This window comes from Ambystoma mexicanum, chromosome 2p (assembly GCF_040938575.1).
Source record: "Ambystoma mexicanum isolate Mex_15411 chromosome 2p, UKY_AmexF1_1, whole genome shotgun sequence".
NCBI classification, from domain to species: domain Eukaryota; kingdom Metazoa; phylum Chordata; class Amphibia; order Caudata; family Ambystomatidae; genus Ambystoma; species Ambystoma mexicanum.
This window is the reverse complement of record NC_090923.1, coordinates 584,455,091-584,527,179: the sequence shown is the minus strand read 5'-3', so window position 1 is coordinate 584,527,179 and position 72,089 is coordinate 584,455,091.

Here is a 72,089-nt window from a genome sequence, read left to right as displayed (position 1 = left end):
GTATTCTTCCTTTCCTCTCCTTCCCCCAGAAGCTCACTGTATCCAGAGCCCTGCTTCTCTCCAGGCTGGACTACTGTAACAGCCTCTATCAAAATCTGCTTGCCTCCTCTCTCTGCCCTCTGCAACTTATCCAGAACAGGACCGCGAGGCTTGTTCTTGGCCTCAAGCTCAGGGATCGTATCTCTCCAGGACTGAAATCTCTGCACTGGCTCCCAGTGGCTGCGAGGATTAAGTTAAAAACTCTCTGCATTGTCCACAAGGCCTTCTGGGGCCTGGGGCTGCAATACCTTCAACTCTCTCTTCCTAAATATATTCCTTCTCGAGCTCTTCTCTCATCCGCCTCCAACTCCCTCAGGGTCAGTCACTTATCCAAGCAACGAGTTGGTGATAGATCTCTTTCTTCGGCAGGGACCTCCCTCTGGAACAGCCTCCCTGAAACTTGAGGAGAACCATCTCCAGTTCCAGAAGCACCTCAAAACCTTCATCTTTGCTTCTGCTTTCTCTCCCCTTCTCCCCTGCTGAATTCCTGGCTGAAACTGCACTGGTTACCTGGCCACCCCTTCTGATCTCGGGCCCAGTCACCACCAGCCGCACACCTGCACTGCCCCCTGGCATCCCTGAACCTGGGAACTGGTTCTGTATCCCTACAGTCCCCCTACCAGCACTTATGCCTACACTTACCTTGCACTTGCCACCAGTTGGCCTTTCTATTTATCTTATTACTCTTCTATCCCATGTACTGCACTTTCCCCTCTCCCTTCTCCCTCGCACTTTTCCCTTCCCCTTCCCATGCACCTGCACGATGTGAATGACACCTAGCCTAGTAGGATCAGTGTCTGTCCTCCCTTTGTTCCCACTCCCTGCCTCGTCGCGCCTTGAAACACTTGTGTATAGGCGCGTCATAAATGCCTTATTATATCATATCATATCATATCATGTACTTGGTTAAGGTTGGTAGGATACATTCAGTGCTGTTTTTATGGCATAATTTTACGAATTTTGTAAGAGATGCATTAATGCAGAAAATAATTCATACCATTGTTGGAAGGAAATACGAGTTGCTGTTTGGATATTGCAATGGCTGCTTTGGGTAAATTAAAACTTTCAAAGCACATATTAATGAAGTGGCTCTTGATGGTAGGTGATGGGAGAAATGACAATATGCTTTTTGAGAACGTTATGAAGGTTCAGTGGCAGATAACCTGTTTAGAGGCACTTATAACATAGTTGTAAAAATACTGTAGAAACAATATTTATACCTGTAGTTTGTGGTGATTGGTGGTGATCTGGATGCAGAAATATTGGATAGTTTCACAGAAGTTTTTACTGGGATGACATAAGACTTGCACTCTGAATGTTTAACAATACATATGGAGTGTTGTACCGAAATGCGAGTGTTACATGCAGAGTTTTTGGATGTGATTGATGGATGCGTGTGTGACTATTCAACAGGACCCAATGATGGAGTGCTGGAAAAAAGACAGTGGAAAGGGAAGAATGACTGCTACTGGGTGTGGCACTTGAGGTACTTGGGGAAGCGCACATGACACATGCTGACCTTCTCAGCATGCTGACTATGGGAATGGGACTCTAGGGATTATCCAATCAGGAGCTGAGGGTGTGCTTTACAGTAAGGGGTGGTAATATTTTTTTTCATTACTCTGAGTAGTGAGGGTGGCAGACATGGAGAGATGTACAGTGTTCATTGTGGGTGATGCCTTTGTGCTATATCTGCATAGGTATGCCCTGGAAAGAGACTTTGATGGCAATTTCGATTTGGAAGGAGTGGAGGCTTTGTGGTACTGTACCGATGTGTGCAGTTTTGGTGTTGTGCTTGCACTTTGCTGAGAAGTGGACACTTTCACAACTGTTGATTTTGTCGTGGTGCACTATGGCAGCCAGCATTTGGGTTACGTGGCTTGGTCACATTTGTTGCATCAACTAAAGAGGTTGATGAAAGCAGTGAAGTGCCCTTTTCCCACTGCCAAGGTGGTTTTCTCCTCCATACCACCAAGAAGAGTATGGGATTATACCAATATGCTTTGTCCCCAGCCAAAGGTCGGAAGGTGTCTTATGAATAGAAGCATGTGTGAACTGTGCGCTGCTGAGATGTTCTCTGTAATAAAATAATTACATCAATGATTCTTGTGGTGTGAACCTTTTCGAAGCAAATGGCATTTTTTTGTCCACCCATTGGAAACGGTATTTTGTTTCACCACCTACATGATGCGTTGAAGAGGTTATAGTAAGAATGTGAGGAAAAGAAGAAAACACAAGCTCCTATAAAAACTGAAAAAAAGGAGTCTGTTTACATGCACCAAAAAAAGGCTCTTTTCAGAGCCACCACTAAAGACGATATCCCCTACCCTGGTTGAAATGTGTTCACCCACTCCCATACACAGCACGATATGTCTGAGGATATCACAACATTTCCAGGATTGCACGTGCCACATCCGTGGCTTTTGAGGATGCCAAGCATGGAAATGGGACTGTGGAGGCTAACGGATTGGCCAATAAGGTTTCTGGGTGTGGTGTGTAAGCAGAGAGTGCATTGTTGTGAACTTGGTGACTTTTTCTCTATATTTAGCGAGAAATCTCGCCCCCTAATGACTTTGCACTGTAAAATCTACCGACTTTCTTCCATTGGTTTGGAAATGTACACTTTTTTCTATTGCTTTCCAATCCAATTGAAAAAAAGTGCTACATTTCTTGTTAGCCATGTGGCTAGTAGTTGCCCATTGTTTCTGAATAAATACTGTGTAAAGTGCACACTTTGCAACACATGTCATGAAAATCTCACAGTTGCGTACTATTTAAAAAAGTCTGCTACATAAAGAAGGAAGAACCATTTGCTACCGTGGCCCACTTTTTCATTGGTGCCCGAGACAATATTATGCTCTAGTCCAACCTTGACGCTGATCTAGTAGGGATTTTTCCACATCAGAAGCAGATAATTGAGGTGCTTTGGTAGAGCAGTGCATTGTGTCAGTACTGGAACTGTGAACTTTCGGGTGCTTTGAGGTTCCTAACGTGTTAAAATCTGTGGAGCTATTTAGGACTGAAATAGTTTCTGGTTTGGAAGCAGACAAGGGCCCTGCAGCGGACGTTTACACATTTTTACTTTTTTCCTGCAAATCATAAAGAAGGAAAATATAGTTATTACTATTTCTAATAGGTATTTACTTCTGGCTATGACATATCGGCATGCATGCTGTACTGCACTTATGCATTATGTAATCTGTAGGTCATCAGACCATGCCCCACTTATACTTTGAATCAGAGGCTATAACAACTGTGCCCTCGGTAATTACCAATTGCCATTATGAAAATTAGAGGATGACGTTATTTAGCTACTTCTAGGTACTTTTAGGACTGCCAAAACCTACTTTCCTTACTGAGAAGTTGCCAACACTGAGAGACTGTGGCAGAAGGTCTGTTTTTAGATAGGAATGCAGAAGTGTATGGTTATGGTTCTGTGCTTCAGGAAGCTAGGTGTATGCGTGTTGGGGACTCTCACATACATTTGTTGGAAGTGAATGCAAAACAATGTGCTGTGACTGCACGTTTTGGATTCTATTATGTGCATGTGCACTGGTATGGAGTATGTGTAATGAAGTGGCTGATTTTGGTTCCTCTTTCTGCCACTTTGGTGATGCTAAATCATCCAGCCATTCTTATTCTTCATTGTGGAGAAAGTAGTTTAGTACATGTTACCGGAATTTCGATGCAATTTGCGATGAATGTGGCACTTGGCTAGCTCGTGGGTATGTTTCTGAATGCCTGAGTTATTTTTTTCTCGCATTGCGCAGTCAAATATGGCTTCCTTCTTCTTGCTTTGGTGCGTAAATGGAGAAAGTGGAGTGCAATGTCAAGAAGGCTGTTTGTGCCTTTTTGCAAGATGTTGCCATGTCGTACTTCCACAATGCCAACATTGGGTTAGTAGCATGACCATTTTTCTAACAGATGGAGTTAATCTCACTGATGCTGGTAATCACCTTTGTCTGCGAGATATGACAAATGCATTGCTGCCCTTTTTGCAAGTACAGCAAGGATTTTTCTAGTAGGTATTGCTCATTTCAACCCTTCGAAACACACTCAAACACCAGAAAAAGCCTCTTTTTAGAGCCAGGACTTTCTCCCAGACGCGACTACAATGTTTTTGACTGAGCTACCAGTCCCATTATTCATTGTGCAATCTGTAAAGCTTATCGGCTGCGTGTCAGCCTGCATCGTTTCATTGCCAATCTATTTGTGAACTTTGAAAGGTGGCTCTGAAAAGAGCTTTTCTTTAACTTTTTTTCTTTTTTGGTTGTTTTGTATCTTTCTTGGTCTTGTAACACATGACACAGAAGGAAATGAAGGGAACGGAGGGTAGGGAATAGGCACCAACCACAGGGATAAGCACAGGGATAAGATAAGGCACGTGCAGACAGAGGAAGATGTTGGGTGGCCCTCAGTTACGTAGGGGACACTCTGTTGGATGCTCATGGACTGACCCCTTGAAAACACATTGAAGTTGCTCCCTCCTGCAGAGTAATGCGTCACAGTACATGCACAATCCAATGACCTTTCAAAGGTAATGGTCAGTGTGGTGCATATACCCTGCAAGGCTGCTTTAGAGATGCGTTTCCCCACAGGAGTGTCCCTGGTGGTGGCCGAAGCAGATGCGGAGGATGCTGTAGAAGAAAGTAACCTACTGCGTTGTGTGAAGGGCACTACCGTCTGAACTGTTGCCTTCTGGTTCACTTTGAGATCTCGTTGCATTGAGGTGGTGCCATAACTGTACACGCCAGGTTTGCCGCAACTGAGTGAGTAGATCTTACTACGTTAGCATTACATTTCAGCATGTCTCCTACGCTGCTAAACAGTTTGCACACCCAGCACTCACGCTGCCTGCAGGTATTGGGGATTTGCTCCACTTCATTCTCATTGTCTTTGTGATGTATATGTACAACACCACATCTGTTCCCTTGGACAAGCCTTTTTTGGAAGGAGGTGGTGGTGAGGGTCAGGGTGTGGGTGCTGGTGATTTAGAGGCAGTAGCAGCGGAAATGGTGGCCATTAGTTTCAACGGTAATATAGCATAGTAGAAATGATGAGAAAGCAATTTCAGCAGGAACCAACGAGGCCTCCTACTCTGCTCTGCTAGGGCACCAAGTGAATGCAGCGCACCTCTGGGGTGTGGCTTTTTGTAGGGCTGCAGTGCAGCACTTGGAGGCAGAAAGCGGGCCTAAATCATTCAAAAAAATAGTTAAATACACAGTGGCACAGTGTGGGACGTTTGTAAGGGTGTACTTTCACAATAACACTCCTTATATTGCAGCAAACACTACTTTTCCAATGCTCGGGGGCTGCGAGTGTGACTGGCAAATAAGGGTCTATGCGCAGCATGTATGCAGTCACATACTGATGTCATGAATGTTCTCCACTGGGATGGCTGTTCGCAGGACCTGTATTGGGCAGAATACTTTGTGCGCTTGTGCATAGGTGTCCTACGAACAGGCTTGTGCAATACATGTCCGGGGACTATTTTTGCAAAAACTGGTTGTTTGTAGGGTACAGCCAGTGCAATGTTTGTGTGCACAGCTCTCTGTAGGATGTCGGTTGATGCTTCAAAATATTGAAAGTACATCACAACATTTTCCTACCATGCTGCATAGGGCCGGTGTTATCAGGACACAGACAATGAGATACGCATGCGCATAGGTGTGGGATGGACAGATGTGCGCTCCCACAACTAATTAAAGATGCATCACAAGATGCGGACATGAGGCCAGTACTGTCATTCTATGGATACCTGCATTAGGATTGCACATACGCTGGGCAGGTGCGGTGTCTGTGGGAAACCTTCATTTTGCTTAACTGCAGCCATCCCAGACAGTACTGTGCGGTACAGACTTATAATGGAATTTTAAAATAAAAGGAAAAGCCACTCACACACCCAGCAACACTTTATATCTACACCTTTAATTTCTGACATACATAGACACTATTAGGAAAGGAAAGGGGTACCTGAAATGGACACATACACTGGGAAATTGGGGATTTGTACAAGGTTGTAATGAGGGGAGGCACGCATTGATGTTTTAACATAACGCCTGTGCTCACAGGAATGTTGTTGGGGATGGTGGACTGGGAAATGGGGAAGAGGGTACATGTGCAGGTGGGGCAGTGGAATTTCATTTTTCCCATATTATGTGCTTGCACAAAATCTTTTAAGGTGGCTAAATTGTTTAGCAATTGTTCCATTTTGGCACACAGTCTGTGTAGACAGTTACTTACAGACTTTCCTTGCTGTCGTGTGGCCATATATTGTTGTGGAAAAGGTTTGGCTTCGGTGCATTCATTTCATTTCCACTATGGCCTCTTAAAGATAATAATATTTGGTAGGTATACATGAAGCAATACATATGAACTGTCTTATTTTTCAGACTGTGCTGCGTACCAATGAGGTTACTATTGTTACTCACTTCGTCATGAGGGAAATTCTCTTCCAGCCATTCCAAGGTACTTGGTATTGCTGCGTACAAAAAAAAATGGTTTTCCACTATTGTACACTACACAAGCTGTGTAATTATAGAAGAAACTTCAGTGTAAATACTGCATTGTAGTGATGTTCTGCTGTCAATACTTTGCAGCCCTTACCCTGCCATTTGCTTCTTCATTCCCATGTACAGCCGCAGTGCTGTAATATTGTTCCACGCAGACGTTATTTCCCTTACTGGTACATTCCATTATGCGGGCTAATTCATGGAAATCTCTAACGCAAGTGTGAGAAAAGCAGCGCATGCGTGCGAAACACACGCGTGTGCCCGTTTACCAATTCATGCAAGGCACTGCGCGTGTCTTACCTGGGACCTGTGCTGAATCCGCACATGGTGCACACATCACTGAGACGTCCCGAAAACTGTATACGAGTCTCCCAGTGAAGGCGCACAACTTCCAGCGCACACACTTACTTAAAAAGGGGGCGGAACACGCGGAATGGGGAACAGCATGCGAAAATGTGGGCGTAACGGGGGAAGTACAGCAGCGAAGTCCTTGCAACGCCCACACGCGTGCTAACAACATGTATTAAGGGAGAACAGCGCAAATCCGCACACGCCAAAAGACGCGCAAAGCCAGAAACACATCCGCCGTGCGAAAGCAGGCAGACGTGCCCGGGCGCAGCATAAAAGTGTGCGCAAACAACAAGCAATCATATACAGCTACGATGAATGTCCCATTTCTCACAGCAGTGATCATGGGACACCGCAGGGGGAGGAGGATTGCCCGGCCCCGCATTTTCTTAACCAGCCTTTTTGGGATGCATGATGACCAGGTCTATGGCAGGTATAGGTTTCCACCTCATATCATCCTAGACCTGGTAACTGAGTGGGAGGATGACCTCACATCACCCACCTTGTGCTCCCAGTCACTGAGCCCCTTGGAAAAGGTGATCAATGTCCTGCATATTTTGGCCCCTGGGTCATTTCAGCAGACAACTGCTATAGTTGGGGGCGTCTCACAGGCCACGCAGTCATGCTGCCTACACCAGGTGTTGGACATGGTGGTGCCCCCCACATCCCCAACCACACGCATGGCCACTGCGCTTGGGAGGGAAAAGGGCACGTGGCGAGGCAGCCCGTACCCAGCTTGTGGCTACATTTTTCACCTAAACTCCACCCCCCTGCGGAGTGCACACAGGCCTGGCACATTCCAGGTGACAATCGATAATGAAAAAGGGACAGTCAACTTTCACAACCTTACCACCCTGAGAAAGTGTCCTTGGAAGTGCTACATTGTGTGCATCCCTAGCCACATAAACAAACACAATTCTGTGTGACCAATAGGCACACATGCAAGCGACAGATTCCACCCCCACCATGCAAAATAGCACATCCAAATGCTGGTATGTCACCTAAACCTCCCTCAACCCCATGTCACCCACCCCACACACCCCACACACCATGCCCTGGCATGCAATGTGAAAACTATAATAAAAATACCAACACACATGACACAACTGTCACAAAGTGCACCGTCACAAATGGAAACAGGCCACAGACAATCCCCTCAGACACAGACTCTGAAGAAAAGAGTGAGCAACAACATCCTACCTATACTAAAATTACATTAATGCATGCCACCAAAGGTGTGAACACCAAAACCTCGACCCTTCGTGGCATGCATTTCAGGGAATCTCAAAAAGGAAATGAAAATTAGGGTGCTGCGGGGTTGTTCATCGCAACACCCCGCTCACAACACAACGCGGTACAGTGAGTGGTGTTTGCTGCCTGGAAACCCCTGCAGATGCATGAAAAAACAAAGCAAAAAAATGAAAGTTCACAGTTCACAATCATGAAAGTCAATGTGAACTTGTGCAGCAGGTACACAGCATGTCTCAGAAGGCAGGTAGTGTGCGTGTGGGTGGATGTTGGTGCAGGGGCTGGTTGTGGGGTTGTGTTGTGTGTGTTGTGGGGGTGTGTTTGCAGGGCGATTCAATGCATGTTAGCATGGGAAATGTATGAACCCACAACGTAGCATACATTTTCCATGTTAATCACTCTGTTGTGGGCACATCTGCAACGGAAACATATTGCTGATCCTGTGACACATCATAAGTAAAGCCAACACAGGACTATCAATTTACCAGCACAACACATCATGAACACAGGACCCAACAATGACAATGTCAGACAGTGAGTAAACACTATAGCACAAGTACCTCAATGTGACATTGCCACCACATGCCCCCCTACCATCATGAGAGTGGCCTCGACAGCTAAAGGGGGCATGGGACCGCATACAGCATGAAGTGCATCAACAATGTATACAGTCAAGGCAATACATGAATTAGTAAAATTAAATCATGCACAGTCAACAATATGCTCACCAAAATGCAGTCCAACCATGCACTGGAGAAACCATCATGAATCCCCACTAGGGGTGTATACACAAATTGGACTTCAAACTGCCACAGATAGGACGGAAGTCGGGTGCCTCTGTGTAAGTTACTGTCACACAGTGCCATCCTTGCGAGAACATGGAACGGGGAAGCAGGAGTGGCATATGTGCCTGGACCCCAAGCCACAAACACAAATACAGGCCCAGCCGGAACACACAGTTGATGCCATCAGATGCCACGTAGCACCACACTGCAACATAAATGCACAATAGACAAAAATAAAAATGGCCATAGTGGACCTCAACACCCACATGTGGCAATATTGAGACTAAAAAAAAAATTCTCCATGGGCTCATGGTCTTCACGGCATGACCTGAGTGAGAGATAGGTCGTCGTCGTCAGCCCCTAGTAGTACATCAGGAGGTGTGCCTGGCACAGGTGCCTGACAACGCATAGCCCCAGCAAGCCCCTCCACGGCAGCAAGCACGTGGCCTGGTGAGCCTGGTTCTGCATGAATATGGCACAGAGGTCCCCATGCACCACCTCACGTGTAACACGGAGTTCCTCCTGCAAGGATGCAAGTGTTACACAGAGTTCTGCCAGAGAGGCCTCACATGACAGACAGACCTCCTCTCGGCTTTCATGGAGTTGAGCCGAGAGGGTGCGTTCCAGCTGCACCATCCTCTGTTATGCCTGTGTCTCCTGGCTCATGATGAGAGCAGCCAGAGTACTTCTGAGGGAGGTGTTATCTTCCCTCAGGGCATCCCTGTAGGCCTGTGCATCAGCAGCAATAGCTGAGCGCAGAGCCACCAGTTCAGGTCGGCAGCCATGTTGAACACCGCCGTGCCCAGCCTGAGCAAGCGGCACGTGGACTGCGTTGCCTGTTGCTGGAGCTCCACCTTCCTATCAGGGAGGAGGATGGAATCAGCCACACATTCCATGCCTTGAGCCAACATCTCAATTGCTCCCCCCTGTTGCTGTGCTATGGCATACATGGCATTCTCCCACCCAGTGTTCCCCGGTGGTGGACGGCCACTGTGTTGTTGGGCACCATGCCTGTTGGGCCCAAGGAGACGTGGTCCTTGCTCTGCCGGCACAGCCTGTGGCTGCAGGACTGCATTCCTCCGTCGATCTGCTGCCCCAGGAACAGGAGCAATTGGTGTGGAGTGTGACTCTGCACCCGTAACCACCACAGGCCGACATTCCAGCACTGACTGGCCCCTTCATGGGTGTACCCCCACTGCAGGTGTGGCGGACAGAACAGAATCCATTGCAGAATCACCCACCGTCGACGGCATAGATTCATGAGCATCCGATTCAACATCAGAGTCAGAGAGGTCCTCAGAGCCGTACCCAGAGGCAGGCCTGGACAGGATGGCCTGGAGCACGGAGGGATGTTCGTGGCCTACCACCCCATGACCCCCACTGGTGCATGGTTGGTGACCTGAACGCTCCACCCTATCTGCCATCTCCTCCTCCACTGCTTCCGGTGCATCATCACCTATAACAGAAAAAAAAACATGAGCACACATGTCAGCAGCACATACCACACACATAGACAACACAATATTGAGGGCCAACACATGAGGCAGCCATGCCACACACGACACAAACTCTGGCATGCATGCAGTGGCAATGAAATGGAAGGGGACCCTGAAAGCAGACATGAACGCATGTCAAATGCCAAACCCACACATGTACTGCATGTTGCATATCAACTGCATCACGCACAACCTTTTGGCAGGCCTATATCTCAGCCAAAAATTACAGATGTCAACAAAGAGATGACACGTAGCATAGCCATGGCACGATTCCCAAATAGCCACAGCAGTAAGTCAAATAGAAGTGTCCATGACACATGCAAAATGCATGTCAACATGCACTACAAGAACATTAAAATCAATAAAAGCACATGTGACACAGGAAGCAACAATGCAAGTGCTTTGAAATACAGTCAAGGGAGGCACATGGATACATACATAGCAGATCACTTTGACAACACACAAGAGAATCGGCATGTTGAAGGGTGAAACATGGCTCAGAAGTTCGTGGGTGCAGTGCAGCACATGTGTATGTCCTTAACTATCAACAGAACCAGAAATGTAGCGATGTCAATCTTGTGACATGACGGCACTGTAAGGGCAAATGCAGTCATCATGTGCAAAGTGTTGGCAGTGGGTTGTATGGATGCACTGCACCCGCACCTGGGGAATGCCAGGGAACCAATGCATGGCTCTGAATGGCTGACCACAGTACTGTGAAGTAGCAGACAGTGTTTGCAGGTGTCAATGGCATCATCTGAGACAACTGAGACTACAGCAGATGAGACGGGGAAGTACAGTTATGCAGGCAGAAGCCACAACACCAGTCGCCTGGAGGCAGGGTGGCTGTAACAGAGGGAGGCCTGTGCTCGACAAAGACAAGGACACCGTAAACATGTGCATGATGATGAAGTGACCCTGAGACAGCAAGATATGGATGACCAAGTACCACGAGATGGATAAAATACTGGAGATGTGGTACAATGAGTAGCCTGCCATGGACCCATAGGGGCATGCAGGGAATGCAATGGTCCATGAACGAACACTCATGTGCACTCTGAGCCTGTGCCAGCTGCATGGTTCAAGTGAGACACCCTGCATCAAGGACAAAGGATGTACCCCACAGCACAGGTATGGCAGGGTTGCACAGTGAAGTGTGCATGTACACAGGAAAGGGGAATGGGCCATCGCAGTAGTCCAACACGGAAACCGCCAGTACCATGGAGACAGTGAGTTGCAGGGTGGTGGGTAGGCAAGGAAGCATGCCTGTGAGGAGGAGCAGCTTGCAGGGTGACCTCACATAGCCATCAGTCATGTGACAACATAGGCTGAGTGTTGGGTGGAACTACACCACATCCTATATGCAAACATGTCAGTGAGCAAACATGCAAACATGGACAGGAGAGGCTGCCGAGTGACTTGCATGTAAGTAGGGTGCATGTGTGGTGATGAGGACTGCACCTGTGTGCAGCACATGCTCTGCATGCAGACCGTCTGCCTTGAGTGGAAAATAAAAACACATGTGCAAATCCCCCGCCAAATCAAGAAGTACAAACTTTAAGCGCTGTGAAGAAATCGCGTGTGAACCTACAAGAAGAAGAAACACACGCGGTCAGTCTCCACGTAAAGCACATACAGGAAACTGCTTACCCGCGCAGATCTTTAAACCCTGCCGAAGGCAACGCCCGCAAGAATCACGTCACTTACGCACTTACGCGCTACCGTCCTTACCTCGAAGTACACGCTCACGTGCTGTTTTTTTGGTTCCATGTAATAATGTCGCCACAAAAATATCGCCATACAAAAATATCGCCGAAAAATTGTCGTTTTTTGTGGCGACATTTTTGCATGGAACATGCGGGGGACACCCCCGCAACCCCCAAATTATTATTATTATTATTATTTTTTTTGTTATTATTTTTTTGCCCCTGTCGCCATATATATGGTCACTCAAATAATATCGCCACAACATTTTCCCGGCGATATTATTTACGGCGGCCATATATGTGGTGATATTATTACCTGATACCGTTTTTTTCACATGCGGACTCACTCTGCATCAAGCTGGCCACGCGACAACACACGGAAGACTACGCTCCAGCCCAGAAGGCCATTTACCTGCCCCCCAGAGCCCCGAGCAGCCTCCTACGAGCCATCTGCTGTTGCCAGCCTGCCAGCTGCCAACGTGCCCTGCAATTTGGTGCCTGCACAGAAGCCATTGCCAGGGATCCTGTTCCTGAGACGACCTCTGCTGGCCCAGAAGACTACCGACTGGTGTACCATCGCTCCACAGCCGAGCTCCAGGACCCAGTTGCCCACCCACACCTGCCTCGGGGTTTGCCATGTCGGACCAAACACCAACCGGGTCCAGTGGCAACCCCCCGGAATTGAGGCAGAGGGCTGCCAGCTTCACTGCAAATTAAGTTATTTATTATTATTTATTTATTTATATATTTGTAACCCGCCGAAGCTTGCAAGCATCAGGGCATGACATTGACACATGGACAGAAAGATTCACAGGACGACAACAAAGAAAAAGAAGAGGAACGACAGCAGTGTCAGAGTACGCATTAATATGGCATAGTCAGAGGTTATCTAAAGAGAGTGGTTTTGAGTTGTATTCTGAACTTTTCAAAATTGTTTTTAATTCTCAGATGGTGAGGTAACTCATTCCAGTTGGATATGGCTTTTGTAGAGAACGCTCTGCTTTGTTGACAGTTGACTGGCAAGTTGACATCCTGGTGGGGCAAGTCCTATGGCATTATGATGCCCCCTTCTCGACATCGCGCCTCGACAAGGAAGGACGGAGGAGGATCTGGTCGGGCATCGTGGATGCCATCAACGTGGGGGGGTGGCATCCTGCTACTACCAATGCGTCCAGAAGCGCTGGGAGGACTTCAACTCCAGGACCCATACCAAGGCCTGGCACCTCATTCAGGCTGGTGGAGAAGTGGGGCGCCGGGACCAGTTGACCGACATGCAGATGCAGGTCCTGGAGCGCACACGCCCAGCGCTTCACCTACAGGTCCTCGAGTTGCAGACCCGCCTGGAGTCGAGTTGTAAGTGTCCATGTGTTCATGTGCAGCGTAGTGCATGTTGAGGTGTGGCAGGAGTGGGCACCTCAGCCGTATGTCTGGCATGCCCCATGTATGGATGTCTATGTGCAGGGACATGATGGTGCTGCATGTGAGTGCAATCAAGCATGATCCACATCAATGGTGTCTGTGTTGAAATGCATGATGTGCACAAGCATGTGACGACACATACATAGTTGCATGCCTGTGTCTGTACTGGGCCATGTCTGGGGCATGAGACACAGATGCTTATTTCTCCTTCATGGACGTGCACGGTGTACATGTGCGTGTTTGTGAGTGGTGGGTGTGTGACTGGGAAACGCTATGGATGCATGATACATGGCCATCTGAATGCCTGATTGACTGATGCGGCACAGTTGTCAATGTGTGCTCTGTGACAGGAGGTAGACATGGGCAGATGCATGACTGTCCGGTGGTGTGTGTGAATCTGATGTGCATGTCCCATGATGCATGTAAGGTCCAGCCCCCTTCTGATGTACACACAGTGCCTTGGACATGGATGCAAATGTCTGTTGCACGTGCCATGCTTGTTTGTGGATGTGTGTTGCTTGCACTGACCCATTTGTTGAGGAGGGTAATGATGGGAGTGACTTTTGACAGTGACACTCATGTGCAATTGCTTTGTGTCCAGCAGACTATTGTTCGGTACCCTGATGCTTGTTTTTTGTGTTCAATCTCTCCCTATCTACAGCGGCGATTGAAGAAGAGGGCGCAGATGGCGCTGTGGAGCTAAGCGGCGGGGATGCCTCCACCAAGCGGATATGCAGAGCACAGTCATCCTCCCACCATTTCTCATCTTCTGGGAGCAAGGGGACTGGTGCCGCGTCTGCGGCCACAGCTGCCGAGGGGAGGCCCAAATGGGCAAGGCTGGAAGTGGGCTCCTGAGCAGCGGAAGGGGCAGGTGAACCACCACAGGGGCAGGACAATGCGGAAGACGGTGTGGAGGCATCCAGGTCAGTGGTTGGTGAGGAGGAGGAGGAGGCCGCATTAGAGCCACACATGGGGCCTGGTGGGGGTGATTCCACTGGTGCAAGTGGTGCAGTCCAGGGGCAGGGGCAGGAGGCAGCACAGGTCACCGCAGAGGTGCCTGTGCATAATCCTGTCCCTGATTCTGCGACTGCATCACTCTGCAGCGGCAGGGATGCCTCATTCCAGGCACGTCCGCGGGTAAAGGATGTGTCCACGTCAACTGACCTTCCTCTACCTGCGGACCAGGCAATCCGTGACAGGGTTGAGCCTGTCCTGGTCAGTGTCGCGATGCACACAGGCCTGAATCGTGATGATGTGTGTGCTTCCTGCCAGTACCATGCACGTCATCACAAACAGCTATATGCCATCCTGAACTGGCTAGTAGGGCTCATCGTCGCAGGGTTCCTGCATGTGCTGCCGCTCTTGCGACCCTCTCCTCATCTCCACCCACTATGCGCCAGTCATCCTCCATGCCGTCTTCCAGCCCAGATGCCACCGGGGCATCCTGTGGACCTGCTTCATCCACCGCGGCCAGGCTGGAGGAGATCCCATCCCTGCCACAGTCGGGAGTCGGAGGTTCAGCAGACGTGGTCACCCAAGCAACAGGATCCCTGGCAATAGAGGATGTGCAGGCAACTTCCAGCAGGGCATGTTCATGTCAGCCCCGGGGGTCGTCAGCGTCCTGGAGGCAGTCGTGGTGGCACAAACAGACGACAGTGGCACTAGGCTCGATATAGAAAGCATCTGGACTCAGGATGTACAACATCACAGGGGCAGGCATCGGCCGAAGGGCAGGAGGACCCTGGACAATGTGTGTCTTCCGTGTGGCAGCGGATGGGCCAGGAAATGGATGCAGAGAGGCGGCGGGCAGAGAGGGCACGGCTCACTATGGTCAGGGCGGAGAACTCCATGGGGCGGACATTGAGGCGGGTTTCCAGTTTCTCGAGGAGACTCGCAGGGAGTTGGAGGAGAGGAGGTCAGCGTCCCTGGGAGCATTCGAGGATAGAGCCTAGTCCCGCCTCCGGGCCATAGATTCAGAGTTCGATGATGCCCTGGCCAAGACTCTTGGTAAGAACGGTGAGTCTTAGGACTAGCCCGCCGCCATTGTATATAGTTATTTAGGCTTAGATTTCTTTCTTTTTTTTTTATTTGGAGCCCACGGACATTGCTCCACTTTTTGCATATAGTTGTATTTTTGTAGGTTTTTTGGTAAGTTTCATTTTGTTTTGTGATCATGGAACCTCAGAATTTCATTGTGAATAGTTCAGGTACTGTGGATTGTTTTCTTCAATCTTTTTACACCCATGAAGGAATGTTTTTTATTTTTCCCTTTGGATTCTGATCTTTGAACTCTGGGCATGGATACTTTGATCACATATTTGTTGGGATTTTGCATTTCTGTTCAGATCACATTCATTTATTTGTGTGGACATGTCGGGCATGTCTTTGGGTGCATGCATGTGTGCTTCTGTGAATGACATGCCATGGGGCTTGTACTGGGAAGTGGGGACAATGGATGGGTGTGGAGTTGCACTGTGGGGACAGCATGGGGTGGCATTTGGGTGGACATTTGCTACATGCATGTATGTTGTGACAGTGTGTTGGTTGGGAGGACATGAGTCGGGGCCTACTGGCAGGTGCCCATCACTGGTGGGGGTCATGAGTCGGCCCGTGGGGGTACATGAGTCGGGCCTGCTGGCAGGTGCCCGTCACTGGTGGGGGGACATGAGTCGGGGCCTGCTGGCAGGTGCCCATCACTGGTGGGGGGTCATGAGTCGGGGCCTGCTGGCAGGTGCTCATCACTGGTGGGGGGTCATGAGTCAGGGCTTGCAGGTGCATGGTGCCCCGTGGAATGCCTGCGTCCATGGTGACATTGCAAGGAAAAACAGAGTAGGTCTGAAATGTTGGAACTAGGGAAACAAACAAAGCAAATGCATAGGGTATACACCATCGAGCCAATTCATAGAATCAGGCGTAGATGTAGCGCACGCAGGGCATGGTCAGGGGCGTTGGGTGGTCCCCTGTAGTGTGGGCTGCCTGCGGGGCATGGCCAGGGTTTTTGGGTGGTCCCCTGTAGTGTGGGCTGCCTGTGGGGCATGGCCAGGGGTTTTGGGTGGTCCCCTGTGGTGTGGGCTGCCTGTGGGGCATGGCCAGGGGTGTTGGGTGGTCCCCTGTAGTGTAGGCTGCCTGCGGGGCATGGCCAGGGGTTTTGGGTGGTCCCCTGTGGTGTGGGCTGCCTGCGGGGCATGATCACGGGTGTTGGGTGGTCCCCTGTAGTGTGGGCTGCCTGCGGGGCATGGCCAGGGGTTTTGGTGGGTCCCCTGTGGTGTGGGCTGCCTGTGGGGCATGGCCAGGGGTGTCGGGTGGTCCCCTGTATTGTGAGCTGCCTTTGGGGCATGGCCAGGGGTGATGGGCTGCCTGCGGGGCATGGCCAGGGGTTTTGGTGGGTCCCCTGTGGTGTGGGCTGCCTGTGGGGCATGGCCAGGGGTGTCGGGTGGTCCCCTGTATTGTGAGCTGCCTTTGGGGCATGGCCAGGGGTGATGGGTTGCCTGCGGGGCATGGGGAGGTGGTGACGGGCCACCCCACGGCCAAATCGTGTGAAAAGAGCACTCGCATATCCCGGAATGCATGTACCCCGCTTGCGCCAGCCAAATCGCATGAAAAGCACACTTGATTACCCCGGAATGCACATGGCCCGCTTGTGCCAGCCAAATCGTGTGAAAAGCGCACTCGTGGGCAGCCCACACCACAGGGGCCAACCAACACCCCTGGCCATGCCCCGCAGGCAGCCCACACTACAGGGGACCACCCAACGCCCCTGACCATGCCCTGCGTGCGCTACATCTACGCCTGATTCTATGAATTGGCTCGATGGTGTATACCCTATGCATTTGCTTTGTTTGTTTCCCTAGTTCCAACATTTCAGACCTACTCTGTTTTTCCTTGCAATGTATGCACATGGTGCTTTTTGTATGTTCCTTGTCTTTGCTGAATGGTACTACTATGTAAGAGAACCCCTGCCTTTTCCAGCAGTTTGATTGCTACCTGTTATCCGTGCACAGATGCATAGTCTGGGTTATTGTGGGGTTACTGTGCCCATCGGCATGCCGACATCCATTTGGTTTACTGTATGGTACATCTATACAAACTAAGGGTATCCTGGTAAAAACCTATGAAAGTCAGTGAAAAAACAGTGTTAAAGGGACCTTATGGTTAAGCCGTGCTACTAAAAACCTATCAAATTCAGTGCAAAACCTTTTTTGAAGGGATATTATAGTTACTTTGCACTAAGAACACCATATCCATGTTATGGTTACAAGGAAAAACAAAAGAAAACAGAAATTCACCAGTTATGGTAAGCTTAGCAACCATAACACGTGCCCACAGACTGTGCACTGCAAGGACTAACATCCATGACATCAAAGATGGCATCACAAATGTCATTGATGACAGCACTGATGACATTACATGTGCATTTAGTTTTCATGAAAAGCCTCCACAAGGGATTGTCATTGTAATGTTGGCAGAAAACTATGAGAGATAATTGGAGATAAATAGTTAATTGAGCAATGCATTGCTATGAATACCATTGCATTACAGAGTTCTTTCCGTAACATCAACCAACTCATGTACAAACTTAAACATTGTCTGCAGCATGCACCATAGAGGTGCAATCTTCCAAATCTTCCCATATTCCATAGTAAAATGATGAATGCTTTTGTTTCAGATTTTTGCGTACTGTGAAACATGTAATACGTAGCTAACAATGCCTTACTTACTACATAATTGTACTACTACATACAAAACATAATGGCACCACACCACATACAAATATGAGCATATACAGGGAAAGTAAAGTAAGCAAAAAGGCAGCAGTATTTCCAGAAAGTGTTCATAACCTAACTGATTATCTTCATGCACACAAATGATTGGTGTGTTTCAGACTTGCTTCTTCCCCTATTTATATGTATTATATGATGTGCCTAAACTCTAAGGAAAGTAGTGTAAGAACACATGAGAAGGGTAAGGTCTACAAATATAGTACCTTTTGAATGTGTAGTTCCTGACTGTCAGTGAAGAACACCACCTCGCCTACATATGTCAGTGAGCAAAAAAAGAGGGAGGCAGACATGTGATGTCATCAGTGATGTCATTAATAACATTTGTGATGTCATCTTTGATGTCATGGGTGTTAATTTGATAGGTTTTTCTTACGGCAACTGAACCATAACATTCCTTTAACAACATGTTTTCACTGAATTTGATAGGTTTTTAGTAGCACAGCTTAACCATAACGTCACTTGAACAACGTTTTATCACTGAATATTATATATTTATATGATATATATATATAGTGAATACCCTTATTCCTTCTTGTTCTGCCCTCCATGATGCAGTTTTAAATGTAAGTCCTGAGGTGTCATTCTGAATTTCACAGTCCTCCTGATGATCTGTCTGTGGTGAAATAGACATGCATTAAAAAACTCAAAACTCAAAGGCAAACTCTAACTCGTGTGCCTTACTGGAGTAAATGGTAGTGGGAAGAAGAGGTTGGCTGGATATGATGTCAATTCACCAAAATGCCAGCTGCAGTGAAAGTGCCATCACTCACCTGTGACATCACTGAATGTGGCAACACACAAGCATTGTCCCTGATGACATCGCCTGCAGTGTCATCATACCTACAAGGGACATCGCAGGAAGTGACATCACAGATGAAAATAGCTTCACAGTAATAATGCTAAAAACAGCTATGAAAGGAGACAAAGTATAACATGTATACACACAGCAGACACAGCTCTGGCCAGCAGCATTTTTAGATACACTGTTCAGTTCTGTATGACCATCTTATGTCAATTACAGCTTCGCACACCACATACACCGGGTATATTCATGATGTGCTAACTAGATCTGCACATTACTAGGATCTGCTTTAATATGATGTGCTGAATGTAGTGTGTTAAGTGTGGGTACCACCATCCTATACCAATTATAAGCTGACATGTCAGGAACTGTCATAATATGCAGGGAGCATCCTCACATGTCCGAGTGTTGCCATTTTACAACAGGTGCAGTCACTCATACCAAGGACTGGCATTCTATGTCAACTAGTGGAACATGTACCTGGCATACTTATCATGTGTATGAAAACGCCAGGTGTAGGTGACTGCCTAACATGTCCAGATGCTGCCACGATAGATCAAATGCAACCTCATACGTCGAATCAATGCTACACAATACCAGATAAAGCCTGGTTTTGTATAGTCATCATAAGTGATGTAAATCTTGATATGGTCAGGTGCTGCTATCAGATACTAAGTGCAGCCTCAAATGCCATAGCATCACCAAATAAGGACAGTTAGCATATCATACAGTCATCATATGTATGATATAGCCTTACATGTCCTTGTGCTGTTCTCATATGTCAAGCGTACAATAAAATGCCCCAGCAATGCGATATGATGCATGCTAATGCCTCACATATCAGGTATAATCACCATGCACAACCTCATATGTTTAGGTGATGCCATCACATGCTAATTGCAACATCAAAAGTCCCATTAATGGTGTGTGACGGTAGTTATCGTTTCATATGCCTACTATAGTCATCCTGTAAAGTACAGCCTCACATAGTCAGATATCGCCATCATTTCCTCTTTACCCCTGCCACCCTCTCACCTCAAAACGCCTCTTAGGCCCAATTAAGGCTCCACCACTCAAAGCAAAGCAGAAATACTTTTTGGTCTCTAAGTACAGCAAGCAAACCTACAACAAATACCTCTGCACATTATAAGACTACAGTAAAGTACCACTCAAGTTTCCCTTCGCATGCATGTTCTCTCGTGTTGCACTGAATTCGTTTTATAGTGATAGCGACAAGGCACCATGGTGCTACCATAGTGGATTACAGACTGGATCCAAAATGGGGACTTTTGAAGTAGAATACATGATATGATATGATAAGTCATTCATAATTCGCCTGTACACAAGTGTTTATAGGGGCTTCAAGACAAGGAAGGAAAGACAAAAAGCTTATAATACTATTACCAATATCTCTGCCCTACAATATCTATTTGCTGAAACTAACGGCAAATCTTGTTCCAAACTTTATTGCTGTTACATTGATTTCAGCAAGGCGCTCGACTTCATTTCCCATCCTGGCCTTTGGAAAAAAATGGGCAATTGGGGCATAGATAGATCATCTGGTTCTCTCCAGGCTGGACTACTGCAACAGCCTCTTTCTAAATATGCCTGCCTCTACTCTCCGCCCTCTGCAACTCACCCAAAACAGGACTGCGAGACTTGCCCTTGGCCTCAAGCCCAGGGATCGTATCTCTCCAGGACTGAAATCTCTGCACTGGCTCCCAGTGGCGGCAAGAATTAAGTTCAAAACCCTCTGCATTGTCCACAAGGGCTTCTTGGCATGGGGCCTCAATAACTTCAACTCTCTCTTCCTAAATATCTTCAGCTATCTAAATAGCAACGAGTTGGTGGTAGATCTCTTTCTTCGGCTGGGGCTTCCCTCTGGAACAGCCTCCCTGTCTCTCTGAAACTTGAGGAGAACCATCTCCAGTTCCAATAGCACCTCAAGACCTTCATCTTTGCTTCTGCTTTGTCTCCTTCTATCCCCTGCTGATTCCTGGCTGAAACTGAAACTGCACTGGTCACCTGGCAACCCTCTGATCTCGGGCCCAGGTCCCCTCCCTGCCAGTTGCACAACTGCACTGCCCCCCTGGCAGCCCTTTTACTCAGGGGCTGTTTCTGTATCCCTAAAGCCCCCTACCAGCACTTGACACCCGATGTCTGCACTTACCCATGTACTTGCCACTAGCTGGCCGCACTTTTTATTTATTGTTTTTATTTATTGTGCATTCTTATCCTATGTACTGCACTGCCCCCTCCCCTTTACCCCCGCACTTTTCCCCTCCCCTGCACTTGCCTGATCTCAATGTCACCTGCCCTAGATCGTTGTCTCTGTCTTCCCTCTGTTCCCCATCCCTTGCCTCGCTGCATCCTGAAAGACTTGTGTATAGGCGCATTATAAATGCCATACCATATAATATCATATCATAGAGGATTGAAACAGGGATGTCCACTTGCCTCTATAATCTGTATACAGCTGATCTTAATGATGTTTTTACTAGGATTCGTACCTTTTCTCCTAACATTAATGGTATCTACGTCCATTGTCTTGCATATGCTGATGATATTATACTGTTTGACCAAACACCCATTGTGCTCCAGCTTTCCCTGAATGCCCTGATAGACTACGCTTATAGAGAACTGGTGGTAATTAATATAAATAAAACTAAAACAATGACTTTGGGAAATAAGGGTAGTGCAAAGGTAGCGAGGTCTGGAAACAGAAATAACAATCCTTAGAAAATGTTAATGAATTTATCTACTTGGGTTTTCCAATTAAAATAAATCCATCTTTATCCTTCATTGAGGATTATGTTACGAATAAGGTGTGGAAGATATGGCTTGCTGCTAGACACTATATAACTCACTATGGTGGCTACAAAGTACAAGGCCTGTTGGAAATATATCGTACAGCAATCATTCCCGGGCATATGCTATGGTGGTGTTGCCCATCGGGCAGGTGAAATGGCTAAAAGGTTTTGTGGCTAAGATACTTCGTTCAGTCATAAACATCCCTCAAGCTGTCCTGGTCGAAGCTCTCAGACTGGAATACTGCCAGACGTCACTACTATCAATGTGGCAGGTTCAGAGAGTTTAAATATATGCTAAACTCATGCAGGCAAACCTATCATCTAATCCCTTGTTGAAAGTGTTGGGCTTGAAGATGGATAAAGTGGAAATCAATGGGGTCGTTGCTAATCTTAAACACTCTTCCCTGATTTATATAGAGTCCCTTGGTCTTGTTATCTGCACTAATGAGCCAAACTATGAAACTATCATTAAGAAGAGGGCCAAATTGAGGGATATGGAAATCAGTATTGATGCATTGCACTCAAAGAAAAGGTATAATTAGTTTTCCCATTATTTTTTTAAAATGAATGAACCCCATAGCTACCTTGTAAGGCTGTGTTTTATGAAACGTAATTGCTTTTTATTGTACTTACGCCATAACATCCTACCTATGAGGGAATATACTATTGATTGGGGAAAAATTGAAGAAAGGGATGATGTTTGCCGCCTTTGCCATGTTAATATTGAAACCTGCCGTCATTAATTAACTGATTGCATAATACTAAGAAAACATTATGTGAAAGGCTACACCAAGTTTGTATCACACATAGAGGATATTGGTGGTGAACAATTTTACTCAACCCTAGTTGGGGCTGAGTCTGCTTTTATTTCATCAGCGGCGTATGCAATATGGAAGGAAGCACAACAATATTTCTGACATGTGGGTATATCTTAGCCAGTATGGTATCTTTCCTTTATGTTTATTCAAACTAATATCATGGTAAATTACATGGTTAAATGATTTTAACAATATTGATGAAACTTTTTGAAATATTGATGTATTTTTTAAAAAAGTTTATTACTATGTAATATATTTTATGATCTTTTACAAAGATTTCTTTTCTATGCTATATTATCTGTGTGTGCTAAAAGTTTGTAAATTAACTACTGCACAATACAAATAAATAAAAAAAACAACAAGGGTAGTAATGGAGGCAGAGCAGAGATTATGGGTAGGCTTGTAGAGTTAGATAGAGGAGGATAGATACAGTTGTGCCTTACAGTGGATAGAAGTGTGAACCAGGAGAAGAAATGTAACTCAGGCACTGTTTTGCATCGTCAGCAATCCAGCCTGGTAAGGGTATGAGGAAGTAGGTGTTAAGTGAGGGAGTTCAAAGAGAGTTCTGGTAGCAAAGTTAACTATCATGTTCAGAAGAAAGGAAGCATATCTGGATCGACCAAACAGAATACTGGCACAGTTGTCCAGTTTAGAGAAAACAAGAGTGGTTAAGAGATGTTTAATGGTGTTGAAAGGAATGAGTTGCCTGATTGTCCTAATATTTAGGAGATTGAGGTGAACTTATGTTCCAGTTTTAGAGATAAAAGTAGAGAATGTGCGAGAAGGGTCATATATGATGCTGGGGTTTCTAGCTGAAGAAGAGTAGGGGAGAGTGTCTGGTTGGAAATGGATAGACTGAGTAAGAGATGAGAGAGAGCTTTTGGCAGGGAAGAAAAGTACCTCTGTTTTGGTAGAGTTTAAAATTAGAGAGTGCAAAGCCATACTGGCAGAGAGACAGTTGGAAATTTTGATAGAGAGATCAGAGGAGGGTTCAGAAAAAGAGATGAAGATTTGGGTTTTGTCCATGAATATTTGGTACAAGAGTAAAAAGGAGCAGACCAGAGTGACTTTAGAGGTGTAGTTGCTCCAGGAGACAGAGAATTGGTGTTAGGATTCAGTCCAGGCAAGTGCACAATCATGAAACCCAAGCAGAAAGAGAGTATTAAGGAGATCAGAGTGATCAACAGTGTCAAAGGCAGAAGACAGATCAAGAAAAATTTGGATAGAGGATACGTTAGTGTGCTTAGCAGAGGCAATGAAGTTGGAGACATTCATGAGTTCATGAGAGCCGTTTCCGTGTAGTGACAGGTGCGGAAACCTGCCTGTAATGGGTTTCCAAGGTTGTGGAGGTCTAAGAAACTGGTAGGACTTTGAACACAACCCTTTTGGGCACTTCATAGTAGTGTGGAAGGAGTGACACTGGGCCAAATATAGCCTGTAGGTTCTGGTCAGGCCCTTGATTTTTAGGAGAGGGATGACTGTGGCCGTTTTGAAAACAGAGGGAAAGCAAGCAGAGTCGAAGGACAGGTTGAAGACTTAAGCGAGGTGAGAGGCCACTAAAGTGGCAATAGGCTTAACTATCAGAGGAGCAAGAGGGTCTGATGGGGTCCAAGAGGGGTTAGCCTTCATCAGTAGAAATAGCACTTTGTCAGTATTAGTATGACTGAAGTGGGAGACAGAGGCAGAGCATAATGGTAGAGTAGGCAGAGTATAAAATGTAGCAGGAGGGAGTGTGAGGAAGGTCAGAAGAGAGACCCTAATTTTGGAACATTTTGCAGCAGGGTATTCAGCTAGGTCAATAGCTGTGGGAGTGGAGTTGATAGTCATAGACCTAAGAGGAGTGAGGAGTGTGTTTGGGTGACCTGTAGCCGATGATGATGGTTGTAGTGAGAGTCCATGAAGGTTAGGTAGAAGTCCCTTTTTGCTCTAGTAGGGTTGGACTTGAGAGAGCTGAGGGCAGAAAGGTAGAGTTGCAGGTCCACAAGCAAGTGGGTCTGCCTCCATTTGTGCAGCAGCTGACGCATGTCTGTGGGGAGAGAGTGTTTGAGTGGGATGACCCATGGTTAAGAATGCTGAGACTTAGGGGTGAAGTGAGAGGAGAATGAGTCGTATAATAGGGATTGGAAGGTTGAGAAGGCAGTTTTGGTGGAAGAGGCATTGGGTGTGAAGGAGGAAGGAGGAAGTGAGAACTGCAGGTCAGAGAGAAAGGGGGGAATGACATATGGTTTACATTTTATTTTAGTAATTGGTGAAGCAATTGGCGAGGAAAGGTCAGAAGGTGGAAATTAGATTGGTGGTGGAAACAACTGAGTGATCAGATATGGATGGTGCAACAGTAGAATTAGTGGCTGAGAGAAACATGAAGATGAATAAGAGGTACAAAGAGTAAGCCCCTGTACAATATGGATAGAGTGGAGAGCGTCAAATGGACGTCAGTGAAATTAAACACGTGTATACAAGCATACCTTCTTTGATCATGAGTAATACATTTAAGCCCTTATTCATCATGGCTCACATTTTACTTAGCTGTTTGCATTGGATGATAGTCTTAAATTCTCTGTTGATAGTCATTTGTCTATGTTGATTATTTTTCAACTTTCAGTGGTTTAGGCACAGAAGACTATAGTATTACATAAGAGGTTCTGGGATGCAGCCCTCTGTTATCACTATTAATCCCCAGCCTCATGCTTAACAGTGGGATTTCCACACACTCGTAGCTCTATAATCAGACCTGGCCATACAAAAACATCTCATCGGTCAGGAACTGGTTCATTTTACTGTAGAAATGTTTCCAGGGTAATGGATTTAGCATCCCGACTTTATTTTTAAAAGCAAAAGGGTCAAAGGGGTCTCCCCCATGCAATGAGACTTATGAGGGACAAGCGACCCTGCCCGAACAGTACATTGAGAGTGGGGAATGAAAGCAGAAAAGAAAGAAGTCACAGAAAAATTACAGCATAATAGTGACCCCAATCCTTCTTTCATAAAATATGATCTCCATACACATCTACTTTGAGTTGTTGCTCTAAGGTTCTATACATGCACACACAAACACACAGGCCCACATAGACGCACACATCACATATGCGTCTTATATTCCGCAATTAGCACACCCACATCTCTTCTGTATTCTGACTCTGTGTGTCAAGTAAAAATCACAGATTTCTGCAACCTTGTCCTTAGTGTTGAAATAGGAAATGTCCTCATAACTCCATTGTGCTAAGGTCAAAGATAACAACATACAAGTATGTGCAAGAATTATAGACCCCTCTCTCTCTCTCACACACACACACACACCCACCCACACACACATAACCATTTCCTCTACATTGTATCAACAATGTAGTGCTCCATAGACTGCTTCCCAGTGTCTCATTGTCAGGGTTCTCTATACAGCTCCCTTGAGTTTGTTTCAGTCGGAAGAAACCTGCACACAAATTTCACCTGTGCATCAATATTGGAGCCCTACTGATACATTCACTCTCCCTGGTCCAATCGTATATATTTATACAAATTGCGTCTCTCTTTGTCAAGTATAGAGCACATCTGACACAAATGATGATCCTACCAAACTAATCCCCAAACTAGAAAGAGATATCGAAAAAATGGCATGCTTCCATATTAGTGGAATAATATAAGTCTAAAATAATACCCTGGGGTCTGATTTTATACTTTCGACCAATGCTCTGTAAGGAGAGAGCAGACTTCGTTAAGACAGAACCCAGAACAAATGTTCTTTGGATCTGATCCTATTAATTATTGCAGAACTGTCTAAATCATTCTCCTTTATAAGTAGGGAAATAACTGATCTGACAACTCAACTTAATCAATTAAAATCTGATGCAGAATTAACAGCTATTCATGATGATATAAATCTAAAACTTGCATCATATAAAAGGGATATTGAGTCCAGAATGTTAAGAAAATTCAGAAAAGACACTTTTGACTATATGAACTATATATTATATACTTGGCAAATATTCTATGCCCAAAGATCCAACAACAGACAAACTCAATGCAACCAATCTCGATCGGGATCAAACGCAAGCAATGACAGTACCACAAACAGTACCGTACAGAGAACCCAAATGGTAACTGGTAATTATCGAACAGTTAATCTCGCAAATGATCGCACTACATCAAGGGGGTCTCTCTCAACCTCTTTGTCTGCAAGACCATTTTTATTTAGACTAGCAAAAAAAAAACAGAATACGTCCTGAACAAAATCTGGTCATTAACATCTCTACGAAAGCACTAACTCCACAACAAATTACTCTACTCAATAAGGATCTCTCATTTGTACCAACATCAAACTACAGTGTTTTTGTTGAAAAAATCTGTTTATTTAAATTACTTTGAAAAATGACACTACAGATGTGTTTCGACATATCACCCATTGCAGAGGAATCCATTACATTCAAAGCTTTGGAATTAAGCCCTAAAAGTACTTTCTGTCCATAAGTAAACAGCATTGCACTTAACCATTTTGAATCTAAAGTGTTGCAGGATCTAAACAAAATCTATTTTCAAAAACACAAACCTTGCAACATTAGGAACAAACAATTGTTATTGATTGAATTACTGGCAAAAGAAGAAAGTCTAACGATCAAACCGGCTGATAAATGGGGAGTCATGGTGGTGATGGATTCCTCTTTCTACCACTCCATTTGTTCCTCATTACTAGAGGATAAATCCACATACATTTGATTGGATGGTGATCCGCCTCAATACAATACATGACCTTATACAAAAGACACTCGAGAACGCTCTACAGAATGGATGCATTAGTCAAAAAACACATGCCTTTTTGATTAATCATTTACCAATCACTCCAGGTTTTTATGGTTTACGCAAGATTCAAAAACACCTCACACAACCTCCCTTCAGACCCATTGTAGCAGGGACTGAGAGCATACTTGACCCTCTGACAACATATGTGGACACAATTTTACAACCTCTGGTCCAAAGAACTGACACCTATTTAAGAGATACTACACATTTCTTGAATAATGTAAATGCTCTTTTGAATCCCAATGACAACTGGATTTTATTTACCATGGATGTAAGCAGTCTGTACACATCTGTTGCACACAATTAAGGTATTGAGAGTTAATAGAAATGTCATAATTCAACTCCTGCAAATATACTATTCAACAACTACTTTAGGTATAAAGATACCTTCTATGCCCAAGCATTAGGCACATCCATGTGTTCTGTCATGGCCCCCTGATATGCAAACTCATGTATGTACCTATTTTCGAAAAAAAACATGTCCTAGACAACACTATGTGGTCAGACAGGATTGTATTGGAGACGATACATTGACAACATTTTTGAATTTGATGTGGTACAAGAACAGAATTTATCAATTTCATTGAATATCTAAACCAGGTCCACTCAAGAATTACATTTACCAATGAAATTGGCTCCCCAAAAATAAACTTCCTAGATGTGCAAGTAGAGATCTCTAGTGCACGATTAATAACCAACATATATCACAAACCATTGGATGTGAACAACTTACTACACTATACAAGTGCACATCTGAGGTCAATGACCAAGCGCCTCCCTGAAAACCAAATTCATAGACTGAAACTGATCATCTGAGACCCAACAACATTCCAAAATGGATGGGAGATAATACTACACATCTACTTCAAAGGAAGATGTATTAGATACATTGTCTGGACACACTACACCCGAGAGGTCTAAAAGAGGAATTCAGTTCATGGTGTTTCTTGTAAACGAGTGGTACCTGTGTATATCTGGAAGAGAAAATACATAATATGGACTCTATTTGACTACTTGTGATTTATATTAGCATATGATTTTATGGATGCATCCCTCTCTTACCTTAAGATAGATATTGTATATGGATCACAAGAATTATGATTATTGTCCCAAAACGTTGTCAGCTGCATTTGGAATTCGTACACACAGGTCCATTTATGTGACATGTATCAGATTCAATTAACATCCAATTGGATTATCATATCTCCTATGTAGAAAATACAAAAAGAAACTGCACACCCTATGTTTTCAATAAGATGTTAGTCAAAATTTGATAATTCAAAAGCTCCAATGGCTTGTCCACTTGTTAAGTGCTCTTTAGGGGTGCTGGGGAGAAAACAAACAACCTTGGTATCAAAGGTCAGTAATATCATGAAGAAAATGGTGTTCCTATTGATAAATAGAAACTCCCATCCCCTGCACATCTCTTGATATTGGACAAATAGTCCAAACAAAATTTAAACTGATGTTACTATTTTCACTAATTTTTGATTTACGATTTTTGATTTTCAAACCGCTAAATTCATCACTCGTTAAATTTCGCATTATTTACTAGAAAAACAAATTTCAATGCACACAGTGTTTTATGTAGAATGTTTATCAACATTATATTTTTTAGTGATTTTTTTTTCACAAAAGTCCAAGTTCCATTCAATCAAAGAAAAAGATTTCTAAAAAGTACAAAAGATACAAACATTCTCAATTTGGAGCTCTACGCATTTCGAGAGTATAACTCTCTTCTTCAGGAGCAGTAACTATTCATTTGAACACAATATTTCCCAATAATGCTGGTAATTCAAAAATATTCTAAATATAGGTTACAACAATTGCTTTCTGTTTCAAAACACAGAACAACAGTATTTTTCTTTTTTCTTATCTTTACGACTTCAAATGCCCAATTCGGTGTGGAATTGTGGAAATGTCATCTAATGAGACAGTTTTCTGGTGTTCTGCAAATAATAGCAATATGTGTATTAGATGGCAGTTTAACTCAAGTGGTCGCTATAATGTTATTAAAGTAAGTAAGGTAAGTAAAGTAAGTATCTTTGTTCCTACCTGTATGTTATTATTAAGCTTAGTGTATTTCCGAATTCTGAAGTCAACTGTTTGTCGTCGTGTCTCTCAAACATAATCTCTGATCAGCTTACATTCTATATAAATCATAAAAAATATGTGTCAGACTATAGTCATTTTGTTTTTCTGTAAATTTGAGATAGTTCTCAATACGGAAGTTAATGCATTACCTGCATGTCGCGGTATGGATGCTGACAGTGTTGACAATTCCACACTGTCCCGACTCAGGAGTTGGTTCCCGTTTATTTTAGAAAAATCTACATGAGAAATAACTTGTGTCAATATTTCTAATGATCGGCTACGTCAGGGTCATTTAAATAATTCCCTGTGTTTCTTCTTACCTTTATAACTGAATTCCCACAGGAATGTCCTGCAACCTCTTTGCGGAAAGATACTAGACTGGATCCACAGCTCAGTACCTTGTTTCCGAAACCACCACTAATGGCCTACACTAGAGGGAGAAACCTACGGGACTCACTGGTAAAGGCAGAGAGAACAAGTACAACACAAAAACGGTTTTTGTCGAAGCCGAAAAAAGGAACATTTCCGTGTTTAAACTGCAGCCAATGTAACAACGTCCAGAAAGGTCCAACAATTAGACATCCATGCACAGGTCAGAAGATCAATTTACAACACTTTGCCACTTGTGAGAACAAATGCGTAATATATGGACTAATTTGCCCGTGTGGCAAGTACTATGTTGGCCAGACGCTAAGACGGGTGAAAGACTGTATTTTGGAACATAAGTCTAATATAAGAGGAGGAAATCTGAAATCACCGGTGACAAGACACTTTAGAGATTCTAAACACACAATTTCACAACTTAAATTTGTAGTTCTTGAAATCATCACACGACCAGCTAGAGGAGGGAATTTACAACACATCCTATCCCGTAGAGAAATGTTTTGGGTACACAAACTAGATGCCCTAAAACCCAGAGGTATGAAGGAAGAGTACTCTCTGAATGTATTTTTGTAAATAGCAGAAAAAATAGCGATGTAATTAGCACTTATTGCTGAGAAAAGGGCTGATTGATATTTGTTTTTAAAACCCCACATTTTTATGTTTTTGAGGTTTCATCTTTACAAACAGTAACGAAAAATAGTGATGCAATTAGCACCTGTTGCTGCGAGAATGACCGATCAATATTACCAATATTTGCTCTCTTATTTGTGTTCATATCTGTGCTCATGCTGTTGTCCAAGTAAAGTCAAAGTGAAATGGTGTGGAATAATGGAAAGACAATCTATAGTTTAATAGCTCATATGTATTATGATTATCATTATGAGAGAGCGATATGATTAATAAATGTGGATTGAGATATTACACAGCTAAAAATACTACATTTCACAGCATTCCATACTGATAGATGAAATATTTTGATGTTAAGTATGATAAAATGTGAGATGACATCTATAACATAAGCACCCGCTGACAATTATATAATGTACAATTGTTGACAATATCACTTAACGAGCTAGTGATTTATTTGCCCGTGGGCACTATAACTCCCAGAAACCCACATGACTGAAACTGTACGTCATATGACAACATAACAAGTGGATCGTCTCATTAGTAAGATAGGCAAATCATAATTTGAAAACGAAGCAACTCACTCTGTCAGGTATGAACAACTATGAAACTAATAGAATGAATGTACTTATCTATGACAATATTATATAACCATTGCGGAGTTGGTAGAACCGAGGGCACTACAATTCCCAGAAGTCCAGGAAATCACGTGACCAATATCGTACTTTAAGTCACATGACATTAACTAACCGCAGCTGGCTAACGAACAACGTTACCCGCAAAGAGGTTACAGGACATTCCTGAACTGAGGGAATTCAGTTATAAAGGTAAGAAGAAACACAGGGAATTATTTAAATGACCCTGACGTAGCCGATCATTAGAAATATTAACACACGTTATTTCTCATGTAGATTTTTCTAAAATACATGGAACCAACTCCTGAGTCGGGACCGTGTGGAATTGTCAACACTGTCAGCATCCATACCACGACATGCAGGTAATGCATTAACTTCTGCATTGAGAACTATCTCAAATTTACAGAAAAGCAAAATGACTATAGTCTGACACATATTTTTATGATTTATATAGAATGTAAGCTGATCAGAGATTATGTTTGAGAGACACGACGACAAACAGTTGACTTCAGAATTCGGAAATACACTAAGCTTAATAATAACATACAGGTAGGAACAAAGATACTTACTTTACTCACCTTACTTACCTTAATAACATTATAGCGACCACTTGAGTTAAACTGCCATCTAATACACATATTGCTATTATTTGCAGAACACCAGAAAACTGTCTCATTAGATGACGTTTCCACAATTCCACACCGAATTGGGCATTTGAAGTCGTAAAGATAAGAAAAACGAAAAATACTGTTGTTCTGTGTTTTGAAACAGAAAGCAATTGTTGTAACCTATATTTAGAATATTTTTGATCTACCAGCATTATTGAGAAATATTGTGTTCAAATGAATAGTTACTGCTCCTGAAGAAGAGAGTTATCGTAGAGCTCCAAATGGAGAATGTTTGTAACTCTTGTACTTTTTTGAATTTTTTTTCTTTGATTGAATGGAACTTGGACTTTTGTGAAAGAAAACATCACAAAAAATGTAATGTTGATAAACATTCTACAGAAAACACTGTGTACATTGAAATTTGTTTTTCTACTAAATCATGCGAAATTTAACAAGTGATGAATTTAGCGGTTTGAAAATCAAAAATCGTAAATCAAAAATCAGTGAAAATAGTAACATCAGTTTCAATTTTGTTTGGACTATTTGTCCAATATCAAGAGGTGTGCAGGGGACGGGAGTTTCTATTCATCAATAGGAACACCATTTTTTTTCATATCTCCTATGTACTCAGATGACAGTCTTTCAAGTGAACGTGCATATTCATGCAGTTACTTTTATGCCTAGATTAGGTGGTATCCTTGGATACAAAGAATATTTGTCTTTTGTTGTACACATACGTTATATAAAGTGTATTATGTAAAATATAGTTTTTGAGAATATAATTGACACTATCATTGTACTGTGTGGAATAACATAATTTGTCATTTCACAATTGATAGAATTCTGTATTATGAATATACAAACAATATGAGTAGTGAATTACAAATGTGGAAGTTCTATATAACAGATGTTCTCAATTCACTGGAATGGATACTTCTTTCACCTTTTCCTGTCATTTTTCTTATATCTGAGCATGATTCTCCTGTTTACTTTGGGTATGCCCATCATAGATTCTAATGAATATCTCTGTACACTGCTTAGGTTGCTTTTTACTGTTCCACATAGAGTTATTATATCCATGGGGAGATAACTGGATTCATTTATTTTTATATTGTCAATAGGGTCATTTTAATTGTTAGACACAGTCTTCTTCTTCCCTCTAAGTAGTTTCCCATTTTTTCCTGTATAGGTTAAGTTATATCATCTTTCTTGGTGCACATGATATGGGCACGAATGGGTCCACTCCCATTCCTACTCCGTTCCAAAATGGCCAACTTGGCTTCTGATCACATTGAGGCTATTAAAACTATCAGGAGGCAGTGTCTGTTTTTTATTTTTACTCTCTGCATCTCACGTGTCTGCAGCAAACCTGTATGCTTGGAGAATCGTAGGTTGAATAACTCTGTCCCTGCACCACATGGTGATAGGTAAGAATTGAAGGCTTTACCTTGACCAACTTCAGTTATTGTATTAGAATGCTGATTAGCATCATACTGTTTCTCTATACACAGCAGCAGGGTGACTTCAGTATCCCTTATTGTTTCCCCATTCAGAGCCTAGTTTTCATTGTGAACGCTATATTGTTAGGTTATCCTGGTCAGGCACACATGTACCATCCGCTTTCAGCGGTCGGTTTCCCATGAGTCTTGAACTCCAGATGAATATCAGTCGAATAAAGGGGTAAGAGTTATAAGCCTCTAGCTTCAACACTGGTTGTCTTTACTATAGACAACTTTCTAATATATAAAGTGGTAATGCTTCATCACTGTCATTATTACATTATAAGTTCGTCTAACTTAGTCTGTCTTGCCGTTGATCTATTCTCAAGTTCTTCCTCTTTGTAAACCAACTAGGTATGTTTCTCTGGTTACTTATGGTTCTTTGAGATAATACACCTTCCACCTATTTCTTACCTCCTTAATTTGGATACTACTTTTTTCTGTATTTAGTCACTCCTCGGTTTACACACATGTGTTGTTTAATATGCATGGTCTTGGGACCTTTTTAATTATATTCAGGTCTCTACTCGAAACACGAGAATTGGAGAACGTATCTGGGATGAATACATTATTCGACTCATAAGAATGTTCCTCTTTTGTATGAAATCTATATCCAGAAGGTATGGAATATATAGCGAAACATTGTTCATTTGTGTTTTCAGTTGTTATCTTGCTCCTGAAGAAGGGGTTATTACCCAAAAGCGCGTAGAGCTCTGTTCAACAGAAAGTAAAAAGAAGTCTACACAAATCCTTTACGCCTGCTGAGTGACTTTGTCTCGGAATACCATTTAATTGTATTTATAATATAAACTAATTGTTGGCAGTGATTACAGCACAAAGGTGTGCAGGGGACAGGGGAGTACTTATTTTAGGGCACTGTTGCTTACATCTGTCTTTGTTACAGTCAGAGATCTTCACACACCTCTCCCTTGTCTGTTACAATCTGAGATCTCCTTAAACATCATCTCTGTGTGAAACTTAAAGAATCCCACACACATACCCTCTGTGGGTAAGTAGTGAATGATCTGAGGAGATCTTGAGACAACTCTCCCATGTGTATATGTATGTTACATATAATTCTGCATGCCTCGCCATAGTCGGTTACAGTCAGAGATCACCAGACACCTCTTCTCAGATATCTGTGCACATCTCTCATCCGTGTGCTGTTCTCAGGGATGTCTGATTATCTCGTCACTGTCTTTACAGTCACAGATCTTAATGCAATGCTCTACCTTATGTTCCAGTCATAGATCTCTATACTTCTTCTCCCTTGGTTGAAATATGCACAACCTGTCCACATTTGAAAAAGAAAACCAGGGATCACCCCACACTGATTTATAGTCAGCAATCTCCACATAGCTCTCCTCTCGTCCATTCGACAGAATCAAAAGCTCCAATATTAATCCCCGTTTGGTCATTATTAAGACCCCCAAAAGCTTTACCTTTTTACACTGTTGAATCTATGTTCCAAATTCCAGGTGGCGGTTTAGGGAGATACCTGAATTAACTATATCACATACCAAAGGGTAGAAGTTACTTGTCATTTTGAGGTGGCCAACCAGAAGCACTGATGCCTTCTGTGGTGCCATAAACTGTTAGTCTCTCCCTCTAGTCACTATACCATAGATTAGTAAATGGTGGAAACTCAACTCCTCAGTCAACTCCTGCAACTTCCTGGAGGGTAGGTATGTGGAGACGTGGAGTCTGAAATGTATCTCAAATGATGCTGTGAAGCAAGATGGCTACACACCACACTCATCAGAAAGAACAAATTGCGACCAATTACATCCACTCAGGGTGCAATACCTGAAACCGATCCTTAGGGCAAGAGGCATCGCCAGTATTGCAGATGCGATGGAATACTGCAAAAGCACTTCTAAAATAGTGGTGATGAACCTGGTGGCTAAATAAATACATTGTGCCTGGCTCCATAGAGATAGATTGATTAAGGCCCGTGGTATACCCCTAGTTGGAGGTATGTTAGGTGCGTATTCAGTGGAAAAATAGATTCAAACTACATTGGGCATTGCACGTTTTCATTATTTTGCACAGATCATTTGTTCCTCAAAATTAATTTCCTCCATGGGGGGCTGCTAATCCATGGGCCAAGCCAGGGCTACCATGTGGGACAGAATTATGTCTATGTAACCGCACTTGATATAGCACTTTCTCCTTTCATATATAGATTTTTCTGATTGCATTTTTTTATTGAAGACCCTTAGATCACTCCCTGCTATTGATGTATTTTTATTAAGATGAATTAAGATGAATTGTAATTGTACGACTGCAAATTGTTCATAGGCAAATGATGGTGCTATGGCCTATGCTGAATAAAACTTTGTTGAACTGAAGAAAGAACAAGCATAGATTTCACAGTGGCAACACACATGCTTTCCAATTTTACTTTCAGGTAAAAACGCATTATAGAGGAGCAGTTGCATACATCTGCAGGACACTCTGCCCCCTTCCTCCCATATGTTGGAAACATGAGACTTTGCGTGTTTGACACCAAGATACCTGTTGAGACAACCCTACCGAATGTACCCCTGAAGTGATGACAACATAAGAGAGGAACTCCCTGAAAGAATATGAGAGAGATAAAAGAAACTGAGCTAGTGACGTCATAAAAAGTATGTATGACATCCCGAGATACTGGCTGAAGAGGATTTATAGATCCTAAGAAAACTAGGGATGAAGTAAAGAATCAAGTGAACTTTTAAATACGAAAAAGAAGATTACACGTGCGCAAGTGCTGCAGAAAATCAACTGTTCAATAAATGTACAGATGCTGATACGCAAGGTAGACTAAGTCATCATATAAGCTGCCTATAAGTAGTGAATAGAATGCAGGCAAAGCCACCATTATATAGAAGCTTGACATCAGTCTCAATAATATTAGTGAGCCAGGACCCATGAAGCGGGAAGGGAAAACTGTGTCATAGGAAGAATAAGCAGAATCAAAGTGCTGCAAGATGAAGCTGTCTGGCCTGAAGTAAAGACTGGAACAGCCAAAGTCAGCTTTCTATTCGGGAAATGAGCCAACTTGCAGAGGATGAATCATTCTTTGCTAAGGTGCAAAGAAAGAATGACAAGAGTGTCAAGTTTAATTCATTTAGAGCATTTAAAACCTGCAAAATGGACCAAATCGTGGTCTCCTGTCACGTGAGCCAAAGATGAAAATAGAGTTCGAACTTTGAGCCCCAGTAGACAATAGTGAGTCTTTCATGTATTCTGAAAGACAAGGATACTTGCAAGGCCAAACTCAAAGACAATCTTCATGGCAGAAGGCTTGGGCGATGAGAGATGCTGGGCTAATTGGGTGGGAGGTAGTGTCATGCCCCATTTCCTTGCACCTGGGTCTGGGCTTACGTGCTGCTAAATGAACCGAATGTTCCAGACATGGCACAAGTGGGCCAACCAATTGAAGTAATCCATGTAATGAAGGACCTTGTAGTTTGAAGACCAATGAGAAACTGTGTATCTAATGTTTCTGAAGATTACATGTTGCTGATAGTGGACAGCCAAACCCAATCCTAGTCCTAATAGAAAAGTATACTTAAATGTTCCCCTTAGCCAATCCTGACCCTTGATAGGTTTTTCATTATTGCCTTGTTGTATGACATCACCTCTGACGTATTTTTGATATAAAAGCTATGATTTGTGTGAAGAAAGCTGAGAGACTGAGTGTAAATCTGTTGATGTTCGTTATAGATACCCTGTTTTAGATAATTGTTAATAAAACAGTACTTTGCCATCTTCCTGAGTTGACTCGGTGATTTGGACTCCGAGTTATTCTGTGTGATCCCATCCATTACATATGCACATTCCTAAAGGGCCCTAGGCTCAGCATATTCCAGAAAGGCAGATTTTTCATGAGGTCCTACTAGTGTGCGTCGTAGATGCCTTGGTATGTCCAGATCCATGAGTCCCTGGTTAATACCTAGGGCACAAGGCATATAAGGCTCCATTAATTATAGTTTGTTCTTAGCTACCTGATGAAGGGACCTATGTGGTCCTAGGAGCTAGCTGAGATACATCTTAGATGGCCTAATGAAGGAAGTGTGTGCAAGGATTTTGGGTTGTGTGTTTGCTTTTTTTGTAAATTAGAAGCTTTATCTGTCTCTTGGGAACGTGACATTGCCATCTTGTTGGTGGCATCTCAATTAAACAGCCCAACTGCAGGTGACACAAAGGGCATGATTAATGGTGTCAATCCTGGGAAATTGAATTTCCAAAATGATCCCAGACACCTATTGTGGTGTTGAAATGAATAATAGAAATCATCACAAAATGTTGAGGTTTACAGGTACGTTATGGACTTTGCTCCTATGGGCTTGGAGCCTATACCACGCACATCACTCAATTGAAATATCAGATGTACATCAGAAGCACCTCCCAATAATACTCATATAGAGGAATTTCTTCCGCGTATACCTCACTCTACCTATCCAAAGATCGACCTGCAGATGCTTAGTAATCCCATATCCCTTGAGGAGATTAATAAGGCCATAAAAGATCTTTAAAAAGCGTAAACACCAGGGCCGGATGGCTTTTCTATAGATTTTCCCGCCCACTTTGAACAACCTTTGGGGCCCAAACCTAATGAGATTTTCTCACATTTCATTCTAAATAATGAAGCTCAAGGCTCCTTTTCGGAAGCTATGCTAATTGTCTTTCCAAAACCTAATAAAAATTCAGAGCTGCCTCAAAGCTACAGGCCTATATCTCTCTTCAATAAATATTGCAAGATTTTTGCAAAAAATCTTAGCGAACAGACTTCTCCCCCTATTACCTAAGTTAGTTTAACATGATCAAGTGGACTACATTAAGGGAAGGCTCTCTTCATCAAATGTTAGACTTTTCCTGAACACACTTGACCATATCCATAAATACAATGACCCATTTGCTGCTGTCTCTATGGATGCAGATAAAGCATTTGATTGAGTGGACTGTAGTTATATGTTTGAAAGCCCTTGAGTGGCATGGTTTTGATTCTAGTTGTATTTCCCTTATAAGAATAATCTATTCCAATCCCAGAACTACCATTTTCATTAACAGACAAATGGGCCCTTACTTTCCTCTTTTCAGAGGTATACATCAGGGCTGTCCACTTTCCCCACTCCTATTCATTTTAGCTTTGGAACCATTCCTGAAAAGTATTAGGCAAAATTAAAATATAATGGGAATACAGTGTGGCAATGTACAAAATAAAATTGCAGTTTATGCTGATGATATCTTGTTACCATTAAAAAAAAAACAGATCTCTCCATACCATATCTTTTGAACAACATCTCAATATTCTCCCTAGTATCAGGATATAAATTGAATGCAGACACATTAGAAATTCTACCCATAAATGTACACTGTACTAAGAATCATACCCTTGCATCAGGAATGAAATGGTCCCCAAATGGTTTAAAATATCTAGGAATCCACATTTCTAATTCTGTCAAAGAGATCAGAAAACTCAATACCACATCTATATTGTCAAAGAGCTCACACATTCCTAGTCTCTCCTATTTCTGTCTTGGTGGGGTAGATTGGAATCTATTAAAATTATGCTATCTCGTATTATTATGTATGTATTGTACATGCTACCACTATCCATTCAATCCTCATTTTTCAAATCCATAGACACATGTCTGACAACATTTCTCTGGAGAACTAAGAAACATAGACTTTCTGTATGTAAGCTTAAGTATCCTCGAACATCTGGTGAAGTCAGCTTTCCGGATTTTAGGAAATACCATATGGCCTTTGTCCTGAAGCAAATTCAACTGTGATATACACATGACCAATCTATTGATGTACCTCAGTGGTTATGCCTGGAGAGAGCTATGGCATCCCCATTTACTTTGGCAGATTGCTATCTTATTAAAAAAAAAAGAACAAATGTATTAAATGTACAAGTACTATGTTGTCATCTTGTTACTTTTGAAAGTGTTTGTACCCTCATACTCCAAACCCTACCAAATGTATCTCATCATATCTTTGGTTTAATCTTTTTGCATACGGTGCTCCAGTTACTTTTAGCGAACTTGTCACTAAATGTCATAGCCCAACCTCCTTTATTCCAGCAATACTTATTAATAATTGATGCAATTATAGAGAATTTTGAATCTCTCATATGTAGTAATATAACTGCAGATTGTTGGAGATTGATACTTTTTCTTCGGTAAATCTCTAACGTACCACCGGTCTACTTATCTTAAATAAGTTTATCGGATGGTATTTTCTGCCAGAACTCAGTTTGTAACATGGCGTCTGTGTTCGTCTCTGTGACTCCTAAACCAAAGGTCGAGCCCTTTGTTCCACTTTTGGCGGGCTCTGTACAGAGACCCTCCAAAGTGTTGCCATTCTGTCTGGGTTACCACAGGGGTGTGGGAGGGGGTTTAGGCACCCTGGACCGAGTTGCCTTGCCAACTCCGGTCGCACTCTGGAGTGATTGGCCCAAGTGGTGAGCCTTCCCGCTCACAACTTAGCATGTGTTGATTTACAGCTTGGCTGAATAAATGGGGGTCTTCTGCATAAAAGCAGGGCTTTTGGGACTGGATCTTCAGAAGTCGCCACAGGACCTAAGAATCCGACGAGGGTAACGCTGAGCCGACCTGCACGACGACACCTCTGGTGGAGCCCTGCGGAACTGACTCACCACTTCCCGACGACAGAGGAGATCTCCCTGCCGGAGAGTGTCTTCCCCTGGCTGGTGAGAACAACCAGCCCCCTTTTATTCCCCTCAGGACGCAGTGGTCAAATTGCCTGTGCAGAGCACCTCAGCAAACGGATAGCCACTACCCCTGTACCGCAACCAAAAGGTGGTGCCTTGTGACGGAGCACTCCGCGGCTGGTCTCTTCCCTGGTGGTGCACCGGACTTCACTTTTCTTCGACGACGAAAACATCTCTACTCTTGGCAAAGACCCGACGTGCATCCACCAACAGGAACAACTGCCCCCGCCGGAGCTGCCCTCCACAACAAGGTACCGTGTCCGCCTGGCTTCCCTTTCGATCGTTTCGAGCGAGGTGTCTTAATCCTCTCCGTTCTGTTCGGTCGCCTCCAAGCTTTTCTCATTTATTGTTCTGAACTGGTTCAATCTGCCGATAACAATTTGCTACAAAGACTTGAATGCATCTCCACTAGAGACTTTTTGGGACATCGCGCCTTGCCTCTCTCCGAGTGGGCCTGGCCTCTGAACTTTATGATCTATTGTGATTCTTGCCTTCCTGCCTTGCATTTTATCTGCAAAGGATTGAACTGTGTTGATTTCGTAACCTGCCTATCTTTTCCTCTCCCGTCCTAACTAATGTTCGAGTGTCATCTAGGTTGAGGTATACACCTCTGTCTGAAAATAAGTGGTACCGGTAGAACCTAGACTTGTCGACATATTGCTAGGGGGATTATCGTTTCTTCTTCGTAGAGTAATTGTGTTTGATTTGTTTGCCGTGATAGTGCCATAGTGTTTTTCATAGATGTTTTGTTATAAATACCTTAATATCTTTACACTAAGCCTCGTTGCGTGGTTGCTTGTCTTGCTGTGAAGAATTGCCCTATTTTGTATACTCCACATACTGCTCAACTCTTCTTGAGGGAAGTCTGACTGCTCAGCCACAGCTACCAAGTGAATCTGTGTGGTACAGACTGCTACCAAGTGGGTTTACTGCCAAACACCTGTAGTCCTAAATCTTTTGCAGTGGTCCCAGAGGGAACTGCACAAGTTTCTGCCTAACACTGGTGGCAGCGGTGGGATTTGTATCGAGTATACAGTACAGAGTGCTTTTCGACACTGTAGGATAACTAACCACAAAACTTTGCACAAAAAGCAACTTTCAAAAAACATGTCTACGATGGAAACTTACGGTCAAGAGTCCTTGTCAGGTGAAAATACTGAGAGTCTGCAAGCTCTCTGTAGGCAAGAGAATCTTCCTGTAAGAGGCAAGAAGTTAGAACTAATAGAGAGATTGCTGGCGAACCAAAGTCTGGGTACTGGTTCAGAGGAACCAATCTCTCCAGCGACTGTAGATAACAGTGATGGTGTTGATCTGAATCGTAATTCTGATGATAGCGATGAAGAGGCTGACGAGGACGGAGAGGCTAATGGAACTGTCTCCCCTGCTCCTCTACCTGCCTTACCAGCTGTGCCTACGGGGCCCATACCAGGTCCCACAAGTAACCCTGCTTATTTTGAACTTGAAAAAATGAAGCTCGAACTAGAATATAAATGGTTCTTGGCTCAATCCGAACGAAACCAAGAGCTCGAGTTCAGACGGATGAATGCCCAGGCTGAGCAGAAGCAAGCTGAGTTGAGACTCAGGGAAATAGAACTTAATCACGAGTTAGAGATGAAAAAGTTGTCTATGGAAAATGCTTCTCTCTCCTCTGGTTCCTCTAGGAGCTCCAGTCCCAAAAGACCCCAGATGCCGAAGGAATTATTGGGTATGTATGAACCGAGATTGGATGTGTTGGATTGGTTGAAACTGTTTGAATACAATCATGGGCTCAGGACATCACCGGGAATGTGTTGCTTCCCTGGTTGTTCTCTAGGCTCCCTCCTGTTGCGACTGATGTGGTAATGGAGTTGGGGGAGGCGGATAAGACGGATTACGAAAGTGTGAAACTAGCTTTAATAGCTAGATTCGGGAAGACCCCTTCCCAGTATCTTAAGAGGTTTAGAACCCTCAAAAAGCATGATGGTACCCCTTGGGCTACCCGGCTGAGTGAAGGGTTGAAAAACTTAGAGGGATGGATTAAGGGTTACAAAGTGAACACTTATGAGGGTATGAGGAATCTTTTTATGTTGGAGTCTATTTATGATGCCTGTTCTCCTGAGCTCAGACAGCACTTGGCTGATTCGAAGGAATTGGATTCCAGGGAGTTAGCTAAGGCTGCTGACTTGTGGGTTGCCAACAGGGCTACTCATAAGGATTCTGGGGCAACTCAGAAAAAGGATGAGGGAAAACAGCCTAAAAAAGACTCAAAAGAGAATTCTAATAACTCACATTCCAAAGAGGGCCCCAAACAAAACCAGAAGGGTAAGCCACAGGGAAAACCACAGCAGAATAGTGTGTCTTCTGGTGCCAAACCGGAAGGAGGTCAGAACAAGCCACCATTCCAGAAAGCATTCGGTAAATGCTTTGTTTGTGGCTCGACTGACCACGTGAAAGGAGATCCCAGATGTAAGGGTAAACCTTTAGGGGTCCAGCTTGTCTCCTTAGCCTTCGCTCCAGAGGAGGAAGTCCAAATGGCAAGTGGAAACTTTCTACTGCTAGCTGACGAACCCATTGGAGTCTCAGCCAGAGTTTCTTTAGTATCTCTGGGGTTGTGGGAACAACAGAATTTAGATGTCTATAATTCTATCCCCGATAATACTAAAGAGTATTATAAGGACGGTGCTCAGGTGAATGGTCAGGAGACTCCTGCCATTAGGGACACTGGGGCCAGCATAACTGTGGTGGATAAATCGTTTTTTCAGGCTGAGGAAGTTGCTAAGGCACCCAAACGCCTCACCAAGTTAGCTGGAGGGCCTGTGCAGATGCTCCCCCAATTACCAGTGTAACAACATGACTGTGAAGATACCTGTCAGCATACAGAGTGAGGTACCAGGACGCGTACTGTTGGGTAACGATTTGAAAACTCTCTGCGTTGTATCGCATACTTCCAGACCTCCTAGTAAATGGTTACAGGAGCTAACCAGACCCGCAAGAGAGAGGACCATGCGGTACTCTCCAGGAGATGATGAAGAAAGAAATCACTCCTGCTCCACTGGAATTGTCAGCCGCTGTCTCCAAGAGATCAGAAGTGAAAGGGAAACCTAAGACTTCTATCCCGAAACCAGCAGCCAGCATTCCAGTGCAGCCAACATGGACTTCCCCGCGGTTGTCCAAAGTTACACCCGTAACTCCACCTCCAGCCGAGGCTGAGAGGGAGGTACAACCCTGTGTGGTAGAGTTAGACTCTGAGGAAGAGCTAATGGAAGGCCAGGAACTCATTGGAGATCTGGATCCTGTTGACCATCCTGAGCTGCAGTCTTTACTGGCAGAAGGAGGACCCAGCAGGGCGGACTTCAGTAAGGGACAGAGAGAATGTCCAACTCTGGAAGGTCTTCGCCACCAGGCAGAAGCTCAGGCTGAAGGGCAAGAGCCTGGGAAATACAGGTTGCACTGGGAAGATGGCCTCTTCTACAGTGAACGAACCGAGTCTGCACCTGGAGACTACAAACGACTTTTAGTACCCCAAGAGAACAGACCACAGTTCTTGCAGTTAGCCCACGAGATTCCTTTGGCTGGTCACTTGAGTTTCAAGAAGACTAAGGAAAGGCTCTCTCTCTATTTCTATTGGCCAAAGATGGGGGCCGAAGTAGAAAAACATTGCAAGAGCTGCCACACCTGCCAGACCTCTGGTAAGGTTGGCTCCAAGAATGTGGCACCGTTAGTGCCTCTCCCAGTTGTGGGAGTCCCATTTGAGAGAGTAGGGATTGACATTGTTGGTCCCCTTGACCCTCCAACCTCCTCAGGCAACAGGTTTATACTTGTTGTGAGTAGACCATGCTACTAGGTATCCTGAGGCAATTCCTATGAGGACTGTTACAGCTCCGGCTGTGGCTAAGGCCCTCCTTGGTATTTTTACTAGGGTCGGGTTTCCTAAGGAAGTAATCCCTGACAGGGGGTCAAACTTTATGTCCCACTACATGATAGCCATGTGGAAAACCTGTGGAGTTACTTACAAGTTCTCAACAGCTTACCACCCACAAACCAATAGGTTGGTAGAACGGTTCAACCGAACCATGAAGAGCATGATAGGTGCTTTAGAGGAACCCCTTAAGCGTAAGTGGGACCTTCTACTGCCATGCCTTCTCTTTGCTTATAGAGAAGTCCCTCAGGAGGGCGTAGGTTACTCGCCCTTCGAACTACTCTATGGTCATCCCGTCAGAGGTCCACTGGCCCTGATTAAGGAGGGGTTGGAGAGTGCTCCTTCCCCCAAGCCAGTCAGAGTGACTGACTACGTGATAGGTCTCCGGAGGAGAATGTCACACATGATGACGGAAGCAAGCGATAACTTGAAAGCTGGACAAGCATTGGTCAAGCACTGGCACGATCAAAAGGCTAACATGGTTGAGTTCGCTCAAGACCAGCTCGTTCTCGTTATGATCCCAACAAGGCAGAGGGCCTTGCAAGATAAGTGGATGGGACCCTTCCGAGTTGTGGGTAAACTCAGAGAGGTTAACTATCTGGTGGACTTGGGCAATCCCAAGGAGGCTCCGACAGTCTTTCACACCAACCGACTTAAAGCGTATGTCTCACGACCTGATGTAGGAGCGTTGCTTCTAGCATCATCTGAGGAAGAAGAAGAGAGTGAAGCTCTTCTGGATCTCCTCAGAGGCTTACCTTTAGACGAAAAAATTGAAGGAGTAAATCTCTCCTCCAATCTGACACCCGAGCAACAAGACGAGTGCAAATCTATGTTGAATCAGTTTGCCTCTCTCTTCTCGCTTTCACCAGGCTTGACCCCTTGGGGCCAGCACGACATACTCACTGGTGACTGTCTGCCAGTCAAAAGCAGAGGATACCGCATGTCAGAAAACGTACGAACCCACATCAAAGGTGAGGTCAGCAAGATGCTCGATCTCGGGGTAATAGAGCCCTCTACTAGTCCATGGTTTAGCCCAGTTGTGTTAGTACCAAAGACCGGACCTAAAGAACTTAGATTCTGCGTGGATTATAGAGCTCTTAATGCAGTCACCAAGACTGATGCCCACCCTTTGCCAAGAACAGATGAGTTGGTGGATAAACTTGGCGCCGCCAAGTTCCTCAGCACATTTGACTTGACGTCAGGCTATTGGCAAATAGCCCTGACAGACCATGCCAAGGAGAAAACTGCATTTTCTACCCCCGTTGGCCTCTACCAGTTTAAGGTAATGCCTATCGGATTGAAGAATGCACCTGCTACGTTTCAACGGATGGTGAACCAGGTTCTGAATGGGATGGAGGACTTCTGCATGGCATACTTGGATGACATCGCAGTGTTCAGCGATTCCTGGGAAGAACATGTAACCCACCTGAGAGATGTTTTGCAGGCTCTTGGACGAGCCAATCTGACCATAAAGGCGAGCAAATGCCAAATTGGACAGAGTAAGGTAGTCTATCTTGGGCATGAGGTAGGCGGTGGAGAAATAAGGCCTTTGCTCAGTAAAATTGAAGCTGTGCAAAATTGGACAACACCGACTACTCAAACCCAGGTGAGAGCCTTCCTAGGCCTCACCGGGTATTACAGGAATTTCATAGAGAACTATGGGACCATAGCTTCTCCACTGAATGTCATCTCCTCGCCCAAATTTCCTAAAAAGGTTAAATGGAACGAGGAGTGCAATCAGGCTTTTGAAAACCTGAAAAAGGCTCTTTGCCAAGCCCCAGTACTCAGAGCTCCTGATTACCGCCAACACTTCATTGTGCAGACAGATGCTTCAAATGTAGGAATAGGTGCCGTACTCAGTCAACTGGATGGGAAAGGTAGGGAGCACCCCGTTTGCTTCATCAGCCGAAAGCTGAAGGATCCTGAAACAAAGTGGGCAACAATCGAAAGAGAGTGATTTGCTATCGTGTGGGCTCTGAAGAAGTTTAGGCCGTACTTGTATGGTTCTACTTTTGTCATTCAGACTGACCACCAACCCTTGAGATGGTTAATGCAAATGAAAAGGGGAAAACCCAACACTATTGAGATGGTCGATCTGCCTGCCAGGGTTTAATTTCACCATTGAGCACAGGTCAGGGTGTCACCACCAAAATGCTGATGGTCTCTCTAGGATGTATGTCATCGACTAGAGGTATGAGATTCATCCAGGAGTGGATTAAATCCTCCTGTCCCTTAGTCTGTGGGGGGCGAGTCTTAGGGAGAATTCTCTGTTTAGGCTGAATTTCCTAACCTAGTGAGTCCCCCAGCAGCTTTGCTGGATTTCTGAAGTTTGTTTTTCCATCCTGCCAAGAGTGAGACTCTTTTCCTCCCACTCTTGGACATGTATGTGCGTAATTCCTTTGAATGTCAATGTGTTCTATGGGCTATGGGGTCTTTTACCCCATAGTGTCTCATATGTTTTTCTATGTGTGATACACCGCACCCTACATGCCGTAGCACAGGGGTGTCCTAGCGGGCCCCCACCATAGACTCCATACCCGGCGACTGACTACTGTCTCCCCGGGCATGTAAAGTCACCATTGGCTTTACTAGACCTAAATTTACTAGCAGAACTGGTACCAACCATCTTATTGTGGACGTACTAGTCGGGGTAATTTGATTACTCCTGGGTCTGTTATTCGAGGGGGCACTGTCCCGTCCCCCCTCGTCGAGTTTTGGCTGTTGGCAGTGGAAACTACTTGTTATGTTCGACCCCGAACATAACCCTATGGGATTCGTCCCATTGTTGGAGATTGATACTTTTTCTTCGTTAAATCTCTAACGTACCACCGGTCTACTTATCTTAAATAAGTTTATCGGATGGTATATTCTGCCAGAACTCTGTTTGTAAAATGGCGTCTGTGTTCGTCTCTGTGACTCCTAAACCAAAGGTCGAGCCCTTTGTTCCACTTTTGGCGGGCTCTGTACAGAGACCTTCCAAAGTGGTGCCATTCTGTCTGGGTTACCACAGGGGTGTGGGAGGGGGTTTAGGCACCCTGGACCGAGTTGCCTTGCCAACTCCGGTCGCACTCTGGAGTGATTGGCCCAAGTGGTGAGCCTTCCCGCTCACCACTTAGCATTTCTTGATTAACAGCTAGGCTGAATGAATGGGGGTCTTCTGCATAAAAGCAGGGCTTTTGGGACTGGATCTTCAGAAGTCGCCACAGGACCTAAGAATCCGACGAGGGTAACGCTGAGCCGACCTGCACGACGACACCTCCGGTGGAGCCCTGCGGAACCGACTCACCACTTCCCGACGACAGAGGAGATCTCTCTGCCGGAGAGTCTCTTCCCCTGGCTGGTGGGAACAACCAGTCCCCTTTGCTTTTTATTCGCCTCAGGACGCAGTGGTCGAATTGCCCGTTCAGAGCTCCTCGGCAACCGGATAGCCACTACCCCTGTACCGTGACCAAAAGGTGGTGCCTTGTGACGGAGCACTCCGCTGGTGGTCTCTTCCCTGGTGGTGCACCGGACTTCACTTTTCTTCGACGACGAGAACATCTCTACTCTTGGCAAAGACCCGACATGCATCCACCAACAGGAACAACTGCCCCCGCCGGAGCTGCCCTCCACAACAAGGTACCGTGTCCGCCTGGCTTCCCTTTCGATCGGTTCGAGCGAGGTGTCTTCATCCTCTCCGTTCTGTTGGGTCGCCTCCAAGCTTTTCTCATTTATTGTTCTGAACTGGTTCAATCTGCCGATAACAATTTGCTACAAAGACTTGAATGCATCTCCACTAGAGACTTTTTGGGACTTCGCGCCTTGCCTCTCTCCGAGTGGGCCTGGCCTCTGAACTTTATGATCTATTGTGATTCTTGCCTTCCTGCCTTGCATTTTATCCTCGAAGGATTGAACTGTGTTGATTTCGTAACCTGCCTATCTCTTTCTCTCCCGTCCTAACTAATGTTCGAGTGTCATCTAGGTTGAGGTATACACCTCTGTCTGGAAATAAGTGGTACTGGTAGAACTTAGACTTGTCGACATATTGCTAGGGGGATTGATCGTTTCTTCTTTGTAGAGTAATTGTGTTTGATTTGTTTGCCGTGATAGTGCTATAGTGTTTTTCATAGATGTTTTGTTATAAATAAATACCTTAATATCTTTACACTAAGCCTTGTTGCATGTTTGCTTGTCTTGCTGCGAAGAATTGCCCTATTTTGTATACTCCACATACTGCTGAACTCTTCTTGATGGACGTCTGACTGCTCAGCCACAGCTACCAAGTGAATCTGTGTGGTACAGACTGCTACCAAGTGGGTTCACCGCCAAACACCTGTAGTCCTAAATCTTTTGCAGTGGTCCCAGAGGGAACTGCACAGGTTTCTGCCTAACAGGCCACCACACCAAATAATATTACAACTAGAAATACATTCTATAATGTATTCATCGCCCAAAAAAGAAGTTCATGGCAAACAGCTGAAGTCGATTTCCCACACAATGCATAGGAAACCACCTGCTATGCCGTCTTACAATGGTGGTAACTAGTAAGCAAGAACACACCTGTCCTTTATGTTCGCCAACAGCAGCCATGTGCTTTTGATTTGACAGGTGGTCACCTTCACTGAGTAACTTATACATATTTAGCAACCACAGATGCAGAGGAGCCCAGCGAGGTATGGTGTGGAGACCAGGCCTATTTTCCAAACGAAATAATGCGATATAAAAAGGGTCTATGTTATAACCACAGAGCGTAAATATTATGCCAGTGATGTTTATGGTGGCCAGTATTACTGTAGATGCCGGGTGTGGCATAATAATAACACCTAACACTTGTGTATAGGCGCGTTACAAATACGTTACAAATACCATATCATACCACCACAACCAGCATTAGGTCTGATTTACCAGTGGCCATTCTGAGTCCTGCACTTCTTTTATTTGAAAGATATAGAAGTGGCACTTCTCAGGAGGAAGTTAATTGTTTTAATGGATGAGTAACAGAACTTATCAACACGAAGCAAGTACTCCGGGATACTGAGTACCTGCACTTCTGTGTTTCATTTTCAATCACTGGCATTAACCACTAATTTACAGGCTATTACAGAAAAAAGATACAGTGGTAAAGAGTGGGTTCTAGAACCTGAACGCTCCTTTGCTGAGCTCTGTGTATTTCTAGGGTGTTTTGAATTGTTCATTTGCAAGGTCACAGGGTAGAAGACGCAAACCCAAGGCTTCTTACAGAAAATTTTGCAGAAAGGTCCTGGTTACCTTGCAGTTAGAAATAGTATTTGACACCTGTAGATAAAAAAGGATCTCACACAGATTGCTGTGTTTCATTGTGTGGTTTTATTATCCATGTTATAGACACTTGGTCTAGAGAGGGTGGTCAGTCGACACGTGTTTCAACCCAGAGGGTCTTTATCAAGGCAGGTGGGTTTGATCTACGGGAAGGTTCCCAGGTTGTTCTAGACCAAGGGCCTCATCACGAGTTTGGTGGTAACCCTTAAATGCGGCGGTAGCCCTATAACTGCCGCATTTAAGGGTCTGCCAAATCACGGGTTTGGCGGATTTCCCCCCAGCTCCGAGCTGGGGGGAAATCCACTGATTTTTCGCGCTCTTACCGCCGTCAGATTTCCTGCCGGCGGTAAGAGCGCGAAAATTCCCCATAGGGCCCAATGGGGAATGGGGAATTCCCAAATGGGCTCAGTGGGGAATGGGCAATTCCCGTTCCGCCAAACCCGTGATCCGGCGCTATTAGCGCTGGGGGGTTTGGCGGTAGGGCTAGCGTTACCGCCCGACTCGTGATGAGGCCCCAAGTGTCTATGACATGGATAATAAAACCACACAATGAAACACAGCAATCTGCGTGAGATCCTTTTTTATCTTTTTTATCTACAAGGGTCAAATACTATTTCTCACTGCAAGGTAACCAGGACCTTTATGCAATATTACAGAAACAATGCACAAGAACAAGTGCAATTATCACTATATCAAATATTGTCCTGGTGTACAAACATGTTCTTTCAATGCATATGCACCAGGACAATGTTTGCCCTAGTCGTAGTCCGTTGCCCTGGTGTAAAAATGCATTGATATGCACTAAGAAAATGTTTGCTCTTGTGCTATTTGACATGTGGACATTTTATGTAAATAGAGATCAGATTTTGGAGTGATTTGTGTTTCGGTAGTTTCCCTAAACTAGTCAATTCGGGTCTAATGTTTTTACTACTTTAAAAGCACTGTGGGTTGAGGCCATGCTTACTGATCGTCCTGAAAAATCACTGCAACATTGAGCAGGGAGGGCCCAGAACAATTTTTGGGGGGTAGTTAGTGGGGGCCGGTTTCTGGCCATGCCTGGGCCGGTTTGTAAAAAAGAAATTGAAAATAAAATATATGTTTTCCCCATTTTTTTTTTTTTTAAACCTTTCATCCTTCTTAGGTCGATAAATGTGTGCCAACACAGGTTGGTTGATATTGTATGTATACTTGTTCTGTAAAAAAGAGCTTAAGCGTCAGTGCTATACAATAACATATTATCATTTGGCCTTGGACATCTGCTTGTATTGACAGTAATTTAGTGTACTAAGGAACAATGATATTTGATGCCACTTCCCGTTTTGTCAACGGGTGAAAGGTCGTGTTTCATCGTTTCCCGGAATGTCACTTTGGGGTGGGGGTCAAATGACATCACGTCTGGTTATGTCATCAGAGGTCAAGGGTGGTGAGGCAAGAGGTGGGCTGCTTTTTTTTGGGTGACCGGGACTATTTCTTGTCCCAGTCTGAACCTGGTATTCCCGCTTCTATGTTTACTCCACAGTTATGCGGAGCCTTCCTTAATGCTTCTGCAATGCCAGGAGGAAAAGTATGGATGCTGGGTCGTCTGCGGGTGTTTTTAGCTTTAAACAAATGATGGACTGCCCTCTAAGGAGCCTGCCCTCCAAATACAGGATTATTTTTTTTAAACCTGCAGTTCTGACAGGGGTTTACAAAGAATAAGGAAGAACCATGCACCCCCGAACATCTGTCCTAAATAGAGCTAAACCCCACTGAGAGATAGCTGCAATAATGGTTATTAACAATGGTTAAAAAAAAAATCAGCACAAGGCAGAACCGGTCTGGGTCTAGCCGGTGATAAGAGTGCTTGCAGAGTGAGACACTAGGGCGCTGCTTGTGGAAGTGGGTATGCAAAGATAGAGGAAGAGGGGCAGGAATGGAGGAAGGGCAGGAAAGGTCTCCAGCTGCTCAGCCGTTACGCCAGCTGCAGAGTCCGTGGGCCGAGGCAAGGGAGCGGGCGCCTGTGTTTGAAGTCTGCGGTGCAGCTCTCCCCTCATACAGGTGTGCTGCTGCTGCTGCTGACGTGTCTGTGCTCAGGTGCATGGAATGCAGGCCGCTGCTCGGATCAAAGGCTGCGGTGGGAGCTGCGGGCACGCCAGCTTGGGCCGGGCATACCATCGACACCAGAGAGCCTTTCAATCTCTTGTCCAGTGGGACAAGGCAAAAGCCAGGGCCCACGTCATGAGTGTTTTACCTGTCAGAAACAGACACCAGGGCTTTGGCACAACTGCCTTGAAAATATCCGTTTTCATTGTTTTTAATGTGAAATAAGTAGGCAAAATAAAGCGTTAGAAATGTGAGGCAAACCTAATTCATTCTGCAAATTAAGGGCTCGCCTCTGACACGTGTGTTCATCCGGCGGTTCGGACCTTTATGACAGCCATAACAATAATCATCAATAGTTATCATGTGTCCTAGAGCTGGCAGCGATTTATACAGATACCAACTCCATTGGGGTGTCCCGCCAAGATTATCTAAAAAGAGCGGCGAGGAGGGTCCTGTGATCTTTCCAGCCAATCCCATCCGGCCGCTCACAATGAACCGAATACTTGAGCATATGTTGTCATGCAAATGGGAAGCTAGGTCTCAACTCCAATTGGGTGTGACGAAATGACTACAGCGAGTAGTGGTTTCTCAACTGCTACTCAGCCCCACACTACTGCTAGACCAGCAGTGATCCCAATCATACAAGTGAAACAGGCCCAGGTACCCCTCTTTCACCACTCGACGGTAGCCTGTGCAAGGGCAGGCTGTACTCTTCAAGAGGTTGTGAGGCAGTATGGTATAATATGATATGACATATATAACGCGCCTCTACACAAGTGTTTCAAGGTGCGACAAAACAACAATAGTATGGTAAGTACCAAAATAAAAGACATAGCGAATCAGGCGTCTATTAAAATAAGACTTTACTTAAACTAAAAATGCAGACAACTATTAAAAACACCTACCTCACCCCTGTAATGATATGTACAGAGAATGCAGACTTTGACAGAAAAGGGAAGTATGGGAACTGATGAACAAGGGTATGAAGGTAGGTACTCTTGCAGAAAAGCCAAATAAGTTCAAGAGCACATCTTTAGGGGATAAAGTGGGGTTTTCAGGCCACTAGAGCCCATAAAACAATGCCAGGGAGACAGAACTACTGATATATGCATTGCTTTTTTCTTTCAGGATCTCGACAGCATTGAGCTGGGTTTCTGGGTGCTTTCTGATCCTTCAAGACAGGGTCCAGTTGGCAAGCTGGTCCGACAGGATTCAACAAACAGCAAGGCTCGTGGCTCAAAGAAGCTTGAGACAGGCAGGTGATGTTCGGGCTGTCAGAGCAACATGTGGTAACAGCTCGAAGATGCGTGGAGAATGTGGAGATGTTCCAGTCAGAATAGCTCAAAGGAGCTCGAAGCAGCTCCAACTTGAGAGAGTGGCCATGGCAGCTCGGTTGCGTCTTTACACCAGGTCAAAGGTACTTGGAGCACTTTCAGTAACTCAAAGCTGCTCTAAATTGCAGAGAGCTAAAGGCAGCATCTTTTGGTCCTTGTGCTGTGGGAACCTTCACCTCTCTGTCTTCTACCCTTCTCAGTCAAGATGTTTGCCAGGGACACCTTCAGGGCTGCCACTTCAGCAGACTGAATCCAGTCCAGGGATCCAGCAGCACTCAGGCTTTCCTCTGGCCGGTTGCTTAAAATGTTGCCAGAAGGGGCTGAGGAGAGGGGGTGCACCCGCCCTGGAAATCCTTGTCTTCACCCCAATTAATGAGGTCTTTGCGAAGCCTTTACCCAACAAAGCTCCAGTGAAACCGTTTTCAAGATGGTTCCAAGGTTATTCCTCGAGATGCTTCCTCAAAGGGAGCTCAACGTTGATTAAATTAAGAAGGAGATCATTCCAAGCCTTCTATAATGGGCCAATCCTTCCTAATTTACCAAAGGGTATTACTTGTGATGTCTGCTCCCAGAGTGCGTTGTCTCCAGGAAGTTAGGCGGTTTTTCAGGAAAGACGTGGTTGCCTGGAAAATCCAAGCTGGCGTGCCCTTTCATCCAATGTGTAGGTTCTCTCGAGCTACACTATCCTTCCCTCATCCCCTGCATGCCTCAGTACCAAACAACTCCAGTAAGTATTTCCCTCTTGTGACTTCCCAATTGTGTTTTAGAGGCCCCTTTAAGGTTCACAGGCTTCAGCCCACCCCTAGAGGAGGTATGTTCTGTTCCCCTGGGAAAGCTGTAAGAGCTTTCTAGCAGAGAACATACAACCTCCTGGGCAAGGCCCATCATGTGTTGTAACAGAAGCTACCAGGGCAGTTGCAATACAAAAATGGCTACATCCGGCAGATCCAGTGGAAACAAAGTGGAAATAATACATGGCATCGGATTTGATTTTGCAGTTTTATCTGCACTTCTTCACCTGCCAATATTTCAAACCAGATTTAGCTTTATATGTGTATTTAAGCAAAGCTCCACCAAGGACAAATAAGCATATGCAGTAAAGGGTATTTTGAGCATAGGTGTTGGGTAGTCCATGACTGCTGGAATTAAGTTTTGATCCAGCAGGCTGTTTTAGGAATGCACATGTTACTTTGTGGCTGCTATGTTACCAGACAACATTAAAGATCCTGGTATGTCAGTAGACAGTGTCAAGCAAAGCGCACACATGTGAACTATACTTTTCGGCATAGATGATTTGGAAAGTGAGTCCTGTTTAGTAGAGTCTACTTTCAGATAGAGAAATCCACCATCATTTTGGATGGCAAAAATAAAAAAGGCCAGGATTGCACACCCTCAAAGATGGCATACAGTCACACTGGGGCTATGGACAGCCCAGATGCAGGAGTGATCATATGCTAGAGCTGATGATGGTGTTTTCTCACTTGATACTGTAGTGTTTCTGATTATCACAGCATGTGTTAATGGTCCTTACGGCACTGTAACTAAAGAACCTAGAGCCACCACTACCATTCACATAAACGTATTGCTGCCCATCAGTAGGGTGCTTAAACTTTCAAAATATGCCCCACTGAAAGGTCTTACTTTTCCGGATGGGTTCGTCCCGACTCACAGGATTCCTGTGTGATTTGGAAAGGTTCAGAATCACCTGTATTACATACAAAGCAACTAATGCTCAAACGCCTACCTGTGTTGCTGCCAAACTTACCACCGCTCATGGCACACACCCCTACAGCAACCAGACAATTGCAGGCTCGAAATACAACTAACCCACAGGGTGAAGACCAGGCAACAGTCCTTCAACTGGTGTGCCCCATCATACTGGAATACTATCCTGTTCGCAATCAGGACTGCTCCAACACTGCTGCAGTCAAGAAAAGCACTAAGACACTGATTTTTAGGAGATTCCTAGGTGTGATTTAGGAGCATCTGGGATTGTCTTGAAAATGAACCCATCTTGTTCTTTCTAATGCACATACAGAGCTCTGTTTCACCTAATTAGGTCTGTGCTACATAAAGCACAGATACAAATTCAAAATACAAACCACAGAACCATACAACCATACAAACCACAGCACCGCCATCTTTGGTAGGTCCTCACTCTCCAAAAGGGCCTTGAACTGGGCTGGGAGCAATACAGAGCTCACCTCAACACTACTAGAAGCTCTCTTTCCTTCTGCCTGGGCTTGCCTGCAGAGGTCAGTAGACCTAAAAGAAGCATCCAGGATCGATCTAGCACTGCCCCTGTGACCTCAGGCAAAGTTACTTCTGGGATACTTTGGGTATACAAGAAACATCCTTTGGGCGTCCATTCGCCTGGGCGTTCAGAGCAAAGGGAAGACAGAGCCAAGAGTTGCTGCTATATCCTTCTCTATTTCATTTGGAGTTCCTTGTCAGCCCCTGTTTGCCATAGGTTGCCACAAAAAAGCCTTGCATATAGCACACAAACATTCAAATCTAACTCCAACACCCAACTAAAACAACTATTTGCATACACCTGCACCTGTGATTACTAGTTCTGTTTGTTCTGTATCTTTCACACTTTGCTACTCAACTATATTGCACTCACTCCTGTTTCTCTTGCTGCTCCTCCTACTCACCTCTCCCTATGCATTCTCTAATCGCGCTACAACCTCCTACTTTCCTATCCCTATTATAACACTCACAACTCAAAACACCCACTACTCTTTCTCTTCCTCCTTCCAACAAACAAAGCCGACAACCATACTTCCTCTATCACCTATCCACCTCTCTTTCCACTGAGCATCAATTCATTCTCTTAGGTAACTTTAACCTTCCCTCTCCAACCAGATCTCGGAAATGTGAACTTCAGTCTTTTCTTAGTGGCCGCGCTCTCCACTTTATCCATAACCTGCCTACCCACACAGGGGGTAACTCTTTGGATCTTTTATTCATCTCCCCCTCTCTCTCAGCCACTAATACTACTGTCACATTATCCATATCTGATCACTCAAATGTTTCCACCACCATCGCCTTTCTTCCCTCTGACCTTTTTCACAACTTGCTTCACCTATTACTAAAAGGAAATGTAAACCTTATTCAAATCACCCCTTTGTCTCCGACCTACAGTTCTCACTCCCTGCCTTCACACCCAGAGCCTCTTCCACCAACACTGCCTTCTCCAGCTTTCAATCCTTACTATATGACTCATTGTTCACTCACTTCCAACTGCTTACTTTCACTGCTAAGTCTCAGCATCCTTAAACATGAGTCATCCCATGCATACGCTCTCTCCCAGCACAGGCCTGCGCCGGCTTCTGTGCAAATGGAGGCGTTCCCACTTGCATGAGGACCTGCAACTCTACCTCTCTGCCCTGAACTCTCTACAGTCCACTCTTGATAGAGCGAAAAGAGAATTCTACCTAACCCTCATTGACTCTCATTGCAACCATCCTTACCAGCTACAGGGCACCCTAAGCTCACTCCTCACTCCTCTATGACTATCAACTCCACTCTTGCAGCTAATGCCCTAGCTGAATACTTCACTGCAAACGTTTTCAAAATTATAGACTCTATGCTGTCTTTCCTCACACTCCCTCGTCCTATATTTTATACTACGCCTATTACCACTTTAGTGGTCTCTCAACTCGCTGAACTTTTCAACCTGTACTTGAACTCTGCTTGCTTTCCCTCTGTTTTCAAAACAGCCACAATCATCCCTCTCCTAAAAAAAAGTGGCTGACCAGAACCTATCGGCTAACGTTCACCCTGTGTCTCTCCTTCCACACTACTCAAGTGCTCAAAAAGGTTGTGTTCAACAGTCTTATAAATTTCGTAGACATCCACATCCTTTGAGACCCCCTACTAGCAGGTTTCTCCTCGTGTCACTTCATAGAAACTGCTCTCATGAATGTGTCCAACTTCATTGACTCTCTTAAGCACGCCAACATATCCTGTATCCTACCTCTCCTTGACCTGTCTGCTGCCTTCGACACTGTCAATGACTCTGATCTTCTTAATACTATCTTCCATCCTGGGATTCGTGGACGAGCCATTGCCTGGATTGAATCCCACCTTGCACCTCACAATTGTCTGTTTCCTGGAGCAACAACACCTCTCAACTCACTCCTCCAACTGTTAGTGTTCCACACGGCTCTTTCTTGGGTCCAGGGGTGTTGCTAAGTCTGGAAAAGACTTGGGGCTATGGTAATGTCGGAACTGTCGGACTGGGGGCTAGCTAGCCTTTTGGTTGTAGCTCCTGAGATTCTATCCAGGGCTACGACCAAAAGACCAGGGGCTATTGCCCTTTGAGCCCCCGCAGCAAAGCCTCTGCTTGGGTCTGCTCCACTTTACACTCTACACCAAATCCCTATTCAACACCCTAGACTCGCTCAGCATAGCCTACACCAACTATGTCGCTGATACCCAAATCATCCACTCTCAGACAGCTATACAGATTATTCTGACACCCTCAACAATATCTACTCTACAATCCAGGCTTAGATGGCAGCCAATCATCTTTGCTTTAACAGTGACAAAACTGAAATCCTAATAGTCAGCCCACTGAGTGCCCTAAGAAATATCAACAACCAATACACTGCCTTCATGATTGACAATTGCTCAATTCCCGTCTCCACCACAGTAAAGACTCTAGGGGTTTACCTCAATGCCTCACTCACCATGTCCAGACAGGTGAGCACCATTGCCTCCTCAGCAGCCTATGCCACCAAGGTCCTAAATGCAGCCAGACAATTCCTCCCTGAAAACAGCTGCCTAACCATCGCCTGCCCAATCATTGAATCCAGGATCGATTATTGCAATGCTCTGTTTGCAGGCACCTCCACTGGTAACATCCACAAACTCCAAGTCATGCAAAAGAACACCCTTAGAGCATTCCTTATTATTCCAAAAAGAGAACATATCTCCCAAGCAAGAAGAGAAGCACATTGGCTCCCCATCCAGGAGCGCTTCATCTTCCAAACTCTTCCCATTGCCCACAAGTGCGTATCCACAGCCCCCAATACCTCTCTCAGAAAAGTACCAAAACTCACTCTTCAAGAACCACCAGGACCCCCTACACTGATCATCTAATGGTGCCCAAAGTCAAGAGATGCAAAGCAGGTGGCTCAAGTTTCCCCTACCTAGCTGCTAAACTTTGGAGTGACCAACCCTCCTCCATGATGGCTTCGCAAAGTCCTCAAAACTCAGCTCTTCTCCTAACCCACAACTCCCCCCTCCCTCCTGCTGTTACCCACCAGGAAACTAGCCCTGTTACACTACTTCACCTCACTTTATGACAATGTCAATTGCTTTATATGTACCTGTGTTAATATTTGCCTTTGTCACCCTTTGTATTGTTATCTTGATCAAATTTGGCAACTGTAACAGCGCATCAATGCCTACGGGTTGTATGCGCGATATACAAATGAAATAAATAAATAAATACCATCAGCAAGCTGGATGGCTGTCAATGCTAAACACGGGCAAATTTAAATTACTTCTCCTGGTTCACAAATCTATCCATGGTAAGGCACTACTGTATCTATCCTCCTCTATCCAACTCTACAAGCCTTCTCATGATGTCCGTTCTGCCTCCTCAATAACCCTTGTGGCTCCTCACCCTCCTTGTGCTTCCTCTCACTTCCGCTCCTTCTCTCTTCTTGCTCCACTTACATGGCATTCTCTTCCTTTGGACATCCGAGAAACAGTCCACACATTTGTTCAAACCAAACTAAAAGCCTACCCCTGTGCCCCTGACTTACCCTCTTAACCTACCTCTCATCTGCCTGATAGTTGAACATTTTCCCTCGCCTCTAACCTGCCGCTGTCCCTCACTTCCTCTGCCTCTACTCTAGCATTTCACCCATCCTGGTCACATTGCGAGCATACCAGGCTGTACCGCCTATCTGCACATGTAAATGTCCAATGTTCATTGTCCTTAATCTATGTATGTCTATTGATGTATTGTCCCAGGTCACTGTTCCATTTACTCCCCTCCACTACATGGTTAGAATGTCCCTCAAACTCACCCCATTGTAAGACGCTTACTGCTTCCCGTAAAATCTGATTTCTTATCTATTGTATGTTCTTTTGTGATCAAAAGAGCATTGTTCCTCCTGTAAATAAACAAATAAATAACTTACTGCATCTCAGGACTCAAGGTGGGGTCTGAGGCCCACCGTCCAATCACAAGGCCCAATACAGCGGTTGGACACTCAATCAGTAGCCCTAATACATTCCAAATCAGGTTTGCAGGCATTTAAAAGACCGAGCTTGTTCCTACTTCGTTTATGGGACTGCTGAGTTAGGAGTGAACAGGATTACTCAAACATCAATGGTTTAGGATGTGTTTAGGGTGGTTTGTACAGGTTTCTGAGAGTTAAGAGGGAGTTGTTTTTATCTGTTTTATTCCCCGTTGTTTGCTTGTTTGTGTTTTTTAGTCTCCCTTTAAAAATTGTCTCTTTTTTACTCTTTTAAAAAAAATGTAAAAAACAAACAAAGTTAATCTTGCACTTCCCACGTTCTTTTTCCCTTTGTGTCACCCCATACATTGAAACATGTTTCTTAACACTTTTACTTCCCTGCGTTTGTACAGAAACCTATATGTGTGAACCCGGGAAGTCTTCCTGTGCTGTGCTCATTCACCTCAGGGGATAAGGCCGGGGATTCTTATTAAAGGGATTTCAATGTTTTACACCACTGTATGTTGTATATAATACTATAAACACTCACCCTTGTTTTTGTAGCGAAACCTCTTGACTATAGAATTTTTTAGGGCTACCTATATGTTTAACACAAAAGCCTCAGCTAGTGTAGATTGCTGCCACTCTCCCGCTTTCAGTATGTCTGATCCATTCAGTGAAACAGCTTTCATGCCCCAGCAGGGGGTCGGACATTGGCTTTAACGGCATGCCAGCCCAAGCTTTGGTATGCCTGAGTGAAGCGATGGTCTCAGCTTGGGCTGAGGGCCATTAAAGCCCATGTCCACCCCCCACCCCGTCGGAGTATGAAAGCTGTTCACCACCAGCATTTAATGGGGTGCGGATAGGTTTATTTTTTTTTGTCCAATGGGAGTTCAGCTCTGTGCGAGCCCATCTCCCGTCGGAGAATTACATTTAAAAAAAAAAGGCTTCTGCCATTAACATGGCAAAGGGACTAAGTCCTTTTTTCAGAAGATGGTGGCCATGCAAAACATGTTCCAAAATGACCACCGTCATCCGAAAAGGGACATAGTCCCTTTTCTATTTCAATGATGGTCGACATTTTGTTCTGATTTTTTTTCCAAAAGGTGTGGGCGATGAAGGCACAATCGTACCCGGGAAAGGCAGATTGTGATTGGTCAATCTATGTTTCCCCGGTGTGAAGGGCATGTTTTGCCCTCCAGGGTTAAGTTACACATCTGCATTGTCCCTGTTCTGGGCCATTGTAAGACCCATTTTTATCTTTATTACCAAAAGAGAGATGTTAGGGCTTCTGGAGGAATACAGCTTTTCAAGTTGGAGAAGGAAAAGGAGAGATACAACTGAGTTACAAGACACATACCTAATTGAACTTAGTACAACAGTGATTGTCTGCCAAAATAGAGTGTCACTCTTGGACTAGCGTGGGGAACATGCCTGTTAGGGCTTAGGGTGCAGGCTCACAGAGGTTGGCATTGTTCAAGAGTCATGTTGAGGGTTCAATGTGTTTGACCTATCACAAGTTCGACCACTGATGCTTTGGAAATGGAAAGAAAATGAAATGTATCTGCCAGATGAGGTTGAGAAAAAGTCAGAGACTAAAAAGACGCTATAGGTGCTAGAAAGGGTAAGCAAAAGCTTGGAATTTGGGGTTGTCTTGTCAATTTCTAGCACCACTTTTATAATAAAAATAATGATAATAATATTAATATTAATAATAATAATGATAATAATAATAATAATAATAAAATAATAATAATAATAATAATAATAATAATAATAATAACATTATGCTTTTAAATCGACCACCATCCTGGGATCCTGTCACTTATAAGTGTTGTAAGAATATATCCGGTATAAACTGAGCTATCAAGACAGCTTATATATGTATGTTTCGTCCTAATGCTTTGGCAATACAATCCTTAAAACCTGCCTTGACGAACAAAATAAAATATTTTTGATTTGAAAGCGATGGACAACTTTTCTTTTTATGGAAAACCTCTTGCCTTTCCATCCACAGACAGTGGACGAGAGTCGATTGATAAAAATCTTCACAATTTCAGACACTTTCGCACTTTTATTTTACATCTTTAATTATCAGTATAGCTTCACTGTAAAGCATAAAACACACCGGAATAGGAAGGAGCAAATGCACTTGCCTGGTCTGTGGTGGGATGTGGGAGTGTGTAAATAAAACTATTGATCCAATTAGATCACATCCTATCCACACATTGTTCCGCTTCTCAGTCATATGCAAAACTGTGCAAACGCACATTTGCTAAAGCTTACCCCTGGATGTGATTGAATGTGTCAGTTGTGCTTGTAAGTTTATGCAGTTCTGGCTATTTGCACAAGGTACAACTGTGGAGGCACAATGTTTAAAGCCACTCTACTTGTTACTCCTCCCTTCTACCACTACCTTGCTTTTAGGATTACCTATGAGACTGTTTTTAAGCTCACAATGATGTTTAGAGCTCTCTTTCGCATTTGCCAAGTAATTTTCAGTGTCTGCCATCAGCACTGCATCACCCGCATCGAACAGTGAGAGTATTGATCTACCCTGGAATTTGGGAACACACATACAAACACCAAGATCTAGTACAACATTGTTCAAATGAAACAACATTATCTAGCTCCTTTATTCATTGGAAAGGCTTCCGTGCTTTTCACTCTTTGCCCATATCAAGCCCTCACCTTATTGCTGGAGCATAATTACCTTATAGATTCCAGCCAAACAGAATCAATTCCCATCTGGGAAAAGAAGAGCCATAGCTACCTTTATTGATTGAGGTGAAGGGAAGTTTTACATCCATATATGCCAGGTGCATTCCCACAGCATACTATTTTTTCTTGCCAATGCATGCTTTGTTACTAGAGCAGATAAGCACAACCTTTGATCAACATTTTCCTCGCCCATCCCAAATCTCTTGTGCATATCTTATGATAAAATGATCGATTCTGCAGTTGGCTGTGTAATAACTTCCCAAAGAGTACATATGCTGAGTGAATACGTGTTAATCATCACATGGTACACAAATGAGCTGGTCAGTTGTTTATTTACTTAAGTTGCAGATGTGGGTAAAAGCCCCTCTGAACACCGTCTTCCTCCATTAAGAAGAACCAACTGACCCTTAGCAGACACCTGCACGACTCCAGAGCCCTGCCACATCCAGGGTTCTACCAACAACAACACATCTCAACATTCTAGTAGATATAACACCCCTCACCTTACAAACACATAGACACACACACCTACACACACAAACACACACCCATCTCAAGCAGAAATGCAAACTAAGGAAGTATACACATAACAGAATTGTGATATACTGAAATAACATAATGCTTCAGATGGTGCAGCATCCTCAGACAGTACTCTTCCTACCTTCCCTTTGTTCCAAACTCTCCCATCGTCCATGACCATGGCATTTCTCATCTACTCTAAGCACTTTTTGTGGGTCCCCAAACCTGCTACGTCCTTTAAGGACCGCTCACCCTTTCTCGATTCTCACACTCTCCCTCACTTGGACCTCCTTTTCACTAGCAGGGGGAAGCATGTCATACCTCTCCTTCATGCACTCTCCTTTCTTCCTCGCCTCTTCCCTGAGCTCCTGCTCATTTCATTCCTCAAATCGAGCTCTTCACAGCCATGCAGCACAAACAATTGTGTAAAGTTTCCTCCTCCTCAGAACCTCAAACAGTACTAACCCTGAGGTGGCATGCAGTGACAACCGGTATGCACACAATCTCTTATGCACCGCACCTTCCCAATTCTTTTCCTCCTGGATGGCCATGCGTATCATCGATTAAAACACTCCACAGCCCCATTGGTCTCCGGATGATATAGCGACGTCCTATGATGCACTATTTCCACACCAATCTGAAGGGACTCAACCAGCCCTGACATCAACTGAACCCCATTGTCATTGAACATTGTTGGAGGAAAACTCTCACTCTGGAATATTTCATCAAGAAAACATAGCACTGCCTTTGAATCTGCCTCAAACACCACATTAGACTTGGTATCTGCAGAAATTATCCAATACAAAAATACCTAATGAGAAATTATCAAATTTTTTCGGTCAATTTCGTTAGGGATTTTTGTTCATTTTTATTCAAAATAGATGTGGTTGGATAAGAGGGTATTTTAAGGTAGAGGGAAGTGGAGGTGGGAGCGGGGGTTCTCCCCATGCATTGTTAAAAAAAAATCAATCAAAAATAATTTGGTCATTTCTCAGTAGGTATTTTTTTCCAATCATTTCATGGTAATCCATTAGACTCTTGGTGTTTATATCAATCAAAATCAGAACATATTTTTTCCTTCCTCTCTCCCCTGTCAGTAGCACCAATACATCAAGTGTCTTACATTCCCGTGATAAACTCGGAAAATGTAAAGGTTTCAATGGCTAGATATAATTCCTAACTGACTTGTCAAACTGCGTACACAATACACAGGACTTAACCATCTCCTCTACTTCCTCATCAAATTTTGGCCACCAATAATCACCCCTCAAACTTCCTTTACATTTAGTTATTACCAAACGCTCCTCATGGGCCAAATTCATAATCCTTTTTCTCAAACCCAGTGGAGGAACAATCTTGCCTCCCTCGCAGAACGTATCCTCTTCCAGATTAAATTGCTCTCAAACCTTGTAAAATTGTTTCAATGCATCTACCGGCCACTCATACCACCCAGACCTAACTGCCCCAGTCACCATATTCAGACAAGAATCCTCCCCAGCAGCTCTGCCAAAAACACCATTGCACATTTGGATTATGATCCAAGTGGGACACTGCACATCAAAGCTAGCCAACACTGGTTCCCTCGCAATAGCATTTTTAATTTCAGTTAAATACTTGTCTGACTCCTCAGATCAACAAAATTCTACTCCTGTTTCACTCAAACCTCTAATCTAAAATAAAAGTGGTCAATAAACATTGCATAGTACTCAATGAGGCCCAAAAAGGATATGACTCCTTGTCTGTCCTTTGGCCTTTTCAAATTCACAATGGCAGCAACCAACTATCTCTTGAGCTCCACCCTGTGTGCGCTTTATTTTTGCTGCAAATATGAGATTCCTTCCGCCCTTATCGCATACTTTTCCTTCTTCAATGTTAAAAGTACCTCCCTGTTTATATTAAGAACATTACACAACCTTTGATCAATCTTCCTTCTGATCTGATCCAGTAATCAAAATATCATCTTGGAAGCAGAAGGCTCCCTTAACCCATTCGAATAAAGCATTCACCACCCTTTGAAGAAAAGCTGCCGCAAACCCAAGTCCAAAAGGCACAAGTCCACAACTCCAAAAGGCATTCTCCAAAACCTGTATATACCATCCAGTGTAATGAAGGTGGTGTAATTTCTAGAGTCATGATATAAATTCACCTGATTATATGCTGAAGTGAGATCCAATGTGCTTAACGCTTTGGCCCCACCCACTAAGCTAATAAGTTCCCTAATGTTCGTAAGGGGAAACTGTAAAGACCGGAAGGGGTCTCTGTACTTCTGCTCTCTATATGGTAGAGGAGAGGCACAGAGGGCCCCAGCCAGGATTCTCTATAATTGGTACGTGGTCGAGCAATCAAGGCCTAGCGGGCTGGTTCTTAAGTACAGTGTAGTCCCCAAGCACCCACAAAGGAATGTCCGCACACTGTATTAGTTAATATAATTAATATTCAAGGTTATGTACAATATCACGATAACTCACTTTGTACTCGGTTATCTATAATGGCAAATCTATACAGTTCTACGTGGTACCACAATTACTATTCAATCTTTTTAAAGTGCATCAACTGTACAGTTAAATGTCACACAAATCAGTTTGTAAAGGAAACCAACAATACATATAAGAGGAAAGCAGTTGGTTAGAACAATTGGCAGAATACTGACCCATACCAACTAGACACAGTTCTGTGTGGAGATCCCCCCACCTGGGCAACCTGTAGAATAAAGATATATCACAAGCCCAGTCCACATATTGTTCACAAGAGTCTTTCCAATAGTTCAGCAACCCCAAAGTACCTGGCGTTGTAGTGTTCCTCGTCGGGAAATCAACGGCCCTTCTTGAGTGCCCTCCCTTTAAGGCAGGAGTCACGGGTCGTCGAACATTCCGGCGAAGAACAGGGTGAACCACAATGGTGAAGTGGCAGCTTCTTTTCTAGCGGTGCTCATCGACCGGGAAGCGTAAACGTCCTGCATGGAAGAGGTATGCGGGGCACCTGGATGCCGATAGTTCTGGACAGCAAAGAGTTTGAAGAACTGTGTCCCAGCAAGGGCGTCGAGTCGTCAGTGTCTCTGTGGTCTTTAGGTGGCGGGAAACCCACCCACGGATGCTCCTCAGCGCATCGACGGCCTGGCCTTCTGCGGCGGGATAAGGCGGGTGCTGGTGCGGGCATTGGCAAAGAACAGCTGGTGCACGATGGCCCCTCGTAGCTCAGGAGGAGGGCGCCTTACCAGGACCTCTATGGGTCAGTCGTTGGAGACGCAGCAGCTTTCAGATTGACGAAGTAGAGCAGCAGCAATACTTCTCTTCCAGCAGGGCTTCAAGGGTAAGCTTCAGTTTCAACTCCAGTTTCTATTCAGCTTCTGAACATGAATTCTAGCAGTGAGAGGCCCCCATATATCCCACATGGACTCCTGAGCAGAAAACAAGACAGAACACAAATGAAAAAGGACTACAGGACAAGGACAGGCCCTGTCCCTCCAATCCATTTCCGGCATCACAGTTGCCCCCCCCCAGACTTAGGTTAGGGTGCCTAATCTTCCACGAGATAGACACCCTCATCCAGACAGTCAACATACCTTCTGGAAAGGCCATCTGCATTATCGTGACTCTTCCCTGGTCTATGTTCTATGGTGAAGTCTAGCCCCTGCAGGCTAATGGACCACCTGAGCAGTTTCGGGTTCTCATCCTTCATCTGCATAAACCACTTCAGGGGCTTATGATCTGTTTGGACCTTGAAGGTAGACCCCGAAAGGTAGGGCATAAAATGCCTAAGGCTCCAAACTATGCTAAAAAATTCCTTTTCAACAGTAGCCCACCTAAGTTCTCTACCCTTGAGTTATCTACTGATGAATATGATCGGATGTTCCCTCCCTTTGTCATCTAACTGGGACATGACAGCTCCAATTCCGGTGTCGCAGGCATCCGTCTGGACGATAAAGGGTTTGCTGTAGTCAGGCGTACACAACACAGGTGCCCTACACAGACTTTCTTTCAAGCCGTCAAAGGCCCTCTGGCAGACGGCAGTCCAATTAACCTTCCTAGGTTGTTTGGGTGAAGTCAGAGCTGTGAGCGGTGCAGCTATGGTTCCATAGTCCGCCATGAAATTGCGATAGTACCCAGTGAGGCCCAAAAAGTCTCTCACCTGGGTTTGAGTAGTGGGAGTCTCCCAGTCATGGGCATCCTGTACTTTACTGGGGAGAGGTTGGATTTGACCCCCTCCTACCTCATGACCAAGATACGTGACTTTCCCCTGAGCTATCTGGCACTTAGTGGCCTTGATAGTGAGGTTAGCCCTTTTCAAGGCCTGCAACACCTTATCCAGATGTGTCAAATGCTCTTCCGAGGTGGAACTGTAGACAGCAATGTCGTCTAAGTAGGCCACACAAAAGGCCTCCAGCCCATTGAGCGCATGATTGACCAATCTCTGGTGGCAGGGTCATTCTTCAACCCAAAAGGCATGACCCTAAACTGGTAGAGTCCCTCAGGTGTTGAGAACGCCGTCTTTTCCTTGGCATAGTCCGTCGGAGCTATTTGCCAATAGCCTGAGATAAGGTCAAAGGTGCTCACAAATTTGGCAGCACCTATGGTGCCCACAAGCTCATCAGCCTGGGGCAATGGGTGCGCATCAGTTTTGGTGACGGCATTGACTCCTCGGTAGTCCACACAGAACCTCCAATCCTTGGTACCTGTCTGGGAAATTGCCTTGGGGACAAGGACCACTGGACTGGATCAGGGAATGGTTGAGGGTTCAACAACAACCAGATCCAACATCTTGGTGATCTCAGCCTGGATTTGGTTCTTAACTTTATCTGACATACGGTAGCACCTGCTTTTGACAGGCACACTGTCACCAGTGTCAATTTCGTGCCTACACCACGGTGTAAGGCCTGGTGTCAGTGAAAACAGAGAGGCATACTGCCGGAGCAAAGTCCTGCAGGCCTTCTGCTGCTCTGTAGTCAGATCTGGAGAGAGATGCACTCCCTCCACTGAGCCATCCTGAGGGTTGCTATGCAGAAAATCAGGAAGGGGCTCACGCTCATCCTCTTCTTGCTCTGAAGCTAGCAAGAGACATGAGACTTCTGCTCGCCTGTGGAAAGGCTTGAGCCTGTTAACATGGAATACCTGAGGGGCTACCCCAGCGGCTCCCATGTAAACCAGATAATTGACTTTGCCCATCTTGGAGATGGTCCTGAAGGGTCCAGTCCACTTGTCTGCCAAGGCTCTGGGCTTGGTAGGCTCCATCACAAGGATTTCCTGCCCCAGAGTCCAATCCACTTGCGAGGCTTTAAGGTCATGCCAGTACTTGTTCAATTCCTGGCTTGCCTTGAGATTTGCTGTTGCCTGACCCATCATCTGTGTCATCCTCTGTCTGAGGCCTAGCACATAGTCCCCCACTTGCTTGGCGAGACCTGGAGGGGTGGCTTCCAAACCTTCTCTGATCAAGACAAGGGGCCCCCTCAGGGATGTCCAAAGAGTAACCCAAAGGGGCTGAAACCAACACCCTCTTGAGGTGCCTCTCGGTAAGCAAACAGCAGGCATGGCAGGAGGAGATCCCATTAACTCCTTAGGGGCTCTTTCAAAGCGCCTAGCGTGCCCTTTAGAGTTTTATTAAATCTCTCAACCAGACCATTGGTCTGGGGATTGTCAGAGGTGGAGAACTTGTAGGGTACCACGCACTCTTTCTACATGGTTTTCATGTAAGTAGACATGAAGTTGGATCCTCTGTCAGAGACAACCTCCTTAGGGAATCCAACCCGGGTGAAAATGCCCAGGAAAGCCCTGTTAACCACCTTGGCAGTAACAGTCCAAAGGGGTATAGCCTCAAGGTACCTGGTGGCATGATCGACCAAGACCTGGATAAACCGATGTCCACCTGAAGTGGGAAGGCCAAGGGGACCGACAATATCGATGCCCACCCTCTCAAATGGTGTGCCAACCACAGGCAACGCTGCAGTGGGGCAATGACACTGCCTCCAGTCTTGCCAGACAACTGACAAGTTGGGCAGGCCCTGCAATGGGATTCCACTTTTACTCCCTTCTGTGGCCAGTCAAAATGGCAGAGAGCCTCTGCTTAGTCTTTATGGTACCAAGATGACCAGCTAAGGGCACCTCATGCACCAACTGCAGTAGGAAGGGCCTGTAAACCTGGGGTACCATCAACCTCTTGAGGGCACCAGGTTCAGGCTTAGTGGGCTCACTAACAAGGAGCTCACCCTCCCAATAGATCCGCAATGTCCTAGGCACTTCTCCTTGTGCCTGGGACAGGGCCTGGCACTCTCTCTGTCTCTTACAGAAGTCCGCCCGGGAGGGTCCCCCTTCAGCCAACAGGCATTGAAGGTCGGGGTAGTCCTCTGGGTTGAGAACCTCTCCCACAGGAGAGTCTTCTGTCTCCTCTCCCTCAGGAGTTTTATTTGGGTTTTCCACTGGACCCAGCCCGTCCACAGCATGGATCCCAATGGGTGCTGTAGGAACAGCAGGAAGAGAAGGAGCCCCCTTCACAGAGGTGGCCTTCTTGTTCTTCCGTCTTCTTGCCTTAGGCCTCGCCTTTGGCTCGGGTACCTGACTCACAGCCAGACACTGTGTCACCTGTGACCTAGTGACTGCAGCAGCAGTCATGGGGAGACCATCTGAGATCAACTCCAAGTCCACTAGATCATTACCTAACAGAATGTTAGCATGGACATTGTCCTGAACCAGGACAGAAAGCTTAGCTGTCTTGTCTCCAATCATGAGTGTGACTAAGGCTACAGGCGATAATTTGGGAGGCCCACCAGCTAACCTGGTGGTTCTCAGAGGAGCACCTACATAGTCCTCTGGCTTGAGCAGGGACCTGTCCACCACTGTCATGCTTGCCAAAGTGTCTCTCAAATCAGTAGAAGGCTGGCCATTCAAGAGGACACTTCTCAAAAACCTACGGGTGTTCTGTAGGATAGTCGCAAGTACTTCTGCGTACTGGTCCCAGGCCCCAATGGACACTAAGGAAATCTCTACAGCACCGAATGTGATCCCTGAAGAGGAGAGGCGGACAGTGGCCTCCACCTCAGACATGGGGTAAGGGTAGGTCAGGCTGACAGCCTGGACTCCAAGTGCCTTACCTTTACAATTGGGGTCACCCTTCTTGTGAACCAGAGCCCCACAGTCCCAACAAGTGCCAGGAATGCGAGGTACGGTACTGGAACCACTGGGAGCCTGCTTTGCAGCAGGTGGACCACTACTTTTATTCCCACCCACAGATTACTTATCCCCACTAGATTGTTGGGTTTTAGGAGAGGAAGGTTTTGGTTTACCTAATTATGATTGCTTCTGGGACCCCTCAGCCTTCTGAGAGGTCCCCTTTTCTTTGTCCTAGTCCTTTCCACTGGAGTCCTTATGGGACACCCAGTGGGAGACCCACTTGTCAGCTAGCCTGGCCAGTTTAAAGGGATCCAAAATGTTCAGGTCAGCAACATACTGATGCAGCTCTGGTGAACAGGCTTTAGAAAAATGCTCAAAAAACAACAGATGGGACAATTCAACAAAAGTTTTCACCTTGTATCCATCAATCCACCCCATCATGTTCATGTGCGCAGCACTCACCCAGTCAACCCAACACACATTCTCTCTCTTCTTAAAATCCCTGAACCTTTTAAGGTATTGGGTAGATGTCTTGCAATCAAAGCAGACTTCATGCACTCATACTGACCCCTTTCTTCCACACTCAGTTTCAGAATACAGTCATATCCAGTCTGAGGCACTCTGCATAACAAACAATTAGCCCAATCTCTTTTATCTACATCATGAATTGCACAAGCCATTTCAAACGCTTCAATCCACTGGAGGATATCTGAACCCTTCACAAACACACCAACCAAATCTTTCATAAACTTGGTGGCTGGGGACCTGCCACTCTGAACTGGTTTAGCTGAAGTCTCCACTCTAGCTTTCTCTAGCTGGATTCTCTGGTGCTCTGTGTCCCTATCTTTGAGTATCACTTGCTGTGCCAACTCCTCTTTCTTCAACTCAGCATCTGTTGCCAACGTTTTGTATTGAAAGGCTAACTGTTCCCGTTGTAGCTCCAATTTTAAAAGTACAATCTTCAGGGCTTCCCCCTGAAGAACAGTACTGTACGGTTTCTCTTCAGCTTCTGAACCGGAATTCTAGCAGTAAGAGGCCCCCAGATATACTAGTTGATCTCCCATTCATTGTGCTGGGTCACACTCAGGCATCCAATCGGTCAGAAGGGCATTCATGCAGGCAGGCAGCCAATCAGGTGCTTAGTGCATTCAGGCCATTCACTTCTCTCCAGACACTCACAACAAGTTATGTGTATTGGGACAAGTACCCAGAGATTCAACACTCCGCACTGCATTCAAACCAGTTTCGGGCACGGGTGTCTCAGTCATTGTGTCAAACACCAGAAACTAGACATCCACAACAAGAAGTGCATATTTGTCATACACTCCTTTCACCCAGGTCCCACTCACAGGGTGTACCCACAATATACAGTCACTGGGAAGGCTCCAGCCAGTCTGGCCTCGACTTCACAACAACACCATATATGGAACTTCCACCCAACAAGCAGTCAGGGGGAAGGGACAGAGTCAGGGCTTCCCAGGTATTTGGGAAAACAAGGTAACAGGCAATAGAAAGCCAGAGACCACAGGGGCCATCTTGTTTCCTATCAGGAATCAACTGATTCCAATGGCAGGGCCATATCCCAAAATGGAGGATACACAGAGCACCTGTCAAATTCAGCATGGAGCTGCCACCAGCCCATACCAAAAATGTGCACTAGGGGCACAGGGTTGCGCCCCCACCGATGGGTACCATAAAGGTATCCCATGGGTCTGTACACCAAACCAAAAACAGGAAGAGCTGCACTGCCAGGAGTCCCACATGGACTCCTGGGTAGAAAACAATACAGAACACAAATGAAAAAGGACTAAAGGACAAGGACAGGGAGGCCCTGTCCCTCCAATGCATTTCCAGCATCACAGAAACATGTCCACTATAATGCTGCAATTGAATCATCTAAAGTCCACGCATAGCCTCACCTCTCCTAAGAGCTTTCTGACCACCAGTATGGGTGACACTCACTCTGATGCTTCCACTTACTCATTCACCCCAAGCCGCTCTAGCTTTTCAAACTCTTTGCTCATCTCTTCTTTGAGAAATATGGGAATGTTGCTCCCCTTGCCTACTACTAGTACAGCACTGCTTTTAATCCAAATAAGATGCTGGTAAACTTTGAGGCATCCCAACCTGTCCTCAAACACATCAGAAAAATTCCACCCTGTCTGATTTTCCTGTTACAAGCACCATTGCCGGCACACTGGGATCTAGAATGATGTTAATTTTGCTCTGCACATACCAACCAAGTAAACATCCCCCACTCTTTGACATGAAAACATCCACCTGGGTTGATCGCTGTAAGCACTCAAGGTTTCACTCAAATGTCCCTGCAGTGTCAATTTCTGCACCACCGTATTAATTAGCACTTACACTTGGGTTGACGAGTGACACACCCTCCCCTTCAAAACATGCCTTCCAGTCTATGATGGTATAATCCGATCCAGAATCCACCAACATGGACAGGGGGATCCCATTCACTCTAACCTCTGCATTTGGCTTTCCTCCTTTCCCTTTCACATTCCCTACCTGACTTACTGAAAAACACACACCACCACCATTTCTATCTACCTCCCTGCACTGTTCCATCTCTTCCTCCTCAACAAAAAAAAAATTCTCTCACCCCAGATTTGGAAGACTTCTCACACCATTGTGCAAAGTGCCCTCTTTTTCCACACTTCCTGCATTCAGAATTTAAATCTGTGCATCTCCCATAGTTGGCAAAATGGAAAGTGCTCCCACAGTGAAAACGCCTTTTAATTTATTTCTCTGCCACCTCCCTTCACTGCCTTATTTTGTCCAGTTCCACTACTAGTCTCTACAGATTTCTTGTGC